Here is a 70,783-nt window from a genome sequence, read left to right on the forward strand (position 1 = left end):
ACAAGGTAAAATAATTTAAAAATAAAAGGATAATTAGTAAGCAAAAAAACAAAGGCAAAAGTAGTAAAAAGAAGTAATAAAAGATAAAGTAGAATAATTATCAAGGCAAATTCAGAATTTGTAACGCGGCACAGTTAGCAGAAAGCATCTGAGAACAGTTTGGTCTTAAGTCTAGATTTAAAACTGGCTACAGTTGGGGCCTTTTTGATGTCATCCGAAAGTTGATTCCACAGCTGAGCCACATAGCAGCTAAAAGCTGCTTCACCATGTTTAGTTCTAACAGTAGGTTTTACTAGCAGGTTTTTCACCTGGGACCTGAGAGGACGCGAAGGTATGTACTGCTGAAGCATGTCTGACAGGTATTTAGGTCCTGCTCCATTTACTGATTTATAAACAAGCAATAGAGCTTTAAAGTAAATTCTGTGACTTACTGGAAGCCAGTGCAAGGACTTAAGAATTGGAGTAATGTGGTCAGTTCTTTAAGTTTTTGTTAGAATCCTTGCTGCTGCATTTTGTATCATCTGAAGCTGTTTAATAGTCTTTTTAGGAAGGCCTGTAAACAGTCCATTGCAGTAATCCACCCTGCTGGAGATTGAAGTCATATTTTGACATCAGCCCTCTGAGTCTGGCAATATTTTTGAGGTGGTAAAAAGCTGATTTAGTTGTCGCTTTCATGTGGCTGTTGAAATTTAGATCACTGTATCAAATAATAAGAACTTTAAGAACTTGGTTAGTTTCCAATGGAAGAATGAACTCACACTCCAATAGAAGTATCAATTACAAGGAACATCACATAGGTTAAGCTTTAACAGAAGAGTCTATTCAAAAGTGTAAGATCTTACAGAAACACAAGCAGGCTATCAGATCAAAGGTTAAAGTCCATCTTCGTCATTTTCCCATTCCCATCTTATCACACAATCCATCTTATATTCATAAGCTTTAGGCTTGAGTCGTCATATCATTAAAGGGTGGTAGCTATTCTTCATCTTCCTTGTCATCCATCGCTAAAGCAGTCCCATTTGCAGTCATACAGTGCTTTCAACCAAGTGCATAATCAGGGCTCTAGCACAAGGTATAACTCAACAAACCACAAATGCGAACAGAATAAACACTTATCACAGGGGCTAAAAGTCTCACTACCCAGCCTTTGAGTCCTAGGAACAAACCAGCAAGCTTCCCCACCCCCCTTTTGCCACTCTTGTAGATCATGTGCCAGTCTTTTCATGTCCTCTATGCCTACAGGGGCACTTTTCAGGTGTTGGGAGTGAAAGCAATTGCATTCCAGTAGTTCTGATTGTATCCGGGATGAAAGGCCAATGCTATCAAACAGCTCTTACCGTCACTCACATCTTGCATTCAGAAGGGGTTGCCTTGGGTTGAGTGTGGCATGTGGGAACACACATAGCAGTTGGTCATGTTCACAGCTTTCGCCTTGTATCTAGCAATTCTCCACCATAAATTCAGTTCATAGTGATGTTTAGGGTCCTCTCGCAGATAATCGGCCTCCTGTTGTGCAACTTTCACAGAGGCACACAGCTCTTGGCCTCTCAAACAGGTGCAATTCACTCCTCCACACCGAAGAGCTACTGTTGCTACCAAACAGATGAGTGTCAATAATCCTAGCCCCCCAGTTTCACACTTTTCTCCCCTCGCGCAACCCTTATCCCTGAATCAAACAGCTGTAGCCTCTCCATGGCTGACTGTTGCGAGCTTGGTGTGCGGCACACCCAATCACTCCTCCCCCGACTCAGAGACCTCCCCCTCTAACTTAAAATGTCCGGTTTTGGTGCACGTTTGCAATGTGTGGCATGCACCCACGTGGCTCTTTCAGCTACCTTGACGGCTGTTTGAATGGTAAGGAGCACCAGGTATGGCCCGTTCCACCTTTTTGACCTCCAGTGTTTCCTTCTAAAGTCTTTGATTAGCACATAGTTCCCATGTTTGTAACTGTGTCATGGTCCTTGTGATGGTGTTGGGAACCTTGACTTGCCTAGATATCTGATTCTGAGATAAAACAGAAGACATGCTTGCAGAATACGGTTATTTCAAACAAGCTTACAGTATCATTCAAATGGTCTACAATTACCAAACATTATTTAGTTTTTCCTTCACTCTGTGTTAACTCAATAAAATCCATAATTTTACTGGTGGTGGGTGGGCTGCCAGTGGTTAAGTGTCCTTTCCCTGCATTATGAATCATGCAAATCAGACATTTTTGACAGTATGCTCTCAAACATCCCTCCTTTTGATGCATGGTTCAACGCATGCGTTAATTTAGCAAAATGTGGAAAGAAGTGACCTGGTAGGCAGGGCTTTCCATCAGCACTCTGCCAGAAAGGATACCGCCATTATGGTGCCAGGTCTCTCGTTCTCCTTGAGAGGCAAACATTTTCAAAGCAAGTAAGTCTTGTAGGAGAGAAGTGGTTAAAACGTGACAAGTTTCAGCCACATTGAGGGTCAGAGTAGCTGCAGCCTTGGCAGCAGCGTCAGCCCTCGCATTACCCAAAGACAGAGGATCAGTGCCATTAGTGTGGGCCTGACATTTACACACAGCAATTGCTTTGGGGAGTAATATTGCTTCCAGTAACGCAGCCACTTTGTCATGATGCAGTATAGGCTTACAGTACCATCAGATTTCACATAGCCCCAAAATCATGCTCAACCCCAAATGCATATCAGATAGATAGATAGAGATAGATAGATATATACTTTATAGATCCCCATTGGGAAATTCAAGGTCTCAGTAGCTCAAGACATACACTACAACATAAACAGGATGATAAAAAGAAAACAAATCCACATAAGGGAAGTAAAAGATACTAAGTAAAGGATACTAATTCAAGAATCCACATGAATGTACTGAGGATGTATAAGCATGAGGCACTTGACAGGGCAGGGACTGACCCTGTGTTTCAGTATGCAGTGATAAGGTGCTTTATTAGGTGTGTGTCATGGTGGTAGTCCAAATAAGTCCAACAGTGCAACAGTGCAGGGATTAAGTCAAGAATCAGTGTAGATAGTAACAGTTTTATCCTCAGCTAATTTACAGGCTTCAGTGATTGCAACCAATTCCGCAGCCTGGGCAGAGCAGAGCTGTGGCAAAGGGCCAGATTGGAGTGTGGCATGAGCCGACACTACTGCATAACCTACTGCATTTTTGCTTGTGGCTGGGTCCCTGGAAGCAGAGCCATTAACAAACAGTTCCAGTTCAGCATTTGGCAGTGGCATATCAGCAAGGTCAACTCTGGGGAACACACACATGATTAAGTTCAGCCACACAGTCATTTGGCTCACCATCATCAGCTGTGGGGAGAAGAGTAGCAGGGTTAAGAACTGTGCATCTCTGTACAGTGATTTTAGGCATATCTAGCAACACTGTGTGATACCGGAGATATCGTGCTGCAGAGAGGTGAGAGGTGCGTTGTTCATGGGTATGAGAGATACAGCATCGGAACCAACAGTGTGAGAGGGAATAAGCAACAAAGAGGCTAGCACAGCCTTTTTCAGCTGATGCCAGCACCTGAAAGGATCAAGTTTAGCAGAAAAAGAAGCAACAGGGCGCTGTCTCCCTCCATGGTCATGCAAAAGAACAGAAGTCATGCCCCTCCCCCTTTTCATCAACAGTTTGAGTAAAAGGCTTTTCAGGATTGGGAAGGCCTAAAGTTGGGGTGGTCTGAAGTGCGATCTTAAGTGCTACAAAAGACTCCTTAGGGGACCACCACACAGGTCCATGGGTTTACAAATCTTTCTGTGTGGTCAATTCACGCAGTAAAGCCTCAGAATATTATGAAAGGTTGACTATGAATTATTTGAAAGGAAAAGAATGAATCAACTCAGTGCAAATCCATGACAGATCATTAGTATTATAAGAGACTATGAATAAAGGGTATGAGATAAAGGGAAACCTTGCTGCTATCCTTTATCCCTCCCGTTTGTCTGTCACTCTCAACAAAGAGTGCACTTTTCATTTGATCCACACTGGGAGTCACGTATAGACCCTTTCAACAATAAAAACAAAAACAATGCTTGAACGTTCTATTTGGGCCCCAATGTACTTCCTCTGCATTAAGATAACATAATGGAATGTTAAAAAGGAAGTCTTGTGGGGCCAACTATGATGCTGATAATGGAACTCTCTTGAAAGGGTCCATATTACGCTGATAATAGCCTGAGATGACATGTCTTGCTCAGAGATTTACAGTGCATCTGTGCAAGATAAGTGCATCAAATGATAAGTGCATCAAATTTTATGTCCACAATGGCAAACAGAAAGTGTTGCAGTTTGCATGATATTTGCAATGTGTTTAGCATAGGCCAAAGGCTATAGGCCAAAGTGAGAGATTTAAATTCAATTCTGGCCACTATAGGGAGCGATTGAAGAGTAACTAGGAGAGGAGTTGCATGTGTCCTCTGGCTGATTGAAGACCAGGCATGCTGCAGCATTCTGAATCTGTTCTGCAGCATTCTGAATAACGATTTTACTACACAAGTAGGCAGGCCAGCTAACAGTGAATTACAGTAGTCCAGTTTGGAGGTAAACTGAACAAGAAGTTGTGTGGAATCTTTTTCAAGTCAATTAAGGTCTGCTCTTTTGAACGTTGTAGAGGATAAACCAACATGATTTTGCAATATAATGACATTATACCGTTCAAAAGCAGAATTTATATTTATTTAAACTGCTGACATGTTGCATCTGGGGAGACCAAATGTCCCTTCTGTCAGCTATCATAACAGGGCCAAACAGAGGTACCGCTCTCAGAAACGAAACACATGTAAAGGCTTACATTGTGACAACCTCTTCAATAAACACACAAACAACAAATGGTAACACTTCACTTGACAGTATCAACATAAGAGTGACATGACACTGTCATGAACACATGACACTGTCATGACACATGAACCCTAATCCCAACCCTAACTCTAACCCGAACCCTAATCCTAACCCTAACTTGTTATGACAAAAACGAATGTCACTTAATAACAGAAGCGTTATGTCATAAATGTTTATGACTTGTTTATGACACGTTCATTACAGTGTCATGTCACTCTTATGTTGATACTGTCAAGTAAAGTGTAACCCAACAAATATACCCACACATTAACAAACAATAACATCAAGAACAACAACAACAAAACAGTACAAATATTTTTTTTCAGACATGACCATCATTACAGATCATTAACTAATAAAATACAAATCTATTACGATTCTTCACCCTTACACCACAATTTTCTGTCTGGCATAAAGAGAGTAGTACAGTATGTGTGAGAGAGATATAACCTCTTGCTCTCTTATTGTTGCGTTTAGTATTAATGCATCTTCCTGAGTCAAATGTTATCTAAACCTTTCTGTCCACTATTTCTCTTATATTCACATACAAGAGAGAGGCATTAGCAAAAATGCAAAACGAACACTCTGACAATACATTTCAGTGTGACAAATAACTGAAATAAAAAAGGACAAATAACTGAAAAGCAACACTGACAAGGAAATTCACTCAGGAAATCATTTTGTATTTTTTTGTTTTAATAAAAATAGCTGCCAGGGAGATATTCAAAGCTGACTATTGTGGGACTGAGGAGCCCTAGAGGGGTGAGCAAAATGTTTTGCATGTTGAGATAATGTGCATGATAAGTTTTTACTACATTGTGCTCTCGTTTTTTACTAAATTGTGCTTTTGTTTAAGTAATTTGTGCTCGTTTGTTTAACTATATTGTGCGGTTTTAAATCTCGCTTTTACTAAATATTAACTCTCGTTTTACTAAATTGTGCACTCATTTTACTAAATTACTTTCACGCTTTACTAAATTGTGTATCGGTTTACTAAATCAGTAATAATTTAATTATAGCTTCGTTAATTATATGTGAGTCATTTTACTAAATTGAGCTCTCATTTTCTTAAGCATAGTAAAACGAGGGCAACAATTCTATTAAAACTATAACGATTTATACATTAGTGTAGGCACCATTTATTAAAAACGTCACACTTTGAACATGGTTATACATTGTGTGCCATCTATTTAAACGTTGGCCCAATTTGTAAAACGTGCACTCAATATTGTCTTGACACATGTAAACATGAGCACGTTATAGTAGGCTATATTCGAGATCTTCTACTAAAACGCACCTACGAATAATTAAAAACGCGGCTCGAAGAAATTAAATTGTGTGCACAAAAACATAGTGTGGTGTCAAGGGGTATCCCCGAATGACGTGGGGAGGTGTGTCGCTTGTAGTGGCGTAGAGGGAATCTCATTGATTGCAGTGCACCTGGATATAGCCCGTTAGGGTAGGCTGTAGGTGGGAGAGCAGATGATTGTGTGTGTTTGTACAGGCCCCTTGCCATCATCGTCCAGCTGAATGTTTGCCGAAGTTTTGAGTGTTTGTTGAGGTCCAAGTGTATGCAGAGCTGTGGTGTTTATCGTGAACGGTGTGAGCTGAGCATCGTGTGAACGCCACTGTTTATGTCTCCGTTTCATAGTCCGTATCAAAGCTTACCTCGTTGTGTGCACAATTGGTGTGCGTGGGTTATCTGGTGAAGCCCATCGGCTGCCAGAGGGAACCTATTGTATTGGGTGGGTATTAGGCTATTACTAATTCGATTTGTACCAACAGCTTGTCCCTGTGATGTGCTTCGATTGACTTCTAGACCTCACAGTTAAGTCCAACAATCAGGAGATAGTGGAAACCGGTCATTACAACAGAGCCCAGTAGCCTTTTGTAGCCTAGTAGAATTTCCCCATTATGGGTCTCCATAGCTGGCGGTTGACACCACAGTGCCCCTGCTACAAAGAGTAGAAGTTCGCTATAAACCATGACCACCTTAAAGTCTTTAATTAGCTGCCCACGGTTATCATCACATTACCAATATGAACTGTTACAGACAGCTGTAGGCCTAGTCCATGTCAAGGTACCGCTAAGTTGCCACCACAGCACAGCGAAGCGGTGAAAATGTCGGAATTACTAAATGTGAGCTAAAATACATATTTAGAGCTCAATTTAGGGCTTACAACGGGTCACGCGTTGTAATTAATTGAAAGGCTCAATTAAAGGAAAACGTGCTCGCGTTTTATTAATTCGAGGGCTTAAAGGGAAAACGTGCTCAAAATGATCACGCGACCAGAAAAAATATCACTTAAAGTGAGCTCTCCCGGGCTCCGTATGGGACATATAGACTGTTCAGTATATTTAACATAATTTGTATCAGTTCAAACTCAATAACAAAAGTACATGAACAGCAAAAATAACCTAGATGATGGGTGAAAACTAAACATGTAAAGACGAAAATGCATCTGTAACTGAAATTACATAATTGGGGCGTCAGGAAAGACTCTGCTAAATGCTATTGTTACTGATAGGACTGGGACAGTTAATGGGTGGGGTCAATTCATTTAAATCACCTATAAAGTGGAATCAGCCTCTCAAGTCAGTAGAAGTAAAAGTAGGCCTACAGTACCTGCTCAAATCATGCCATAGCAAGCCTTTGAAACACACCAACAGTATGTAAGGGATAATGTATTGTCCGCCGGTCATTATCAGAAAACAAGTCCCGACAGGGTAAACAGGACCTTGACGCGAAGTGGAGGTTTGCTTCGTCCTGAAGGGACTTATTTTCCGGTAATGACCGGTGGACCATATATTATCCCGCTTATTATATGGCTACTTGCCAAAACGAGAAAAGAAACTTCACACAATGGATCTTTTTAAAATTATTTTGCTACAATTTTGTGGATTCCGCTGAGAAAACAAATAGTTCACCACACAAATAGAACTTGAAAGTTTCAGGTGTTGTGTGGCAACGTCTTACTTGCTGACTTTCACATTCAATGAAATTCCATTGCAATAAGCAAAGGGACTACTCGCAGAATGATATGAAAGATGTGAATCAAAAGCACAAATCAAAAGCACAAAACCTGTTGCCATTGACAGCGGTCATTATATACTTTGAAATTCCATTGCAATAAGCAAAGGGACTCTAAGCAGAATGATATGAAAGATGGGCACAAATCAAAAGCACAAAATGTATTGTCATTATATACTTTACAGCGGTCATTATGTAAGGGATAATGTATTGTCCGTCGGTAATTATCAAAAAATATGTCCTGACAGGGTGGACAGAACCCCGACTCGCAGCGGAGGGGTTTTGCTTCGACCTGAAGGGACTTATTTTCTAATGGGTCTTTAGAAATAATTTTGCTACCATTTCGTGGCTTCCGCTGACAAAATAAATAGTTCCCCACACAGATAGAACAGTTCCAGGTGTTGCATGGCAACGTCTTACTTGCTGACTTTCACATTCAATGAAATTCCATTGCAATAAGCAAACGGACTTCTTGCAGCGTGATAAAGATAAAGAAAGATGTTAATCAGAAGCACAAAACCCGTTGCCATTGACAGCGGTGATTATATACTTTGCCAGTGTTTTTACATAGATTTAACAGACCTCCGAACGTTAGGAAGGCCCATTCATGTGAATGGAACTTTCTGCAGCATTCTGAGGAGCCGTGTAATAATATGAATGATAGAATGTGTCTCCTGCGGTTGGAACACATGGGATGCTGATAATGTGGTGAACTGCAGTGTCTTTGTTCCTTGCTCCTGCTTGTCTTGCATGTGAAACTGAGTTGGTGAATGTTAGTGAGCTCATGGCTCAGCAGTCATGTGTTGTCTGTGGTCACGGATGTGCTTGTGGGCCTTGCTAGGCAGAGGATTCTGGGAAGGTGGAGGACCCCCGTGCACAGAGTGGGCGACAGGCCCCCTCCCCTGCATCTCGCTCACTTCCTGATCCCTGCTTGCGTCACCTGGGTGAACCTCCACAACAGCAGGAGCACACCTGCACCATACAGGGGAGTTAGGAGTGGCAGTGATGTTTAAAAGTAATGATACACACACACACACACACACACACACACACGCACACATGCACATTTAATTAACAAGGACACACACACACACACCCACGCCCACACACAGATATACACACATACACATAGGCCTACACACATACACTCAAACACACACATGGACACACACATACACTCAAAACACACACACACACACACACACACACACACACAAATGGACAAGGACACACACACACACAAACTCACAAACGCACACACCCAAATGAACAATGACACACAAACACACACAGAAACAGACAAGTGCACAAATGCATGCACAAAGAGAAGAGCAAAGAGAGGAATATTTGATAGCAAAAATGTGTCCTGTTTAATAACCTGAGCAAAGTAGGTGGGTGGAGTGGGGTGGAGTTTAACAGCCTGCCTCATCAATGATATTACTAAGTAAAGTCATGGTCTCACAGAGATATTATCAAGTTATATTACCAAGGAAAGAGTTGGTCTCACAGGGATATTATGTAAGGGATAATGGACGACACAGTGGTCTGTTAACAGAAATTAATGCACGGTTAAGGTTGTAAAACAGCCCTACGGGCAGTGGAGGGCCATTTAAACCTCGTAAGTGCATTCATTTGTAATAACAGACCACCGCAGAGTCCATTATCCTGCTTATTCCACTGTTACCACTTGTGTTGTGTTCATTTCCTGTTATAATTTAACCGCTTTAATCGCTAAAACGGTCTTGTTTGTAGAACTACTTTTTTTCGACACATCAACTCATTTCTCAACTTGCAGGACAAACTGCCGTTATTAGTTCCAAATGGATGGTTGCTATGGCCAAAAGCCAGTCGTTAGATCTAAATGGATGGTTGCTACGGCCAAATGCCAGTCGTTAGTATCTCTCCCGTTGTCAAGTGGGCACATCCCTGGATTCTGATGAACCTTAATCTTTGAAACATTGCTATTTTACTTAGTCTACTGCCATCCAACTAGCTAAACTTCACTATGAGTTTGGCGAATTAATATACAAGTGTGGTACGAAAAAAATGGATCTACTTCATACAGTAGGTGTTCAAATATGCACATTCTAAATTGCCAGGATAATAGGAAACAGTGGAATAGCAAGTTATAGGCCTACTATCAAGTAAAGTCATGGTCTCAGAAGGATATTATCTTGTTATGCTACTTTAGATTGGGAGACAGAATTATGGATACGTTGGAGCACTATTTGGAATTTGAACACATAAAGAAAAATACTAGCAGGTATGATCTTCAATATAACATGACATATAGAAGGAATATATTTGCTTTCTATGGAGTAGCAATAGAAATCTTTTGGGCATGGGTGAATATATTTACCTGGATTTTATGTGTACATTTTATCTTGCATCCCCCCAGGAGAGATAGCCTGGAGAGGACCCTGACGGCTGGGTTCAAGAGCAGTAAGTGGAAGCAGAGAGAGGAGAGGAAGATGGCAGTTAGGCAGGCAGGCAGATAGATAGATCATCATACAGCCAGTGATAGAGGCAGAGAGGTAGAAGAAGTCATATGGAAGCAGGTGTGTACTGTGTGTGTGTGTGAATGGATTGACAGACAGACAGACAGACGGAGATATAGATGGATAAATAGACAGACAGATAGACAGATAGTTCAACAGCAGACACAGAAGCAGACATAGACACAGAGACACAGGCAGGTACACACAAATAGATAGATGACCAGTCTGCAGGTCTGCTGTCTGACGGCCTAATCTTACCCGTAGGTGGCGCCATTGAGCTCAGGCTGCATCTGTTGCTCCATCATCCCCCAAGGGGCTGTGGCCATAAAGAACTCTTTGTTCACGCAGTTCCTCAGGCTGTCTGGGATCCGCCCTGTTGAAACACAGACAAGACACATTATTTACTCATGGCTAACACCCAACTGAGCAGGAGTGGACAGGTCAAGCTGCAGTACTGACCTGAGCAACATAACATGTCTTAGTTCAAAACTAAAATGTTTATTACTGTCTTAAAGAATAAGCCTACATGTTAATAGACATTTGATACAAAGCATGCGTTATGAAGTTACGAAGTATACGTTATGAAGTTACAAAGTTATGCCACAAACTATATCTTCATGCACGAGAGGGAAAATTATGGAATTATGAAATAACTGAAATTATGTAAGTAACACAATGCAATGTGTTTCGATTGTCAAACGGAACACAAATGCAAGTCCCTGCTGCTTTGGCATCATGCATCTGACTTTAGACTCATCACGCATCTGACTTCAGACTCATCGTGCATCTGACTTCAAACTCATCACGCACCTGAAACCCAGGGAAGTCCAAGCCTGTGACAGAGACTCTAAGGGGTTGACACTCACCGAGGAGGGCTCTACGGATCTCCGTGGCGGCAGCCTCCCTCATCTCCAGTGAGGCCTGTTCACTATACCAGGCCGTGTGTGGGGTGCAGATCAGATTGGGTGCGTCTTTCAGCGGCCCCTGCGTAAAACTGCTGAAATCACAAGAAGAACACCACAAAGGAGAGGGGAGGAGAAGTCAGCCGAGAAAGTGATAATAACGGAAGAGGATGGTGACTCACACCTCGTCCCCCAGTTTCCTTTAGTCCAGGGGTTTTCAAATTATGTGAATGTGAGCCTCTCTTTAAAATACTCTCACAGACAGACAGACAGACAGGTGCGCAACCTGTCTCACCTAAAGGGTTCGCTCTCATGGACGTCCAGGGCAGCTCCTCGTATTCTGCCCTCCTTCAGGGCCTGGGCCAAGGCCTTCTCGTCCACAAGTCCACCCCGCGCAGAGTTGACCAGGAACGCTCCCTGACGCATCTACGCCACAAACCACACAAATCCACAGACATATACAATTAAGACTCAAGCTTCAAGATATTTATTTGACACATACATAGTTCAATATGCAGTGTAATGCTTATGTTATTAGTCCTTTGACTTAAATCACTGTGCAATATTAAGATTAATGTAGACATAAATAAATAAACAAAGGAGAGAAAAAAGGCAGAAGAAAAGTGTTATTAAATACAGTCCTCATTCAAGATGTGGATAGACTACTGTAGATAGAAGCTTTTTATCAGTCTCTCAGTAATGGCTTTCAGGCAGCGGTAACTTTATTATTATCATTATTAGCAATTAGAGTGAATTCGCCTTATTCACCCGGTGGCCAGAACGAGGCCACAGGGTACACTTGCCATCACACTTCAGTCCAGTGGATGGTGGTAATGCACTCTGTTTGCAAGTGCCAAAAAAGTCACTGAAGAAGAAGAAGGTTACTCTGGCCAAAGTCCTTTTAGGCAAGTCCCTCCACTTGGCAGCCATATTGCAACACTTTTTGGGCACTCATTCGGGCATCCATTTCGGCAGAAATGCACGTGTGCAGGTGCAGGTTTTTTGAGTGCTGTTTTGAGTGCCTCATTAGAAAGTCTCTCCTCTGGCAGGCCAGCGAACCCTTGTTCTTTTTCTGTGAGTTTTTTTGGCAGTTTGCAAATGGAGAGCATTACCACCATCTGCTGGACTGAAGTGTGATGTAAGTGTACCCTGTAGCCTCATCCTGGCCACTGGGTGAATAAGGTGAATAGGCCACAGTAAATCTAGCCCCAAGAATAAATGTCATTTGAGTGGAGGAAGTAGACAGGCCTCTGCAATACTACCCTTCACCACAAGGGAGCAGCAACAGATGGGCTATGGTCTCATTCAACCAACCTACACAGCAAAATCACAGTGTGTTTTTACATTAAATTACATTTGGCTGAATGCATTTTTAGCCAAAGCGACTAACAACATGGTAAACAGTTTAAGCTTTTTTTTAAAAGCAATTCTCACAACAATTCTAGGAAAATGTAAAAAAAGGTAGAGTAGTGCAATAAGAATAAGCAATTCTCACAACAGTTCTAGGATTTTTTATATATATATATATATATATATATATATATATATATATATATATATATATATATATATATATATAAAGGTAGAGTGCAATAAGAATAAAAATAAGTGCATCAGTAAGTGCTGTTTTTAAACAGTCAAGTGTCAGTTCTAGTCAGGTGGTAAGTCTAGGATCAGCAAGACTAGTTGTAAGTAGTGCTACAAGAGGAGATGTTCTCTGAAGAGCTGAGTCTTCAGGAGTTTTTTGTGCACTGAGTGTGTGTGTGTGTGTGTCTGTGTGTGTGTGTGTTTGTGAGAAGGTACACCTGTTTGATGGTGAAGTCATTGATGAGATGGTGGTTGTGTTCGTTTAGGTTGCAGTGCAAGGACACGCAGTCACTCTGGTAGAGCAGGTCCTGGAGTGTGTACACGCGCGTCACCCCCAGAGATCGCTCCAGCCCGTCCTGGAGGTAGGGGTCATAGAAGATCACGCTGAAGCCGAAGCCTTTGGCGCGGACGGCCACTGCCTGTCCTGATCGGCCTGAGAAACACACACACACACACAGAGAGAGAGAGAGAAAGAGAGAAAATATTTTATAGTGTAAAAAGCCAACTCCTACTCTTTTTGTTCTCTTTGGTAAAATCACTCCCTCCTTCTCCCTCCCTCCCTCTGGCCTGTCCATCACCAACCCCCCATGAGGCCTCCTTCTCCCTCCCTCCCTCCCCGGATGCCTTGCGGCCGGACGGGACGCCAGCTCTCTGATCTGCTCCACGCTCTGGACCCTGGTGCCCTCGCGCAGCGCCTGGTACAGCCAGGTGTTCCGACGGTACAGGTTCAGGATGTGGCACAGCGTCGAGTCGGCCGTCTCCTCCACCGCCGCTGAAGGAATGTTGCACACCGCAATACCTGAGTGAGCGAACACAAGCAGAGCTCTGGGTCAGGACAGGTGGGTTGTGGTTATATTTAGGCAGGCTATGGTCAGGAGCTGTATGGTATGTTCAGTCGTGCTTCTGTCCCCGGGATCCGTTGTGTATCTGTCTTTAATGCTGTTTATATGATGGTTTTTAACACCTGGCTGCAACTCAATTTCCTTTAGTGGGATAACACATTTGATTTCATTCAGGAACTGGGTTGTGAAATGTAGTAGTCATATGTCATATATCAATTTAGAGATTAATATGAGTAAAGCTACAGAGAGCATAATTTGACACAACACACAGTAAATATGGTGGTGGTGGACGAATACTAATACAAGTATACAAATACATAGTAGCCTATAAATGAAATCTGGAATTTCTTGATATGAGAGCAGAAACAATTCAAATCAGGTCAATAAATGTAATTACTAGTAAAATACTGCAGTCAATAAAAGAATTTCTCATACCGAGCTCTCCAGCCGCTTTGATATCGATGTTGTCATAGCCACTGCCAATGCGAATGATGATTCGCAAGGCCTTGAACTTCTCAAGGTCCTCGCGCGTCAAAGTGATGGTGTGGTACAGCATGGCTCCTATCGCTTCATTCAACACCTAACACACACATACATGCACGGACGTGCGCGGGCACACACACACACACACACACACACACACACACACACACACACACACACACACACAAAACACACAGAAACATGTCAATGTCACCACCACGATAACTAACTTGACAGTAACTTTAGCCTATGCTTTTTAAACACTGCTCTTAAATAATGCCAATAATCCAACTCTGAAGAGAAAGCTATTGGCAGAGCAAGTGTTACTGTTCAGAAAACATGGAGCATTGTGTACACTGAGTATAGCAGCAATTACACTGCATGGTTGTAAGACCCCAGCCTTGTGAGACCATCCTGATCTGCGAGCTCCATTTTTCCACTCGCAGATCAGTCTGGTTTATTGCGATGGAGAAAATTTGGAGCCGTTCACCAAACGAACGGTCAATCAGCGTTTGTTTTGAGGCAGGCTTGTGTTTGTATTTTCGTCTGTTAGCACATCATATGCTTCGTTGATCTGATTGGTTGATTTGGCCCGTCTATCACCGGGTTTATCCAATCAGCTAACCAGTATTTTTGCCCCTTCCCAAAAGTTCTCCTAAGGAAAGTTCCGAGATGGATATGCCAAGCAAATGCGAAGCAATCCATCTGGCGGAGTCAGGTTAGTAAGACCCATCTTGAATGACACATTTCACAAGTTTAACATAAATGCTCAGAGGGAGAAGTAGCACAAGTGAGCATCCGTACCACTATCAGGTTTGATTATTTTTTAATTAAAAATAAACGTTTTGATCCGCCTGGGTCTATTTCAGGCAAAAAGAAATCCCTGAAGAAGCTAGAGAGAGTTAGACTCCAGTGTGTGGACATCTCTCTTTTGTTTTATGTTCGTATACTTTGTCCTGCACCTGTCCTAAAGAAAGGTGGAATGTGCACACAACCACTCTACCAAGCTCCATCTCTCTTTACCACACCCTTCCTGTCACACTCAACTGTTAACTGTGCGCGTGTGTGCGCATCGTCTGTGTGTGCGTGTGTGTGTGTGTGCGTGTGTATGTGTGCACACATGTGTGTGTGTGTGTGTGTGTGTGTGTGTGCGCACGTGTGTTTGCGTGTGTTCAGGTATTGCTCACTCAGGTATTGCGTGTGTGTGTGTGTGTGTGTGTGCGCGCGCACGTGTGTGTGGTGTGTGTGTGTGTGTGTGTGTCCTAGCTACATAAAGGCAAAAGCCCCCAAAAGATAATTAAAAAATACATACTCAGAGTGCATATGATTAAATGTATATTCTCATTAGCTCAGCTGAATTACTTTGAAGATACTTGTTTTCAGGTGGTCAGACTTTGCATGGGTAGACTCAGACACTACCAGAATACAGTAGCTGAACTCTCTAATGGTATTGTCTTCCACACACTTCACATTAAAATATCTCTGAATGCTCTTATCAGCAGGTCCATGGCCAATTGTGTGACAGAGTCTATCAGACAGGGTCTATCAGACTATCAGTCATCCAGAAAACTAGCTGCTACGACTAGCTGTCGTCCAGGAAAAAAGGTCATGAGCTGGTCATACGCATGCAAGGGCCTCAGGCAGAAATATGCACACACACGCCCCTCTTCTGCCTAAAGAGTGCATCTGATCTGCTGTGTGTGTGTGTGTGTGTGTGTGTGTGTGTGTGTGTGTGTGTGTGTGTGTGTGTGTGTGCTCACATATATGCACATGTGTGTACTGTTCTTTTTGGAAAAAGAAAATTCTGTCCTATTACATTCTACTTTTCAGTCAATAAGTCAACAATATAAAAGGACATTGCAGTCATGAAAAAGAGACAGTGGGTTTGGGAGAGGAACATCACTCCTTTGCTGGTTAGTGTAAAAGACAGCACATGACATGAGAGGAAAGGACAGGACAACAGTGTTCACACACACCTGGCAAACACACCCACACAAAAACACCAGGCAAGCACACACACACACACACACACACACACACACACACACTTACACCAAGCCAGCTGGGAAGAGGGTAGTATATGTATTCTGCTTGGCCTGATCTCAGCTCTGCTTCTTTTGTCTCTCTCTCTCTCTCTCCCAATCTCTGTTACTCTCTCTCTCTACTCTCTTTCTCTCTCCCTCTCTCTCTATCTCTCTAATGCTGTACATCTCTAACAAACATATCTTGCACTTCTTTCTGCATCCACTACTGCTGTTTCTCTCAAATACATCCCTGATCTCTCCAGTCTTCTATTTCATCATAGCTTGAATGTTAGTCTTCTTTGTAGGTCACTTTGAATATAACCATCACCTAAATAAATAAATGTAAACGTAATCCCAAGCCCCCAGTCCACTAAAGTCCTTCCTATTCTGTTCTTATCATATTAGTCGTCAAGTCTACTCAAGTCCTTCCTATTCTGCCCTTATCATATTAGTTTTCTGTGTGCTAAGATGCTCTACCTTTTCATGGATCTCCTGTGTGGACTGGGCGTCGCAGAACGCCACGGTTGCCAGGTCTTTCAGGATGGGCATCTCCACGGTGCAGTCCCGCCCGTCCAGCAGAGCCACTAGTGGCCGAGGGTGCGTCGGCCCGTTCATAATCTGAGGCCTGATACCTAGAGCGCAGGATAAAGGGAGAGAGAGAGAGAGGAAAGAGAAGAAGAGAGAGAGATAGAGGGAAGAAAGAAAGAGGTTACAGGACTTAAATCGTATGGAGGTAAAAACCCTTCCCCTTTCTTCCAATCTCTTACACTCTCTCGCTCTCTGTTTTCCGGATTATGAAACACTGCTTTGCAGCAACTGTAAACACTAAAAGTAGGGATGCAGTCAACCCTCCCCCCTACCTCAAACACACACTCACATGTGCACACACACACACATGCACACAGTTAAAAATGCAGTTAATGAGGGGGCAGTAGAGCCTTGAGCTGAAACTAAGGTTTCCCCTTAATAAAGAGTCACTACAGAAGGGAGGTCTGCTTAGAGTTCAGTACCATCTGCACAGATATCAGTGGCACTGTAAAACTAAAAGTACATTCCAATTTTCCACTGCTTGGTTGAATTTCCCATTGTCCTGCGTAATTTAGAACGTGTATATGTTATTTGCACGCCTATGAAGTAGATCCAATTTGTTGGCCGTATCACACTTATATTAATTCGTCGAACTTGTTAAGTTTAAATGAACTGTCACGTTGCATCCAAGCTGTAAAATACCAATGTTCAGAACATAGTAACATTGTAGCATATGAGGATTTTAGCTAGTTGGATGACATGTAGGCTAAGTAAAATAGCGATGTTTCAAAGCTAAGGTTTATCAGAATCCTGAGATATGCCTGCTTGACAACAGGAGAGATGGAACTAACGACTGGCCTTTGGTCATAGCAACCATCCATTTAGAACTAGTAACGACAGTTTGTGCTGCAAGTTGAGAAATTTGTTGATATGTGGCGGAAAGAAGTAGTTTTACATGTCAAGTAGTTCTACATGTCAAGTAGTTCTTGACATGGAACTATACTCTCATTCCGGCGTAATAATCTGCTGCAGCTCAAACTTGTTTCTGGAAGTTACAGCCTACGGGGTCTATTTTTAGGTGCTGCATGATATCATTGTGCTGCTGCGCCCATGGTACGTTAGCAACGTTCCTTGATTATTACGCCGGAACGAGAGTATTGTACTATAGTTCCATGTCAAATCAGCCTAGAAAATCACCACGTTTCATTTTCCGTTTTATTACACTTTCTAACTTGAGTAGAGACTTTTTTAAAGTTTTAAATAGGACGAACTTAGTCACTTTTAAGCGTGATGCTAGCAGGCAAGATGCTAATGGTCTAATCCAATTCAATGATCTATGCTAGACTGGAGCTAAAAGTGGTATCGCCAGACTCACAGAACGGCTGGATGAACTGGAGAAAGGTAAAAATCAATTGTTTGACTTGAGGGGTGGTGGAAAATGAGCGCAATTTCCCAAATGGTGGAATATCCCTAAGGGTTAAAGCACATAGGAGGACTGAGAATAAGATGCTGTCCCCTATACGACCTCATATGTCAAAATATCAGTTTTACATAAACATCAAAATCGTATATGTATGAAGGTTATACTTCTTAGCTTCAGCATATTTTACCTCGGTGCTGTACAGAGCAACAATGTTCTACACAAACACTAGCCTTGTGAATATTACTCACAGAATCAGAATCCTGGGCTGGAGTTTTTAATGTAATCCTGGCAGCCTAAAGTGATTTCACAAGTGGCAACTCATTCACATCCACCTGCTCCAAACTAGCCACTGACTGGACACAAGCAAACCAAGCCAATAAACAATAAACAAATCAAGCCAATAAGCAATAAACAAATCAAGCAAATAAACACCATCCTTGATTAATGGGAGAACACAAACATGAACTGTCCTGCTATTGCAAATGTCTTGCAATGGAGCAGACTAAGACAAGAGGAAAGGTCAACAACATACTGTACCCACAATTTTGACCCTTTTAGTCGATTCACCAGAGTCTCTCTATGGGACGTGCCAGCAGTCCAGAGACATACTCTGTACATTTACCATCTTGCCAAATACACATAGAATGCAGGCAATGAAACAGTCAAAGAATGATCCCGGTGTGTATGTGTGCTCCTAGTGTGTGTGCACTTCTGGTGAGCTCACTGCTTCTAGTGTGTGTGTGTGTGTGTGTGTGTGTGTGTGTGTTTAACCCAGAATGGAGGACAAATAAAGGAACTTAACTTAACATGTCTTCACAAACATTCTCTGCTTTCCCAAAAGAGAGATAATCTTCCTCTCTGAGGTAATTTCCTATTCCTTCACATGACAGTATGATAGCACATGATAGAGACCAAATGTAAACAAACTCCCGGTGTGGAACATGTTACATCCCCATTCCTCCCATAACTGATAACAGTCAAAAAATAAGGATGGGGAATTTTGGGATGGGGACTTCCTGTCAGTCTCTTCACTATCTTATCTGAGTAAAAGCAAAAAAGAAACAAGATGAGCATTAAGAAACTACCCTCCCCCTGCCCTGCCCCCTCTGCCCCCCCCCCTGCCCCTTGCCCCTGTCAGTCTCTTCACTATCTTATCTGAGTAAAGTCACTTTGGATAAAGCAAAAAGAAACAAGATGATCCACCATCACAGCATCCCATAAACACTCCTCCCCTGCTCTTTTACAGAGATCCCTGCCCTGCTCCCAGCTCTTTCCCTGAACCCCTGCTCCCCAATAACAACACCAGTGTTTGGAAGGTGCTGTATTAGCAAACACACAGACACGCATGGATGCACACATGCACGGATGCACGCGCACACACACACACACACACACACATATACACACACGTACAGATGCACGCACGCACCAACCCACACACACCCAACCACACGCGCATGGATGCATGCACGCACGAACGCACACACAAACTAACACACATGCACTGATGCACGCACACACACACGGATGCACACACACACACACACACACACACACACACACACACACAAACATTCACGGATGCACGCACACATTCACACACACACACACACATACACATGCACGAAGGCATGCATGCACACACGCACGCGCGCACACCATGCACACACACACACACACACACACACACACACACACACACACACACACACAAACCCACAAACATTCCAGGTGTGTTCAAATGTATTGAAGGTGTTTGTGTAGTATTTCTCTGGCTCTAAGCTTTACATTCAAACTGCAAACAGTCCACTACTGTACAGATTCGTCAGAGGGACCTGATGTTTCCATAAAAAAAAATGAGGACAAACATAAGAAGCTTAACAGCTATGCCACAGATATTCTAGAAATATAGACAGTCTGCACTGTAAACTCAAATGACACAAATGTTGGATGCACTCTGTATATTGCAGATAGGCCTATCCTATCAAAATGTTAAAGTCCTTGAAAATGTCAGTTTACTTATAATTTTACAATTATATACTTGTATTTAGTATAGGATTGTTTTCTGGCATTAGTAAATGACCGCTTAGGATGTTTTAAATTTCCTCATACCCCTCTTCTTCTACTCCAGATGTGTCTGGTCATGAACCTTGAAGTGCTAAGGTCATGTATTAAAAAAGAGAGAGAGAGAGCCTGTGACTGAGACTGCATGTTGCATTGGCTTAGAGAGCATTTGCTAAATTATTACATAAAATATACGTACTTAAGTATCATCCATTTCCATAGCCTTGATGTGAAACACTAAGAGTTAGCGTCAGGGGTCAAGGATAGAATCAGGGACGGAGTTACACAACAGGGGCATTTGCCAGAACAAGTCAGGATCCGACAGGACATCTATGGCCCATATGCATACATTAAAAACACTTGTTAAACAAGCCTGCATTGTTTCATTTCAAAATATCTTAAATAAAGAGTTAGCACTGTGTGATGCAGTGTACACTGTAGGACATCTCTGTGCTTCTCTCTGCAGCAGATACCCAATCATTTTCAAATGGAGATTATAATCTGTCCATTCATTTCAGTGGGATTACATCTCTCTCAGCCCCCTCACACATACACACCCACATGCGCACACACACAAACACACACACACACACACACACACACACACACACACACACACACACACACACACACACGCATACTGTACATGCACACCAACACTTCCATACACATGCAACACAAAAACACATACAAACTCACATACCCCTACACACACACACACACACACACACACACACACACACACACTCACACACACACAGTGCTGTACAGATGGCAATATGGGATTTGAACTCAGTAATCCCTCACTGTCTTCATCACTCCATCACCATCACTCTCTCTCTCCATCTCTCTCTCTCTCTCTCAACCCTCCCCCACAGTCACAAACATGCACAGATCTGCAGAGCTGCAGAGATGTCTCTTCCTTCTTTCCTGTTCCTCCCTGTCAATCCCTTTATATGGGTTTTTTTTTGTTTTGTTTTCTATTCCCCAATTCATTCCCTCGTCACACCACCATCTCTCCATCTTCCTAACTCCATTTGAACCCATACCTTGTCAACTGGAGCTCAGTGACTGAAGATGTACAACTACAATCACTTTTTTTCTGTTGTAGAGAGTAGTTGAAAAAAAAAATATTGCTCCCCTCTCAAATCTCCATTATACCAAAATCATCCAGAGATATCAAAACACAAACACACACAAACACACACACAGCAATCTCTGGTCCCAAAACACGCCCCCTCAATGATGCCTAATCTCCTGCTTCAAAGGCTGATTACATCAGGGACTCCTCCCCTTCTCCGGTATCAAGGCAGCGGCAGTAATTATGGGATGAAGAATTGGAGCAAAGGTTCAACTCTCCCTCAACCACCCACCCACCCACTACAGAACTGCCTCTCCAGTATTCCCCTGTCTTCCTCTCCTCCACTCCAACACACAATAGCTTCCTCCATTCCTCCAAGTGACACCCTTTAAAATTCCTGTTCATGACGACAGTGGCCCCGACACAGAATTAATCCTTTATGCATTGCTGCACACGCCCACGTCGCATTGCATCTGGGGGAGCTACACAAATCCATTTAATCTATAATCTACAATCTAGGCACGGCCACACACACACACACACACACACACACACACACACCACAGAGATAGACAGCACGAGGCTAGTCATGACACGAAAGAGGCTAGTGTGTCGTGCGCTCACTGACCTGTGCTACAGTTAGGTCCGGTTACGGATGAGTTCATTTCCATGGATACATGGACTTTCCTCACAGAGAAGTTGGAACTGTAGCCTGGGACCACCCACACAACCATATATGGTTGTTATTAGTCAGAGGGGGAGGTTCTACCAGAGATCATCAGGGTTGCTATCCCCTGGTGTCTGACTTCAGGGAATGGCGTCTCTTCCTTTTTAGAACAGGCACTCAAAAGTCTGGCTGACAAACTATCCAGTGAGCAAGTGGAACTGACATTTGTCCTATCAGGGTAAAGAGATGTTCTATTTCTAGCCATGACAAGCCAAATAACAAATGACAGTGTGAAATGAATCTTGATGACATGATGCACTACTGAGAGGGTGCTTTGTGTAAAGTGAAGCCTTTACATAGTGATCATATGTCAGACTCAGGTGACTGTATATGTTTGTGAATATGGAAGAATGCAAGACCTCGATGGAATCCCTTAGCTCTGGGAAATTCTGGGTTTCCTCCCTTTTTAGGGGACATTGCAAACCTTGTGTTGTTTGGTGGCCACACACAAAAGAGTTGACTAACCTGAAAAGAGTTTCCGGCACAAAACAATGCACAACAATAAACGGATATTATTGAACTTCCTAAAAAGATTGTGTTCAGAAGCAATGACGTTGAGATAGATGACTGATAGAGCTCACAGGGCACAAAAGAGAATAAGCAACATTTGGTTAACACAAACTCAAGCTCAATCAAGACACACAGTGGCCTTTGAGTCGGGTAAATCAATGGATTATTGGAGAGTACAGTAAAAGCAACTGAATGCTAGCCAAATAAATGCCCATTAACTACCCACAACAGGTCAATATACCATTACCATCCTTTTTTGAAAGGGAATCTGCAATGTAAAGCAAAATACAACAACAAAATACAACAAAATGCAGGGGGTTTGGGACACAGTTAAACACCCAAACTTACTGCAGGTAATGCAGTCGTTTTAACTTTAAATCGCACTTTGTCAATAAAAACATGATTACTCACATTTCACCTCACAATATCAGAAATAAGTCTTAAATGCTATAGCAGCGAAAGTATAGTGTAATAAAATGCTGTGCTTGCCTTCTTGCAACACCCTTTCCATACACACACAAACACACACTTCTACATTAGGTAAGGCATTTTCAGGGCTTAATGCACAAATAAAAAAAATCCACATGCAGATGAACTGGAGTGAAACATTTAACATTAAAAACAACAACAAATAAGCAGACATTGTGGAGGGGGGGTCTGAAGCACACTGACTGGCCTACTTACAGATGGAATTGGCAAAAATATGCAGATCCACACACACTCACTCACAAGCACAGATACTATAGATTGAGAGAGGGACGCGAGATGGTTGGGGTGGGGGTGGGGTACAGGGAGGGGTGAGTGGTGTAAGGGAGGAGGAGGAGGATTTTCATTTACTTGTGTCGGGGGACGCCATGGTGGACACGATGACTGGGGGGCCGGTCCTCCGGCTGAGTTTCTGATTGGCCAGGCTGGCGCTCTGGGCCTGCATGCCGGCAGGGCCCATGGGCACCATGGCCCCATCGGTGGGCGCCCCCTGCCCGCCAGCCTTGCGCATGGACTGCGGGCTCGGGTGTGGGCTGTGCATGGGCGTGAGTGGCGCCAGGCTGCGGTCACGCTTCATCAGCTCCATGGGCACCGTGTAGTTGGTGGAGTAGGCTTTGGGCGCCTGCTGCGGCGGCATGGGCGTCATGGCCAGGTGCTGGGGCACACCAGGCAGCGCGGGCACCTGCTGAGACTGCATGGCGTGGATCTGCTGGATCTGCGTTTGGTGCGCCATGCCCTGCATTTGGTGCGCCATGCCCGGCATCTGGTGTGGCATGCCCGGCATCTGCTGCTGCAGAGCTGCCATGTGCGCGGACATGGGCAAGGCGGGCTGGGAGGAGTACGCCGACATGGGCCGAGGCTGGACGGGCACCATGGCACCGCTGTATGGTCCTGGGGTCCTAGATCCTGGCAGACCATACCCGCCGCCCCCACCGGTCGTCTCCAGGAGGTGTTGGGACGGGGCGCTGCTGGGCCTCCTGCTGATCGCCTCGCCCATCCTGGGAGAGATGGTCTGCATGGGCGTCGGTGGAGCGGTCAGCATTTGGGATTCCATGCCCACGCCGATGCCCAGGCTCATGCCGTGGTGAGGCTGGTACACGTCGCTGCGGTGGCTGAAACTGTTGGAGCGGGTGCGTGACGGCGGTGGCGGCATCGTGCCCATGTGGTGCGGGTTCTGGTGGTGGTGGTGCTGCTGCTGCGGCTGGGAGGTGGGCGCCGGGGCTTCGACCGGGCGTTTGCAGCTCACTGCTACTCGGGACAGCACCCGGGCCTGGCCCAGGTTGGGCGCCACCGAGCGCACATCGTTCTCCTCCATCACCGCCAGCATACCCGTGCTGTCGAAGCCCTGCTGGAGCAGCGACATGATGGTGCTTTCCGACACGCCCTCATTGCGCAAGAGTGCCAGGAACTCCGGGTCGGCCGTCCGCTTGGGGTCGGCGGGAGGCGGAGGCGCCGGCGCCATGGGGGTCGGCGTCACCGGAGGAGGAGGAAGTGGCATGGGCTGAGCGGGCATCACCACCACCGAGCTCTGGGGCATGACTGGGGCTGCTGCAGGAAGAGCCTGGGCAGCACTGGGGTCGTAGAGGGCGTTCACAGGGCCCGGCACAGCCTGGACCTGCTGGGGGACTGGTGGAGGCATTTGCTGCACCGGCGCCATCTGCTGCACTGGTGGAGGCATTGGCTGGAGAGCAGGCTGAACTGGCTGCTGCATCTGTGGTTGTGTCGCTGGCAATGGCTGCATCTGCATCTGCTGCTGCAGTGGCTGCTGCACTTGCTGCATGGGTGGCACCACTGATTGCTGCACAGGGGGCTGGATCTGTTGGGGAAGCTGTTGCATGGGCTGCTGTTGCATGGGCTGCTGTTGAATGGGCTGCTGTTGCATCTGCTGCGGGATCTGCTGTTGGATCTGCTGGGCTGGTTGCATCTGCTGCTGCAGCTGAGCAGCCACCTGCATTTGCTGCTGCAGTTGTTGAGCCTGCTGCATCTGCTGCTGTGGCGAAGGCATTGGTGCAACCTGCATCTGTGTTGCTGGCTGTTGCTGCTGCAACTGCTGTGTTGGCTGCACTTGCTGCTGCAAGGGACTGTAGGGCGTCGGGCTCATCATCCCCCGGGCCCCCCCAGTCACATCCATGCCTTGGGAGGCAGGGTCCACAACGAGGCAGGTGGCAGCAGGTTGGCGGGGGTCCATAACCCGGCTGTTGACATCAGTGTAGGCCCCACGTCCAACAAGCTGAGGTGGTTCCGATCCATATCTTGGGGACGAAGGTTCCGTAACGTAACGCACCGGTGATGGCTCCCGACTGGGCATCATCTTCGGGCCGGGTGTGTTCGGTGGAGGAGGAGCAGAGACAGACGGTTCGCGGTACCTGCGTCCCATCTCGTGGGCGGAGGGCGGGGGCGCAGAGGATGGAGGAGGACCCCCAGCCATGCCTGGGATCATTCCGTAGTGTGACGCAGACCGGTTCAGTGGGTGAGGCTGCGTCTGCTCCCCGCCCCTGTAAAACGCCCGGGGGTCGTCCAGCTGGCGTGGCGTCAGCGCTGGGTCCTGCTGGTAGTAATCCTGCGTGGGCAGAGTCCCGCGATGGGCGACGGGGGGCCGCTCGTAGTGGCTGTTCAACTCCGGCACCGAGCACTTCCGCATGGCTCGCGGGTCTTGCCGCTCCGCAAATCCCGTCTGACTGTACAGCGACTCCTGGTAGGAGAAGGGCTCGCGTTTCAGATCCAGATCTGGGGGACGCGCTCCAGGCGGCAGCTCGTACCAGCCCTGACCGCCCCCTACCACCTCACTCCCGTAGCTGATGGAGTTACGGCGCACAGACATCCGGCCCTGCTGCTGCTGGTGCTGGTGCTGCTGGTCGTATATGCTCTCTTGCCCTATTGGCCCCCACTGGCACTCCGGACCCCCCAGGGTGTCCCAGCTCTGGGAGCGGCCGATGGGGAGCTGCTTACTAGAGACCAGCATCTAAAAAATCGAAACGCTGGGCGCCAAGGCAGAGGGTCAAGAAAAAAAAAACGACGGAGCTGGACTTGGCAGCGGCCACCTGAGGCTCTTGCTTTTCACGTCTTTGGTTACCGGGGTTACGTTAGGGGGGAAGATGAAGAGGAAGTGGAGCGGAGAGAGAAAAAAAGGAAGGAATAAAAATTTTAACAGATGAAAAAAATAAAGGGAGGGATCGTTTTTCACCTGATATCAAGACGTAAATTTTCCTCTATCTTCTCTTCAAGTCTTCCCTCTCTCTTCCACTTCAGTCCCTCTGTGCCCCTCTCTCTTTCTCTCTCTCTCTTTCTCTCTCCCGTCACACTATCAGATGGCTTCCTCCTGGCAGTGGTTCTGTGAATAATTTATCTCGCTGAAAATATTGTTCCTCGAGATGAGGAGAAAGAGGACACCTCTCTCTCTTTTCCCCTGAGGCATACACACACACGCACACACACACACACACTCTGGCCGGTCGCGGTCAAAAAATGTGGACCTGTGACTCCATAGTAGCAGTGCCGGGTAACGGGCTCGATCACACAGGACGGATGGGAGAAGAGGAAAAAGAGAGAGAGAGAGAGAGAGAGAGAGAGAGAGAGAGACAGTTGGGGAGGATTGGTGCAGGGCAGGGGCTTGGGTTAATCCTGCAGATCTGATCCGACTGCCCCCCTCTCTGGGCTTTTTACTCGCTCTGGCAATCGCAGAGGGATTACCAACAAAATAAAACCTGCTTAAAATCCACGTCCTCCTCTGCTCTTGTGACATCACACACAAACACACTCAATAACACACATGCTACACACACACACACACACACACACACATTTAACAAGTGCACCATTCTTTTTGGGGGAGGGTACATCTCACAGATAAAGGGGCTTACCTGGGCCGCAACTGTGTGTGGTCAGTCAGTCCGTCGTCCTCTGGGACGATGGAGTGGGCGAGTTTTTGCCGCAACTGCGGGAGGGGTAGTGAGGCAGCCAGTGAAACTAATACAGCAGCATTACAGCCGCAAGGCTCTGTCAGGAAAAGAAACATCAAATCCACACTGATTGCACATTAATCCATCTGCCAGGGTCGCGAAGAGCCCATTTCACCACGTGAACTAAACACTACAGCATAATTGCACACACATTTTAACACTAACACTTTAACAGTAGCACTTTTCTAGTAATAATAATGGGATGCCAGACATGTGCATTGGGTATGAAGCTTTGTGGAAGCTAATGGATTTATTTGTCATGATTACTAAAGAACAAATTTGAAGATCTTTTTTAACTTAGAAGTAAAACTGAGAAATGAAATAAACACACACACGAAATAAGGGATGATGTCCACGTGCTTTTGCTTATTATGATATTTGTGGAGATCCCAACCTAATCTCCTCCAAAACAAATGCATTATCACTCTGAAACAAATGCAATTTAAATCAAATATGTTAATATCAAAAAGCCCTTTTATTTATCTTGACTGTGATCATTCAGGCATTTAATTGGAAAAAAATGGGGAGCAAATAAAGAGCATAACCCTTTATTTACAGAAGGTAAATAAAGTTTTTTTGTGATTTCTGCTTGCCAGACCTGTGTGTATGAATGCATTATCATGGTAATGTTATTTTCACAGTCTAGCAGTCCTGCAGTGTTGGTAATTTATTTATGAACCATAGCTGTTGCCTCTTTTGTGTCTGCCCACCATACTAACTTAACTGCCAGGACACAAGAGTTCTCGAATGACTCACACCCCTTGACACTACTGTCATGATCTCACAACCACACACACACACACACACACTCTGCCGGTCAGCAGTCAAAAAATGTGGACCTGTGACTCCATAGTAGCAGTGCGACGGGTCTTCCTCGATCACACAGACGGATGGGAGAAGAGGAAAAAAAGAGAGAGAGAACCAGAGAGAAGAGACAGTTAGGGAGGATTGGTGGGGCAGGGGGCTTGGGTTAATCCTGCAGATCTGATCCGACTGCCCCTCTCTGGGCTTTTACTCCGCTCTGGCAATCGCAGAGGGATTACCAAAAATAAAACCTGCTTAAAATCCACGCCCCTCCTCTGCTCTTGTGACATCACACACAAACACACTCAATAACACACACACACACACACACACACACACACATTTAACAAGTGCACCATTCTTTTTGGGGGAGGGTACATCTCACAGATAAAGGGGCTTACCTGGGCCGCAACTGTGTGTGGTCAGTCAGTCCGTCGTCCTCTGGGACGATGGAGTGGGCGAGTTTTTGCCGCAACTGCGGGAGGGGTAGTGAGGCAGCCAGTGAAACTAATACAGCAGCATTACAGCCGTGCGGCTCTGTCAGGAAACATCAAATCCACACTGATTGCACATTAATCCATCGTCAGGGCCGCAAGAGCCCATTTCACCACGTGAACTAAACACTACAGCATAATTGCACGCACATTTTAACACTAACACTTTAACACTAACACTTTAACACTAACAGTAGCACTTTTCTAGTAATAATAATGGGATGCCAGACATGTGCATTGGGTATGAAGCTTTGTGGAAGCTAATGGATTTATTTGTCATGATTACTAAAGAACAAATTTGAAGATCTTTTAACTTAGAAGTAAAACTGAGAAATGAAATAAACACACACACGGAAATAAGGGATGATGTCCACGTTTTGCTTATTATGATATTTGTGGAGATCCCAACCTAATCTCCTCCAAAACAAATGCATTATCACTCTGAAACAAATGCAATTTAAATCAAATATGTTAATATCAAAAAAGCCCTTTTATTTATCTTGACTGTGATCATTCAGGCATTTGATTGGAATAAAAATGGGGGAGCAAATAAAAGAGCATAACCCTTTATTTACAGAAGGTAAATAAAGGTTTTTTTTGTGATTTCTGCTTGCCAGACCTGTGTGTATGAATGCATTATCATGGTAATGTTATTTTCACAGTCTAGCAGTCCTGCAGTGTTGGTAATTTATTTATGAACGACAGCTGTTGCCTCTTTGTGTCTGCCCACCATACTAACGAACTGCCAGGACACAAGAGTTCTCGAATGACTCACACCCCTTGAAACTACTGTCATGATCTCACAACCACACACACACACACACACACACACACACAAGCAGAATGAATGGGAAACACAAATGTGTATATCCAGACCCATCCTCACATCCATGCACTTATCTCTACAGCCCTTTTCCATATTTCTGACTTACAAAATAATATTTAAACCTGGTTTGTAATAAGGTTATTTTTTCTTGAAAATAATTGCTTCAGATGCACTTACATGCCACACTGACCATAAGGAAAATGGAGTCTCTGACATTGGCGATGTGCACCCGGAACAACTGGTATTGCTCTATATAATCTTGTTGCAGGTAGGAGCAGGAACCTTTTTGTCACTTTTAGACCAATCGGGAAGCCCCGTTGTGCTAAATGATTAGGCTACCTAGTAGGCCTACATTCAAATTGATGAATAGGGGAATTCTTACATTGTGTTACTTTAAAGCAACGGAGACATGCCTATGTAGCAGGTAAGGGATAATGTATTGTCTGCCGGTAATTATCAGTAAATAAGTCCCGACAGGGAGAACAGAACCCCGACGCGCAGCGGAGGGGTCTTGTTCCGCCCTGAAGGGACTTTTTTTCACAGTAATGACCAGCGTTCTATACATTATCCCTTACTTAACATAGGCCCGAACGTTGGGAAGGCCCATTCATGTGAAGGGAACTTTCTGCAGCACTCTGAAGAGCCGTGTAATAACATATGTTAACATTCTAAACATTCCATACAACATAACATTTCAGCTAAAACAGCTATTCCCCAACAGATTAATATCCAGCTTGACTCATCTTCACTGACCCCAACTAGATCGGCACGTGACTTGGGCGTGGTAATTGATAGCCGACTTAACTTCTCTGTGCATGTAGCCTCATTGCAAAATCATGTCGGTTTATACTTTACAACATGAGGAAGATCAGACCTTAATTGACACAAGATTCCACACAACTTCTTGCTCAGGCCATGGTCATCTCCAAGCTGGACTATTGTAATTCACTATTAGCTGGCCTACCTGTCTGTGTACTAAGATCATTGCAACTGAATTCAGAATGCTACAGCATGCCTGGTTACTCTCCACTGGCTCCCTATAGTGGCTAGAATTCAATTGAAATCTCTCACTTTGGCCTATAGGACACTGGCTGGATCTGCTCCTTGTTATTTTAATTCAATGATCAAGATATACAGTATATCCCCAACCGCCCACTGTGGTCTTCTGATGAGCGTCTGTTGTTGTCGACCAGCCATAAATGCTAGGTCAAATTCAAGACTCTTTTCCTCAGTGGTTCAAGATTCAAGATTTCTTTTATTACATCTCATTATAGGTTTATAATAGAGTAAAATTTGTTGTGCTTTTTTTTCTCCTCAAAAAATAAATAAATGAAAGTGTGTGTGTGTGTGTGTGTGTTTGTGTAGGGAAAAAAAAGAGAGGGGGGGGGGAAGAAAAAAAGTGCCTTGTTGTCTTCAGCATGAGTTCAGCAATCTAATTGCTTGGTGAAAGAAACTACTTTGGAGTCTGGTGGTACGAGCTTTCAAGCTTCTATATCGTTTGCCAGATGGTAATAGCTCAAATAGTTCATGGTTGGGATGACTAGGATCATTCAAGATTTTTTTTGCCTTCCTAATGCATCTTCCCTCAAATAACTCCAGTATGAAGGGTAGGTCACAGCCCCATATGGTCTGTGCTGTACGCACAACTCTCTGAAGTGCTTTTCTATTGTATTGAGAGCAGTTCCCACACCATGCGATTATGGTCCCAGTCAAGATGCTCTCAATGGTGCCTCTGTAAAAAGACCTCAGGATCTTGGGTCGCATACCAAACTTTCTCAATCGTCTGAGGTGGTACAGACGTTGTTGGCCTTTTTTTACAGTGTTCCATGTTGGTGGAATGAGTTGCCCAGTGCTCTCCGTTCTCCGTTTTGGGTCTTTCAAGAGGGGTCTAAAGGCATATCTGTTCATTATGCCCTTAGTTTAATAAGCGCTTCTTATGCGTTATGGTTTGTATATTATGGTATTGTTTATTTTCATAAGGCTGTTGATTAATGTTGTTTATAATTGATATTCTCCTTAATGTAGTCTTACCAAGATATTGTTATTGTTATTATATTTAATTGAATGGACATTATTGCTTATTGTTGCTATTTTGATTTGTTTTCATTGTTTATTTTCATTAGGCTATTGATTGAATTGACATTATTATTGCCATTGTCCTTAATATAGTCTGACCAACATTTTTTACATTCCCTGTTTAATTTAAGTATTATATTGTTTTGTATTTGTATGTCGCTTTGGACAAAAGTGTCTGCCAAATCCCATAATCATAACATTGATATCAAAGAGCTTTGTTTTCATAGAATAGAATAGACTTTAATTGTCATTGTGCGGTAGACCGATACAATGACATTTGCTTGTGCAAGATCTAAAATAATACTCAGATTCTCATGCACACTCAAACAATAAATAGAATAAAAAAAAAAAAACATGACAATAGCCATGCATTTCTATGACCATAGAATTCAAAGGCATTTACTAGGCTGACTTGTCAATGCTTCCATCACCAATTTCAGGTATTGCTTGGTCTGGCTTGAATGAGAATATGATCCCAAACTGTAAATCCCAAACTGTGTCGCCACCCAAGGATAAACTATAGCATTACAGCATGACACAAAGCTTTATATGATTAGGCTTGCTGTATTAGATATCACATGATTAATGTAACACGCCAATGAAAGGATTTTTTTTTTTAAAGAAAAAAAAAGAATGAAAGCTAAAACGGGCCATCATTCCAGTATATTGCAAAACATTTTTGGCATGTTTGGCCTCTGGAACATTTCTTCACTCTCATTGCTCAGATGGGGCCCTTGGCCTTTGCAGCATGTTCCCTGCCTCTCCACTCCCCCATAAAGCAACACAACTCTTGGCCTCGACGATAGACTATCAGCTTCAGCATTCCTCCTCTCTGTGAAGTTTTCCATCTGGTCCTCTCTGTGCTCCATGACCTCCAGCAGAAACATCTTCCTCCAGTTCCGATACCCAAGATGCTCATATCCCTACTGTGTCCACTGTCCACTGCAACAAGATTTCCACCATTTTGCAACTTGCTTTCCTTAATCATTATGTTTTTCTGAATGATCCACACTGGATGGTCCAACAAATGAGCAGAATAAAGATAGTTCCCTGACGTGCTTTTTGCCCTTTTTTTGGCAGGTAAAAGTGAATTATTGTATAGGATATTCAATCTTACGGTAGCATACCTTCATAATATTTCTGTCAATGATCATGGAAAAGGTGGATCTACATTTATTTCACATCTTAGGTAAGAACAGGGGTGTCAAACATAGGTCCAGGGGCCAGATCAGGCAATGTCTTTATGATATGATAAATGTATGAAACCTAGCACTACAAACCATCCTCAGGAAGGAAGAGGCCGAAAAAACTGACATGGAAGTAGGTTATTTTAAGAGGGAAAGAGCAGTATATGACAGCAGTACATGATTTGATACTTGCTCATATAAGTGGGCATAGTAAAGGAGAATATCATCAAACATCACTCCGATACCCATGCAGAAAAATGATAATGACCATTATAATGACCCCTGTGAGGTCTCATTCCAACAAGTCCGGCCCAGTGCTTGTATGAGTTTAACACCCCTGGATGAGGTACTGTACTGTAGGTAAAGATCATGATAAATGGCACATCAATGCAAATATTAGGCATTATGAATTGAACCTTGTGTAATCAACATCGCCTTAAAGGTGCAACTGCATCACTTCTATATAGAACAGGCTTTCCTTAGATTTTATCTAAGGTGCCTCTAAGTGCCCTTGAGCAAGGCACCTAACCCCTCACTGCTCCCCGAGCGCCGCCATTGTAGCAGGCAGCTCACTGCGCCGGGATTAGTGTGTGCTTCACCTCACTGTGTGTTCACTGTGTGCTGTTTGTGTTTCACTAATTCACCGATTGGGTTAAATGCAGAGACCAAATTTCCCTCACGGGATCAAAAAAGTATATATACTTACACTATACTTATACTTTATACAGAGTATGAGTATGAAGGCAATCCAGGCACTCCAGGAAAGGTGACTGAGGAAGGTATATTTAAAAAGCCTTTATTTGTTACTGGCTAATCCATAGCATAAAACGCCAACATGTTTCGACCACACTTGGTCTTCATCAGGGCATGTACAAGTGAATTAGGACTTACTATAGGCCTCACCTATATAGGGTCAAGAGGTCATATGACCAGAAAAGACGTAGACACTCTACAACAGGTGACCCTTTACACATCAACACAACAGAAAGGAAAAAATAAAAATAAATGTATAATGAAAAATACAGTGACATTCACATCAGTAGGCCTACATCACTATAAAAAACAAGTGGAATTGATGTCTTCGTTTAGACCTGGATATTCCATAGCATTCAGGCGATGTATCCAGAAAGACTCTCGTTGATTCAACCTCTGTAACCTATTGCCACCCCTCGCCATAGGTCTGACATGCTCAATGCCCTGTATAATTAACAAGGAGTCGTTCTTGTTATGGTACTCGTTAAGTGTCTAGCCATGGGGTAATCTTTATTCACATTCATGATGTATGTTGACAAAGTCCATACACCAGCAAAGACATTTGGACACTTGGGCTCTTGAAACACTAGACATTTCCCAGCTGACATCATCAGACACTATATAAGCAAACTTTGGATCTCCAAAACCAGTTGAAATAGCATTGTACTGCTTCAGCATGGGGGGTTGTGAAGTCATGAAAGTCCTTGCACTTCTATTAACTCACTTATTAGCATCTTTGGCAGAAAAGCAAGGTAAGAAATCAATGTATATTTATATATTTATATTTAATGATGTTAAAATGGATGTAAACTGTAATCTATATTTTGTCATAGTGTAGTCATTTATGCTTAGCTTAGAGACTTCACAGAAGAGGATTACTTGTAATAATGTATTTTTATGCAGATCTCTCTGGAAAAATGTTCACCTTTCCTGAGGAGTCTGATACAGCTCATGTGATCTTGGTTCCCAACCAGAGCAAGAGTTTGACTGCAGTGACCGTGTGTCTACGTTTCTTCTCAGACCTGACAAGAGCTCAGAGTCTCTTCTCTTTTGCCACCCCTGCCAGTTCAAATGGCTTCCTGCTCTACAAACAGGCAAATGGTGTATACGAGATTGACAAGAATGACAAATTTGTACTATTCAGGTCATTAGGGGACTATCCAAATCAATGGAATTCTGTCTGTGCTACTTGGAACTCTCAAACGGGTATTGCCCAAGTTTGGGTCAATAGGAAACAAAGCACAAGAAAGGGCATCAGTCAAGTCGGTGATATCTCTGGAACACCCAGTATTATCTTGGGTCAGGAGCAGGACAGTTATGGGGGGAAATTTGACAAAGCTCAATCTTTTGTGGGAATGCAGACCGATATATACATGTGGGATTCAGTTCTTTCTGACCCTGAGATTGCTTTATACATGAACCGTACTATTCCACAGAAAACTGATGGCAATGTGATCAACTGGAAGTCCCTCGACTTCACTATTAAGGGGTATGTGATTGTAGAGAACCAGATTAACGCCTGAAGGTTTCAAACCCCAGCAAGCTGTGGGCAATAGTTTTAAGATAGTCAATTAAGTTACCCTGGGCTTGCTGATACCATTTGTGTATAAAATGTATTTGCTCATATTTACTCATAGGGTTATGTGGTTCAGCATCGAATGTAGTAAAATTGTATCAAAAGTACCACAATAAAAATTTAAATCAACAAAGATGGTTCCTAATGATTGATGAATACTACATAGAATGGGACCCAAACCCATGTTAGCTATAAGGGCTATCAATGGTATGTTCAGAGACAGGAAAATACACATTGATATGGGAAAGAAAAAGCAACTCAACATAAGCACCTTAAAAATGCCGTGGGAAATGCAGTGGTTTGAGAGGAAGAAAATACAGAACTGAACAGAACACTACTGATAGAAGGGATCTAAGCCCTTACAATGTGATATGACTTGATTGTCTGGATTGTCTGATTGTCCAAAAATAATTCAGTGGAAATGCATGGATTCCAGTTTCTTCCGGTAGCTGCAACTGGAATCCATGCATTTCCACGGAATTATTTTTGGAATCTGATCCCTTATCATACCTGTTCATTCTTACTCGTCGCCGAATTTATCGTGGACTAAATTCAAGATGGCTGCAAACGCTTAAACTTTGTGGAAGATACTGTCTGTATAAATCGTCTTGTAAGTAAACTACCAGTGCTTTTTTAAAGTTCTCAATGTCTCGTTTTAAATGTCAGGGCCCTCGGAAGTCTACCAATGAAGTGTGGAGATACATTGAGCCTCGTAAATGGTGTAAAACAGTGATTTATTGGCATGGCTAGCCCGATGCCGAAGCACCACCATTGAATGTTTCAACACACTTTAGGTCAATATCACACCGGAATTCTCCTTTAACAACATTGCTCAACTCTCTTCAAGCTCTGATACTGTGATATTGAAAGTGAACAGTTTTTAATCATGTCATAGTAAATTCACAACTCGTGTTTTGTGTTAATCTATATAGTCGATAGCAGTGTTATAAAAAAAGTAACATTACTCTCTCCTCTTTGGCATTTTAACATCTCAACCCTCAGGTTCGTGGTAGAAAATGCCAAACTAGAATTTTATAAGACTATGAGGTGTGATGTTGATGTATTCAGATACCCGATCCAGAGGGACTGCAATAAAAGCCATATTGCACTTCCTCTGGTTGTCACTTGTCACAAACGTGCCTGGTGATGTTTTTTGTCCACTGAGGCTGCTTTGTTAGTGATTTTGTTTTTAACAGTAGGCTTGGTTGTTAATAGGCCACGTGTGAAATCCCCTACCTAAACTCGTCATTTAAACGTCTGTCCCTTCGCAATACAGCTGGAGGCTTCCTTACTTCACTACTGTACTCCTGTAATCCTCTGTGACAAATTGCAAACACATTATGGTACGTTATGGTAAAACATAGCTGTGTGTGCAACCATGTAGTATCAGAGTAATCCACACAGATATAGTTGTAGGACCGAGGGAGAGGTACAGTATAACCCATGAAATACACAAAGGGAGAGATCATGTCTCATTTTATCATAAATACTGTATGTCAACGGTTCCAAATAAGTGCAGATGGATACTGTATTTAGTCCAGAATAAAACAGCCTTACCCACACAGACCTTTTTTATAGGTCTAATCCACTTTGTGCAATTACAATTTTGTGTTAGACTGAAACCAGATGCTCTAGTTTTATTATATTCTGGGCCCAATGACTTAAAATAATTTGTGGAATATTAAATTGATTGCGCAATAAGTAAGGCAATCTTTATCTTCTATCAGGAAATGATGGACTTTACAGCTTTGATATTTTTCCTATCATTCATTTTTAAGTGAACCTTGAAAATGCAAAAAGTAGGTTTTTGTGTGTGTGTGTGTGTGTGTGTGTGTGCCAATTATACATTGTTTATATGAAAGTTATATAAATCCTTTTTAACATCTTCTGTTTCCACATCTCCCTCCTGAACATTAGTTTCTTGAATTGACCTGTAAATTGATGATATCAGTTGAAATGATTAGGGCTACATGACACATTTATGATGATTTATGATGCCTTTTAGTCATAAAACTTTAATCGCTGATTTATACCCTCAGTGTTGGATCAAACCCAGCCCCAGCCCTAAAGAGTATTTAAGCAAGAACAATAGTTAAATCACCAGAAGAAAAAATAAAATTGTGTTATAACACTTCACCATGGCAGTTTCTGGAATTGTGGGAGTCTTTATATTTCTACTGACACACTTTATAACATCTTTAGCAGACAAGCAAGGTAAGCTTCTAAACATGAGTCACAATTTTAAAGACCACTTTAATTGGCGTATTTATTATAGAGACTATGTATCAGTGTTTCATTGCTGAACTTTTATGTCTTTTGTAGATCTCTCTGGCAAAATGTTTACCTTTCCAGTGGAGTCTGATACAGCTCATGTGATCTTGGTTCCCAACCAGAGCAAGAGTCTGACTGCAGTGACTGTGTGTCTGCGTTTCTTCTCAGACCTGACAAGAGAGAAGAGTCTCTTCTCTTTTGCCTCCCCCACTAATGACAATGCTTTCCTCCTTTTCAATGGTAATGGCTATCATGTATTTCAAGAAACATTTGCAAGGTTTGAGGGATTCGAGGACAAACAAAATGAGTGGAACTCTGTCTGTGCAACTTGGGATTCCCAAACGGGCATAGCCCAAATCTGGGTCAATGGGAAACAAAGCGTGAGAAAGGGCATCAGCAAAGGAGGCATCATCTCTGGAACACCCAGTATTATCTTGGGTCAAGAGCAGGACAGTTACGGGGGGAAATTTGACAAAGCTCAATCTTTTGTGGGAATGCTGACTGATATATATATGTGGGATTCAGTTCTTCCTTATCCTGAGATTGCTTTATACATGAGCTACATTCAACAGAAAACTGTTGGCAATGTGATCAACTGGAGATCACTGGACTTCACTGCAAATGGGTATGTGATTGTGGAGAATCAGGTGAACTAGATTCATTTAGAATATCTACTGAGGTTTAAATCAACTGGGGAAAAAATCACTATAATGCATTATACCTTACGAATATAAAGTGCTATTCTTAAACTGAAAATTCAGTAAATACTGAAGGTTTAGTTTTTTTTATTCATCCTTAATCATCTATAAAAATGACATGCACAACTGGCCTGGTCTCATAAGAACTACTGTGCTAATTGGCAACATAAGCTTTAATACTTCCCAAGGTAAACTGACTTTGGCCATTGGACGTAACACACAAGGCCTCACCCATGTTTCGATAGTTTTTGGATCTGAGCCCTGCCTTTGCCGAAGTTCATTTCTAAGTGATGTAGTTGCTTCTTGTAGGTCATGAAGGATGGAGTTGCCTCCTGTAGGTCATGCTTGTAAAACCAGTTTCTTTCTTTCTGTCTGGAATATTTATTTTGTGTAAAAATATTACCAGACTGTTTGTCTTCTCAGGATTATCTGACTAACAATACTGTACTCTATCATTGTCCTTCATTCTATTGCTATCTTCCTCTATGTTTATTTCTAAAGAACAAAATAAAACTTTTCAATCAACAGTTTGTGTTTGGTTCCTACTCTTGGGATCACCCGGTTCTAGGTGCGGCAGGATGGGGGTGCTTGCCCATGATAATAAAAAAAGGCTTTATTTGACAGGATAGTGAAGAGGCCATGGGAAATGTGTGAGGGAGGGTGATGAGGAGTGGAATCCGGAAATGACCCCAGGCTGTATTCGAAACTGGGTCCCTGGGGGCAGTGAGCCCGTACGGAATGTCAACACTACCGCTGTGCTACTGTTTACTAACAGTAATTTTAAAAAATCTGTTTATGTATTTAAATGTATTATGTTATTTAAAAAAAATCTGTTTAAGTAATGTTGGCTAGTCCATGAGAGAAGCAGAAAACTATCTGGGAATGGCTTAACGATAGATTGAGCAATAACATCAATCACAGAAAGGTATGTATACATCATTAAACTAACATAAAAAAGACAGATAAAAAACATATACAAATAGGTCTATCTATGAAGCATGAAACGTGTGACTATGTTTGTCTGATTGTCCATCTCTTTGTCTGACCTTCACATATCTCTTGAACCTTTCGTTTGACCAACTTCCCACTTGGAAGATGTATTGCTAAAGACAGAAATGAGTACAGTGTTGAGTATGTATGTACATGTATATGCATGATCTGGGATTGATGTGCAACACTTTGTTGTATTGAAGGGCTTTTAAACTTATTTTGCATGTTTGCAATCACAGTTTTACATGGAGGGGCAGAAGTAACAGAAGTGGCAGGAAAGTGTTACACTGGGAAAAAATAGAGAAAGAAAGAGAGCAAAACAAGCAGTAAATTGTGAAACATTTGGAGTGTAGAGGCCCTGAAGCAGTTACCGACTTAATATCAGAAGCTTTCATAATACTTTTTCAGTATCCCCCAAATAGACACATTCTCTCTCTCTCTCTCTCTCTCACACACACACACACACAGACACACACATCCCCAGAAAAAACAGAAATAATCACAATCTGCTCTAACCCATATGCTTTCTGCTGATCATTAAAGCTGGGAAGTTTCACCCCCCACCCTCACCTTAAACTGAAACCACATGGATTTAGTTTTATTACTTTCTGGGCCCCATGACTCAATATCATTTGGGGGAAAATTAAGGTCAATATGTAAGAAATAATAGATTCAACTAGGCAATGTTTATGTTTCATCCACACTATTTTGGATGGCTGATGGACAATACAGTTTTCAGACATTTCTGATCATTCATGCAAGTGTGTGTGTACTGAAAATGCAAACAAAGTAAGTTTTCATTCATTTTTTTTTCCATACAAAATTTTTGATAGCCGGGAAAAAATGATAGATTGTCCAATTCCATGGAAATGTATCTTTAACATTTTGTATGATTCTTCATTAGACATAAAAGTACGTTTTTTTCAGTATAAGCTAATTTATAAATATCTAAATATTAAAAAGATGTTACTGGGGTATAGAGACAAATCCATATTGTCGTTTTTGTTTAGAAGAAGAGGAAACAACTGATTATTTATTTTGCTATTGTTCTCCAACTGCTATATTTTAGCTTGAAGTTCAAAGCTGGCTACAGCAATGTGATATAAACTTACACCTAGATCTGTCCACAGTACTTCTGGGTGACTTGACAAGTGCCAGTCAATCACTTCAAAATATCATTTTTCTCCTAGGTAAAATGTTTATCAAGAAAATGACAGATGCAAAAACAACTGAACATAAGAAGATTTAAAAATGATATTAAATATTACTGTGAAACAGAATGTATAATGGCACATGAAATGGGTAAAACATTATATGCAGATATATGGGTTAAAGTAAAAGAAAGAGAAGGGTGGACTTAGGAATATTATACATAAGCGAAAAAAAAAGAGATTATTGAATATAAGTATACTTATAAAATATACTTTCTTCCTTGGGAGGGGGGCGATTTGGTAGGGGTTAATATATAATTTAAAATGTGCGTGTGGGGGCAAACTAAATGAAATATGTAAGGTAATTCTTTTTTACCTTATTTCTTTTTTGTAAATGTCTTTTGTTTTGATTTTTTGAATTGAAACAATACAAAACAAAAAGTTAAGTCCCCCAATGAGGGGGGGATTAAAAAAATGTATCTACTGTTGTCAAAACAAAGCTCAGGACTACAAGTGATTTATATATTTTTGTTCTGCAATTTTACTCACAGAGTTTTTTGCATTAGCAAAAAGTCTTATTTTGCATGTTTGCAATCACAGTTTTACATGGTAGGGCAGAAGTAACAGAACTGGCAGGAAAGTGTTTCACTGGGAAAAAACAGAGAAAGAAAGAGCAAAACAAGCAGTAAATTGCGAAACATTTGGAGCAGTCTGGACTTCATTCCAGAAGCTTTCATAATACTTTTCCAGTCACCCCCAAACAGACACACACACACACACACCTTTCAGGATTTTATTCAACACATGATCTATTATCCACCAAATAACTTTGAATGCTTGGCTGTTCACAACATTTCACTTGGTTTTAGACTGAAACCAGGTGGCTTTAATTTTTGTATTTGTTGGGCCCCATGGCTTAATATCACTATGTAAGAAACAATAGATAGGCAATATTTATATTATATCCCCAATATTATGGACAACATTTTTTATCATTTACGCAAGTGTGTCCTGAAAATGCAAACACAGACGGTTTTCATTTGTAGATGCCAGTGTAACTAAATGTACCATGTGAGATGTACCATGTGTAGGCCTACTTTGAACATCTGCAAATTCCATATTTCTTTCCCCTAGACACAGTGGTCCTAGAATTGACCTCTTGTTGTCAGAACAAAGCTCAGGGCTTTGCTCCCCAATTGAAATCCCAGACTTCTTTGCATTAGCAAAGTCCATATGGTTTTTGTGGATTCAAACCAATAGGCTCTGACAACTCACTAGACACACCCAAATGTGCTCCTCCAGATAGTATAAAAGTCAGATCAATTGCTGATATCTCTGGCAAAAATCAAAGTACTATCATTTTCTACAGAACTTCAGCATAGAACCCTCTACAACTATGAGAGTCTTTATATTTATGTTGACTTACTTGATAACATCTTTTGCAGAGAAGCAAGGTAAGCTATTAAGCATGACTTGCAATATCAAAGACCATTCTATGGATGACCTCACTAGAGAGACTATGTATCAATGTTTAATTCTTTAACTTGTATGTCTTCTGCAGATCTCTCTGGGAAAATGTTGACTTTTCCTGAGGAGTCTGACACAGCTCATGTGATCTTGGTTCCCAACCAGAGCAAGAGTCTGCCTGCAGTGACCTTGTGTCTGCGTTTTTTCTCAGACCTGTCAAGAGCTCAGAGTCTCTTCTCTTTCGCCACCCCCACCAATGAAAATGCTTTCCTCCTTTTTAAAAGGGAGAACAGTGTGTATGAAGTAGACCAAGGTGGTCAGGATATTGTTCTCTTCTGGGGTTTAGACGACAAGCGCAACGAGTGGAATTCTGTCTGCACTACTTGGAATTCCCAAACAGGTATTGCCCAACTTTGGGTAAATGGAAAACCAAGCACAAGAAAAGGTGTACGTCGAGGAAGAGACATATCTGGAGCACCCAGCATTATCCTGGGTCAAGACCAAGACAGCTACGGGGGCAAATTTGACAGAGGACAGTCTTTCACAGGAATGCTTACAGATGTGCATATGTGGGATACAGTTCTTCCTTACCCTGAGATTGTTTTATACATGAACCGTATTCCACAGAAAACTGATGGCAATGTGATTAACTGGAGGTCACTAGAGTTCACTAGAAAGGGGTATGTGATTGTTGAAAACCAGGTGAACTAGATTAATTTAGAAGATATATTAGAGGTTAAATCAAATGTGACTGCAAAAAAACACATTACAAATATACCTTCAGATTATCAAATGAATAAAAGTACACTGATAAAGTTGCCTCTTGAAGGCTTCCACAAACCTCTTACTGTAAATGTTTTGATATCAAGAGTATCGAGTGTGTTTTATTTCAGTGAAAATGTTACCAGACTGTTGTCCTCTTCTCACAATTATCTGACTGTAAATAATCCCATCATTCTTTGTTCATCTGCCTGTATAACTATCAACGAGGAACAAAGTAAAATCTTTCAAAAGTGTTTAATCGCCTTTGTGTTTGGTTCCCACTGTTGGGCTTAGATTGTTATAGGGAAAAGGGGATGGGGTGGGTGTGTGTGTGTGTGTGTGGGGGGGTCCTTGTAATTTTTTTCTCCTGGGGGAGGGAGGCTCTTATAAATCATTAGGAGCTTTTTAGACTTTTCTTAATTTGACCAATCCCCCTGATCTCAACAACTCCCCGGGTAAGTCCCTAAAAGTGGATGGAATCCAAAAAATCCCCTCTCTGTAAAGGTTGGTCCAGCAGGGGCATCCAAACCAGGCAATATACTGTAACCCCCAATAATCATAAATATGAATTGCCATAGAACATAAAGAAGTGGTCCCAACCCCCACATGTTTAACCCAAAGTTACACCCCTGGTCCAGGCTCTGCACAATGATTTCTGTCTACAGGAAAGATTTAGTAAGCATAAGAGTATAAGTATAAGTATATATACTCTTTTGATCCCGGGAAATTTGGTCTCTGCATTTATCCCAATCCGTGCATTAGTGAAACACACAGTGAAGTGAAGCACACACTAATCCCAGCGCAGTGAGCTGCCTGCAACAACAGCGGCGTGAGGGGTTAGGTGCCTTGCTCAAGGGCACTTCAGCCGTGCCTACTGGTCGGGGTTCGAACCGGCAACCCTCCGGTTACAAGTCCGGAGCGCTAACCAGTAGGCCACGGCTGCCCCTATAAGAGACTCCTTCACTGGGTTGTATAGGTTTTCAGGGGGTAGTTTAGCAACACTATCCATTGAGGAGTAGTCTTAATGGTTGAATTGTTATACAACTGGGCACAGGAAAAGTCTATAATATAGGAAAATGCAGCATGTTCAGGCGGTCACTTCCCACCATGTCATACCTGTCAACACTCCCGTTTTTCCCGGGTTTCTCCCGGGTTTCAAGGTCATCTCTCAGCACCCTCCCGTTTTGTTATTGTCAGAAACACGCTCCATGTTTAAGATCCCAGGAGACACGAATCAATCAGAAGATCTTTAAAAATACAATATTTTATTTATATTCTCCTAAAATAGCCAAATGTCGCAAATAAAATGCTGCTTAATGTTATCAAATGTAAATCAGTGTAAAAACAGTTCACAAGTCTAGTATAGTTCTCCAGTACAGTCTTTTCTCCAGGAGTCTAGTATAGTTCTCCAGTACAGTCTTTTCTCTGTCTTTCCTCCAGGAAGACGGCGTGTCACTCTTGGGGGTATCCCTGAAGGCACGGGGGCTGCCCGCGGACGTGGCGTCGACTGGCTACAGCAACGAGAGGGGAATCCCGGAAGTGAGTCTTCCGTGGCGCGTGCCTTCAAAACAACCAGCGGGAGACACAGAGATTAGCGGCAGTACGGTCAGTAGCAATAGAGCGGGCACTTTAGGTCCAATGCATAGAGAGAGGGAAGAAAACTACTTTCCTGCCTGACGTGGTTTGGCAGGCCGTTATGGTGTCCAATTCTCCCTCGAGTGGCTGGGAATCCCGTGATCGTCCGGCGTATCACGTCATGGCTCGTGGCTAAGAGGAAAATAACAGACCCTCAGCGAGGTGGCTCCACAACAACAGAAGACCAATGGATACAAGGCTATTAGCAGAAGAACGTCCCTTAACGAGGATACTTGCGTGCGTGGTATCAATCCGATCGGGCCGAGGAAACCAGCAGAGGATGTCTATCCAGTGAGGAGGGATCCGAAGCACCGGTGACAGCGGAACACCAGCAGGGGAGACGAGCACCTGCGTCTGGGCAGCGACGCTCATGGTAAGTCTCGGGTGTCTTTTATCAGGCCTGGGTCCCGTGCTTTGGATGAGTAAGGGGTGGGGTGATAGTTCAGTTCATGGGCGCCATCTGTAGTAGTCAATTGTCAGCCCGCCCACCCTTAATAAGCTTCCCAACCCCAGTGTAAACAAACACACGTGAATCATGTCAAAATCACTGCATTCGCAATATCAGTGTAAACAAATCGTGCGTGCTTAACCATCACAGCAATCACAATAGCTTAGGAATTACACAAAGCCCATATCACGGTGATTCATAGCAAACAAGGTGCCAACACACAAGATAAAATACTGACAAAAACGTTTACAGTACTGGCCCGTTTGACATTTACCCCCCCACTTTAACAGTAGTCGTCACCTACTGGTACCTCAGTGGCCTGGTGCCCTGTGTGCTTCGCTGAGAGCGACGTATTTCCTGGGCTTCTGTCTGGTCAGGGAGGTATGAGTCTTCTTGGTGCCCCTGTTGTAGTGGCGTGACAGTCCCTAGGTGGTCTCCCAGACCATCGGCTTGGTTGGAGCTGGTCGTCATGTCAGCTGGCCGGGGGGCCTCTGCTTGGGTCGAGGGGTCTGGTATTGTCCTTTCTGTCCCGTGGGAAGCTGGGTCCTCCAGAACACCAAGGGTCTGTACCTCGGAGCTTCCAGCCTGTAGTGGTGCTGGGCCGAACTTAATTCAGAGGGAATCTGGCCTTCTTTTGGTTCCTGTGGGAAGGACAGGGGACACACACGGAGGTTATTCCTATGTGCTGTACGAACAGGACCTTCCTCACCTTCCGGACGTATGAGGTACACAGGCTGGCCTGGTAGCAGCTGGGACACCACCACGAAGGGAGTCGGTCGCCATCTTGGGGTCAGCTTCCCGTAGGCTCGGCGGTGGAAGTGCCGGAGGAGGACCCGTTCTCCCACTTGTAGTTCTATTGCCTTGGCCCTTCGATCTCGGCGGTCCTTGTCTGCCTGTTGCCTTTGCTTGGTGTGCTGTTTTCACGGCCCTCCATGCTTGAGTAAGCACTTGGTGTTAGAAATGTACCCACCCATTGAGGGTTTGCCGCTGTGTCGAAGGGCCAGCTTCATGGATCCAGTCTATGGGGATCTGTGCATGTCTTCCAAAGACTGTGAAGTAGGGTGTAAAGCCAGTGGTGCTGTGGGGGGTATTATTGTAGGCCTGTACCAAGGCAGGCAGTCTACATGGCCACTGGGCCTGCATCTCTTCGGTCAAGGTACCAAGTAGCTTCAAAAGGGTCTGATTAAATCTTTCACAGGCGCCATTACCTTGTGGATGGTATGCCGTGGTGCGCTTTGTTTGGCAGCCATAGAGGAGGCACAGCTGTCTGAAAAGGTCGGAAGTGAAGGCTGCCCCACGATCAGACAAGATATGTTCGGGACTTCCATACACCTGAAACAGGTGCTCCCACACTGCTTTGGCGGTAGTTGCTGCGGTCTGGTCCTTTGTGGGTACTGCAATGGCATATTTGGAAAACAGATCTGTCATTACTAAGATGTATGGATAAGTATCGCCAGGGCGGCCGAGTGACAGGAAATCGATCCCCACAACATGGAAAGGTTAAGAGGTCTCAATTGGCACCAATGGGGCCCTTATCTCTGGTCCAGCCTTGTACAGCACACACCTAGGGCAGTCGGCAGCCCATGCCATCATGTCTCGCCTCATCCCATGCCAGAAAAAGCGGTTCTGTAGGATGTTCAGCGTTCGTTCTGCACTGGGGTGTCCTCCCTTCGCATGGTACTCCTGCCAGAGGGTTTTGGCACAGTTCTTCGGGACAATAATCTGGCTGCAGGTCTCGTCGATACTGCCCCGTGCTTGGGCATCTCTCCGAAGGATATTTTGGGTTACCTTGATCTGGTCCCATTCACGCAGCAGCTGCTGAAGGTCCTGGCTCACGGTAGCACAGTGTTCTGGGGAAGGGGCTTGGCCTTGTTGTTTCCAAGCCAGTAGTTGCCTCAAGTCAGGGTCTTCTCTTTGTCTGTTGGACCATCCCGCTGTTTCCTCATGGATGCCTGGTTCTGTCGGCTCCGCCTCCGTCAATCGGCTTGTGACCTCTGGTTGTTCGCCTGGGATCCGGGATAACACATCGGCATTACGGTTAGTGACCCCTGGGCGATAGCGGATGGTATAATTAAAGTTGGCTAGGTGGGCTTGCCACCGTTGTTCAACTGCTCCCAGCTTAGCTGTTTCAAGGTGTACCAAAGGGTTGTTATCGGTAAACACATCCACCTCCATTCCCCACAGGTAGTCCTTAAATTTTTCGGTCATTGCCCACTTAAGGGCCAACAGTTCAAGTTTAAATGAGCTGTAGTTGTGATCGTTCTTCTCTGTGGGGTGAAGGCTTCGACTGGCGTTAGCGATTACTCTCTCTGTGTCGTCCTGGATTTGAGCCAGTACCGCCCCTAGACCCTCCAGACTTGCATCGGTGTACAGCCGGAATGGCTTAGTAAAGTCGGCATAGGCTAAGATGGGTGGGCTCACCAGGGCTTCCTTCAACCTTCGGAATGCCCGGTCACATTCTGCTGTCCACTGGATTGGAGCCGTCTTAGAGGTGGTCGTGGTGCCATGCAACAGGCCATGGAGGGGAGCAGCGATCTTGGCAAACCCAGGAATATAACGGCGGTAATACCCCACCAGACCCAGAAATGAACGAACCTGGCGAACATTCTGCGGTGCTAACATGCCTGGACAACAGCCGTCTTCTCTGGGTCAGTGGCCACTCCCTCCACACTTACAATATGACCCAGGTACGAGACACGTTTCTGAAATAGTCTGCACTTCCGGGGCTGCAGCTTGAGTCCGTGGTCTTGTAGTCGCTGGAAGACTCTGTACAGGTCTTGAAGATGCTGGTCAAAACCGGACGAATAAATAATCACGTCGTCCAGATAAATTAAAAGAGATTCATTTAAAAACTCCCCCAGGCAGCGCTGCATAAGCCGTTGGAACGTAGCAGGGGAAAAACTAAATGAAATATGTAAGGTAATTCTTTTTTACCTTATTTCTTTTTTGTAAATGTCTTTTGTTTTGATTTTTGAATTGAAACAATACAAAACAAAAAGTTAAGTCCCCCAATGAGGGGGGGATTAAAAAAATGTATCTACTGTTGTCAAAACAAAGCTCAGGACTACAAGTGATTTATATATTTTTGTTCTGCAATTTTACTCACAGAGTTTTTTGCATTAGCAAAAAGTCTTATTTTGCATGTTTGCAATCACAGTTTTACATGGTAGGGCAGAAGTAACAGAACTGGCAGGAAAGTGTTTCACTGGGAAAAAACAGAGAAAGAAAGAGCAAAACAAGCAGTAAATTGCGAAACATTTGGAGCAGTCTGGACTTCATTCCAGAAGCTTTCATAATACTTTTCCAGTCACCCCCCCAAACAGACACACACACACACACACCTTTCAGGATTTTTATTCAACACATGATCTATTATCCACCAAATAACTTTGAATGCTTGGCTGTTCACAACATTTCACTTGGTTTTAGACTGAAACCAGGTGGCTTTAATTTTTGTATTTGTTGGGCCCCATGGCTTAATATCACTATGTAAGAAACAATAGATAGGCAATATTTATATTATATCCCCAATATTATGGACAACATTTTTTATAATTTACGCAAGTGTGTCCTGAAAATGCAAACACAGACGGTTTTCATTTGTAGATGCCAGTGTAACTAAATGTACCATGTGAGATGTACCATGTGTAGGCCTACTTTGAACATCTGCAAATTCCATATTTCTTTCCCCTAGACACAGTGGTCCTAGAATTGACCTCTTGTTGTCAGAACAAAGCTCAGGGCTTTGCTCCCCAATTGAAATCCCAGACTTCTTTGCATTAGCAAAGTCCATATATTTTTTGTGGATTCAAACCAATAGGCTCTGACAACTCACTAGACACACCCAAATGTGCTCCTCCAGATAGTATAAAAGTCAGATCAATTGCTGATATAAAAAGAAAAAATCAAAGTACTATCATTTTCTACAGAACTTCAGCATAGAACCCTCTACAACTATGAGAGTCTTTATATTTATGTTGACTTACTTGATAACATCTTTTGCAGAGAAGCAAGGTAAGCTATTAAGCATGACTTGCAATATCAAGGACCATTCTATGGATGACCTCACTAGAGAGACTATGTATCAATGTTTAATTCTTTAACTTGTATGTCTTCTGCAGATCTCTCTGGGAAAATGTTGACTTTTCCTGAGGAGTCTGACACAGCTCATGTGATCTTGGTTCCCAACCAGAGCAAGAGTCTGCCTGCAGTGACCTTGTGTCTGCGTTTTTTTCTCAGACCTGTCAAGAGCTCAGAGTCTCTTCTCTTTCGCCACCCCCACCAATGAAAATGCTTTCCTCCTTTTTAAAAGGGAGAACAGTGTGTATGAAGTAGACCAAGGTGGTCAGGATATTGTTCTCTTCTGGGGTTTAGACGACAAGCGCAACGAGTGGAATTCTGTCTGCACTACTTGGAATTCCCAAACAGGTATTGCCCAACTTTGGGTAAATGGAAAACCAAGCACAAGAAAAGGTGTACGTCGAGGAAGAGACATATCTGGAGCACCCAGCATTATCCTGGGTCAAGACCAAGACAGCTACGGGGGCAAATTTGACAGAGGACAGTCTTTCACAGGAATGCTTACAGATGTGCATATGTGGGATACAGTTCTTCCTTACCCTGAGATTGTTTTATACATGAACCGTATTCCACAGAAAACTGATGGCAATGTGATTAACTGGAGGTCACTAGAGTTCACTAGAAAGGGGTATGTGATTGTTGAAAACCAGGTGAACTAGATTAATTTAGAAGATATATTAGAGGTTAAATCAAATGTGACTGCAAAAAAACACATTACAAATATACCTTCAGATTATCAAATGAATAAAAGTACACTGATAAAGTTGCCTCTTGAAGGCTTCCACAAACCTCTTACTGTAAATGTTTTGATATCAAAGAGTATCGAGTGTGTGTTTTATTTCAGTGAAAATGTTACCAGACTGTTGTCCTCTTCTCACAATTATCTGACTGTAAATAATCCCATCATTCTTTGTTCATCTGCCTGTATAACTATCAACGAGGAACAAAGTAAAATCTTTCAAAAGTGTTTAATCGCCTTTGTGTTTGGTTCCCACTGTTGGGCTTAGATTGTTATAGGGAAAAGGGGATGGGGTGGGTGTGTGTGTGTGTGTGTGGGGGTCCTTGTATTTTTTTTTCTCCTGGGGGGGGAGGCTCTTATAAATCATTAGGAGCTTTTTAGACTTTTCTTAATTTGACCAATCCCCCTGATCTCAACAACTCCCCGGGTAAGTCCCTAAAAGTGGATGGAATCCAAAAAATCCCCTCTCTGTAAAGGTTGGTCCAGCAGGGGCATCCAAACCAGGCAATATACTGTAACCCCCAATAATCATAAATATGAATTGCCATAGAACATAAAGAAGTGGTCCCAACCCCCACATGTTTAACCCAAAGTTACACCCCTGGTCCAGGCTCTGCACAATGATTTCTGTCTACAGGAAAGATTTAGTAAGCATAAGAGTATAAGTATAAGTATATATACTCTTTTGATCCCGGGAAATTTGGTCTCTGCATTTATCCCAATCCGTGCATTAGTGAAACACACAGTGAAGTGAAGCACACACTAATCCCAGCGCAGTGAGCTGCCTGCAACAACAGCGGCGTGAGTCCGTCAGTGGTTCTATCAGCACAGCACAATTAGTCCCTAGGGATGGTGTCACTTACTTGACACCACAGAATCATCTCTGTTTCGTGAGGGAATAACAGGAGACTGCCTAGTTGGTTTGGCGACCCCCCCCCCCCCAAGGCAGTTGGTCCCTTCTGTTGGACTTGTCTACATACTGCAAAGCCTTCTTCCAGAGTGTGCCTGCTGCTGGGCGACTGCAGCCTGGAAGGCCACCACCCGGGGTGAATCCCCTGCATCACTTCTCGCCAGCACTCAGTGATGACATTCATCCCTAGGACTGCCCTGTCGCTACCCAAACACTGGTCATTTACGATGATAACCCCTTTATTTGGAATACGTATTCCACCTACCTTAAAATCTAGAATGGCATAGCCGATATATGGGATCTGGAGCCCGTTGGCAGCCTTCAGTGTCAGCCAGCCAGGTTTGTCGACAGTGTTGAGGACAGAGTCTTGGAGCTGATTCTTGAAGAGGCTCTCACTGAAGAGGGTGACCTGAGAACCTGTATCCAAGAGACATTGAATTAATTTTCCATTAACCTCTACCTCCACCCCCGGGCACGTACCTATTAAAGTAGGTTTGGACGATGGGCCATCGTTTGTCTCATTCACCCCCGTCACTCTTTCCCCCGTGACGGGGGTAGCTAAAAACCCTGATGTTGACGTCGTTTGGGGCAAAACCGTTGAACATGGCCTACTGCGCCACAATCTCAGGGAAATAGGGCGGCCCTGCGGTACGTGGTGCACCCTGGGGGCAGCTGATGGAGTTACTGTGGTCGGTCTGTACGGTGTCTGGCTTCTCAGTTCCTCCACTATTTGGCTACTGAGGGTCTTCAGTTGGGCTGTCAGCTCACTTCGGAGTTCGGTTCTCAAACTTTCTCTAAGTTCTTCCAGGTCTGACTGCCGCTCACTCCTGGCAGGGGAAGGCCCACCCTGGTTCCGCACAGCATGGACTTGCGTTTCAATGGAGGGCCCATCCAGCTCTTTTTCTAATGCCCGAGCCTCCCGTTGGGCAGCTGGAAAGGTTAGCTGCTCGTCTCTTCGCAGCAGCCGCTGCAATTCTTGTCTCACAGACCCAGCCCAGAGGCCGAGAATGAACTGGTCTCGGAGGAGAGCATCTTCATCCATGTGTGCCTCTCCATCAACAGCACGCCACTTAGCGTAGCACTCCCGCAGTCGAAGGCTAAACAAACTGGTGCTCTCATCTGCAGCTTGTCGGCATTTATAGAACTCACCCAGTCGCTGGGCATTGGAGGCTGTATCTCCAAATATTTTTTCCAGGGCTGTGATGACTTCGCTCACCGTTCACGGCGATCTGGCGCCTGACAGCAGGGCTGCTTCCCGTCTGGCCTCCCCGTCTAGTGTGCTGAAGACAAAGTCAACTTGCTGTTGGGCATTCAGGGGTTGGGCACGTAGCATGGCTCTCGTCTGGGTCTGCCATTCCCCAAACTTCTGCCGCTCCCCAGCAAACTTTGGAACCCAGGGCGCACTGAGGAACCATGGCATAATTAATGGTGACACAGGAGGAATCCCACTTGTAGCATTTACCCCTACTCCCTCATTCTGTTGATTCGTGCCGCTGGGATCCTGCCCGACTACGCCATGAAAAGAGGTGTCAGAAACACGCTCCATGTTTAAGATCCCAGGAGACACGAATCAATCAGAAGATCTTTAAAAATACAATATTTTATTTATATTCTCCTAAAATAGCCAAATGTCGCAAATAAAATGCTGCTTAATGTTATCAAATGTAAATCAGTGTAAAAACAGTTCACAAGTCTAGTATAGTTCTCCAGTACAGTCTTTTCTCCAGGAGTCTAGTATAGTTCTCCAGTACAGTCTTTTCTCCATCTTTCCTCCAGGAAGACGGCGTGTCACTCTTGGGGGTATCCCTGAAGGCACGGGGGGCGCGGCCTGCGTGACGCGTCGACTGGCTACAGCAACGAGAGGGGAATCCCGGAAGTGAGTCTTCCGTGGCGCGTGCCTTCAAAACAACCAGCGGGAGACACAGAGATTAGCGGCAGCACGGTCAGTAGCAATAGAGCGGGCACTTTAGGTCCAATGCATAGAGAGAGGGAAGAAAACTACTTTCCTGCCTGACGTGGTTTGGCAGGCCGTTATGGTGTCCAATTCTCCCTCGAGTGGCTGGGAATCCCGTGATCGTCCGGCGTATCACGTCATGGCTCGTGGCTAAGAGGAAAATAACAGACCCTCAGCGAGGTGGCTCCACAACAACAGAAGACCAATGGATACAAGGCTATTAGCAGAAGAACGTCCCTTAACGAGGATACTTGCGTGCATGGTATCAATCCGATCGGGCCAAGGAAACCAGCAGAGGATGTCTATCCAGCGAGGAGGGATCCAAGCACCGGTAACAGCGGAACACCAGCAGGGGAGCGAGCACCTGCGTCTGGGCAGCGGCGGCTCATGGTAAGTCTCGGTGTCTTTATCAGGCCTGGGTCCGTGCTTTGGATGAGTAGGGGGTGGGGTGATAGTTCAGTTCATGGGCGCCATCTGTAGTAGTCAATTGTCAGCCCGCCCACCCTTAATAAGCTTCCCAACCCCAGTGTAAACAAGCACGCGTGAATCATGTCAAAATCATTGCATTCGCAATATCAGTGTAAACAAATCGTGCGTGCTTAACCATCACAGCAATCACAATATCTTAGGAATTACACAAAGCCCATATCACGGTGGTTCACTGCAATCAAGGTGCCAACACACAAGATAAAATACTGACAAAAACGTTTACAGTACTGGCCCGTTTGACATTATTTCTCCCGGAAAACTCCCGTAATTTGCATGGCCATCAAACTTCATTTTAAAATCATTAATCCATTCAGGTTGCCAGATTGTGTATGAAATACACCCTACACATACACGATCACTTAGTTTCAATTTCAACCGTTTTGTCATAGGCTAAAACCTGGCAACCCAAAACCCAAACAAGGAAGCGGGTGCCGACTGCGCAGCCTGAGTCTCGTCATAAGCAAGCGGGCTAGTTGGATGGCCTACTCCAGAACTAGCTGTTGTGAAATTGTTGGGAATTTAATTGATTAACACATCACATAAACTGTTATTGAGTGTTGTTGATACACTGAACTTGTGCCCTCGGAACCAAATCTGAAAGCAAGCAGCTTTGGAGTTTTGGAAGTAGACTGCAGGCAGGCAGCTGGTGGATACATTCTGGCATGCATAAGATAATGGTAAGACCGACAAATGCAGTGTTAAAACACGTGTATGAAACGTATTAAATATGCAAACACAGATCCGGTATAAACACTGACACCAAAAAAAAAAAACCCTCCCGTTTTTGGAAAGCTAAATGTTGACAGGTATGCTCCATGTTGACCAGGGTGCATACATTTTGCCCAGATATCTATGATTGCTTAATTAATATAAGTGCTTAAGCCGTGATTCATTTCGAAATACATAACGTGTTATAAAATATTAACACAATCAATGAATTTTGTTTGTCTGATGTCACGTAATGAAAGCCGCAAAACCTGAAGCCGCAAGCCTGAGAGTTTATTTTACTGTCTATGGAGTTAGCTTAAGATGGAGAGGAACTGTGAGGAGCTTGTAGGTGAAAATCAGTTTTAAAGGGTGCCTGATGTTAAAATCTCCATCATCAGAAAGTACAATATTTCCTTCCACTTCTGGATGATTCACAGCTGTTTCTCCCACTTAAATCCAGGGACTCCCTACAGGCTCTCCAAGAGTGCCTTAAAGTGAACTTTCGCCAAAATGCATCCTAGGGTGTTTTTGTAAATGTACCCAAGTCTCTCTACAAATGAACTCGAGAATTGAGAACATTGTTCGTGTACACAGTTTACTAAAAAGAAAGGTTTTGGACAATCATCTCTGACCTTATACACCCCCATTCAGCCCCCAGGTCTCTTAGATCTGGCAACAAAGGCCTTCTCTACATCCCCCGTTCTTGGCTAAGGCAAAAAGGTGACAGAGCATTCACAGATGGAACTGCCCCCTCCATCACTGCTTTTGAATCCAGGCTCAAAACCCACCTGTACTCTCTGGCCTTCTCTGCCCTCTAACGTGCTATGCTTGCTTTCTATGTTCTGTACATGTATGTGTATATGTATTTTATTTTCATTTCTTTTTCTTTCTGTTTTGAAAACAGCTTTCCTTTTATAAGCTTCTTATCTTAAAAAAGTAAGTAAGTAAAATTATTATTTTATAGCACATTTATACACAGCTTAGGCTGACCAAAGTGCATGAAGGCAACAAAGGCAAGGTTAGAGGAGAATGCAGAGTTATCCGGTTCCTACTGACCAGTTATAAACTGAGAGCCAGGGCACTTTGACATGGGCTGCACTCACTGTGATTTGGAAAATGGACAAGAATATGAAGTTATCAAGAGTCTTTGCCTTTGTGTAATGGAATTGGTGAGCCTTGAAGTCTTAATAATTTGTATGCATGAAGCACATGATATGCCGATTGAAACACATTCCACTCAGCTAGCTACGTGGCTGCAGGCTCATAATTCACTTTTAATAGCAAACAGAAACAGAAAATGTCTAGCTAGCATCATGCTTCTATTTCCAAAGGAATGAAAGCTGTTCACACCAACTTAATATCATGCCTATCATTGTTAATATTGTGCTATATGTGTGGCACAAACAATGTTAGTTTGTAGATTAGCCATAGGCTATATTTGAATGGAGCTGGTAAAAAAAGATCATTCTAACTTTGGATGATTTTGGGTGTCACCCAAAATCAGAGCTAACCTGAGGAAGCCAACAGTGAAATGCGCCATAATAAACAATTCCTTACATCAGACCAGTGTGCGGTGATAATCTGTATTTTTTAAAACATATAAACGCCTTAACACAGAACTGCAGAAATACTGTGTGTGGGCATTATTTCAGAGTGAATGCCACAAATGCAAGTTCTTTTGAATAATTACCCAACACAGTGAAAATAGCATTTAACTTGAATTGCCGTCATTAAATGTAATTTAGCCAATGGAGTTTGAGCACTCAGACACTCCCTCATATGGAGTAAACTAGCTGGAAATCTCTTAATCCACAACACTAAGGACATATTGTGTAAACTACCATGGAAACTACAATTCTAAAGAACGTCCTGATACTTCTGTTTATATGTTTCATGCAGTTGTCTGCTGAAAGGAAAGGTAAGAATCCTGACATTATTATTATCATTTAAGGTAATCATGTAAATTATAACATGTATCTATGAGCTATTCTTGACTTTGGAACTGTTACAGGTCATAGCCAAGGCAAACAGTCAACTTGCATTGCTTTCACAGATCTCTCTGGTTTGACTGTTGAAGTTGTATATCTTTGCAGATCTCTCTGCCAAAATGTTCACCTTTCCAGTGGAGTCTGATACAGCTCATGTGATCTTGGTTCCCAACCAGAGCAAGAGTCTGACTGCAGTGACCTTGTGTCTACGTTTCTTCTCAGACTTGACAAGAGCTCAGTCTCTCCTCTCTTTTGCCACCCTTGAGAGTCCAAATAGCTTCCTCCTTTTCAAACAAGCGAACCATGTGTATGAAATAAATGAGTATGACAATGTTCTGTTATTTAGGGGATTGGAGGACATTCCCAATAAATGGAATTCTGTTTGTGCTACTTGGAATTCTCAAACTGGTATTGCCCAACTATGGGTAAATGGGAAACCAAGCACAAGAAAAGGGGTACGACGAGGAAGTAACATCTCTGGAACACCCAGTATTATCTTGGGTCAAGAGCAGGACAGTTACGGGGGGAAGTTTGACAAAGCACAGTCTTTCGTGGGAATGCTTACAGATGTGCATATGTGGGATACAGTTCTTCCTTACCCTGAGATTGCTTTATACATGAATGGCATTCCACAGAAGATTAGTGGCAACGTGATCAACTGGAGCTCACTCGACTTCACCATTAAGGAGTATGTGCTTGTAGAGGACATTGTGAGTGGTTTAAATGATTGAAACCGTGACAAAACTGCTTCACTTTGTCAAGAAAGACAAATTTCATCCTGTTTCCCTTTCATTTGTCATTACAAATCTAAATCAGTTAATTAGTAGTCATTTAAAAAGATTTACAAAATGGCTTTGGAGTGTTTCTTCTGTAAAGCAATGGAAAATAAAAAGAGCAAAACTAGACTAGTAACTTAATTATCATTCATACAGGAGGTAAACATTTTCATTTTTTGCATGACATCAAAAAAAGTTCAATGAAAAGACTTTCTCAGCAGGGACCCAGACAGAGGTGAGCACCTATAACCTTAAATGGAGAATCAAGGCTGAACCCAGGCCAAGGGCCATGTCTGGGAACTACAAAAAAGAGTAAAGCGGCTTTCACAGAGGAAGAGTCATTGCTTTAAACCTGGTGGTAATATTTTTTCAGTTGTTCATCCGTTCCGGGACCGTAATCATTAATACAAACAGAGGATGGATAAAATCCATTATGTCATCAGTGGATGTGAGTAAACAGACTGACATCACACTAAACACTCCCTAAGTTGCACCCCTAAATGGTACACATATAAGAACGAGCAATAACTAAAGCATTCAGAAAAGCCAAACAGATATTGTCCTTTAGTTCTTCAAAATGGCTGTTTCTGGATCCATGGAAATCCTTATTGCTGACTCTTTTTACAACGTGTTTGGCAGAAAAAAAAGGTAAGGTATTAAATGTCACGACCATTCTATCAACTGAAATACTTACTCTATAAATTAATACATACTAAGATCATCATGCTGATTGCTTACTTATCATTTTTACAGATCTCTCTGGAAAACTTTTCACCTTCCCTGAGGTGTCTGATGCAGCTTACGTGAACTTGATTCCCAATCACAGCAAGAACCTGACTGCACTGACTGTGTGCCTGCGTTACTTCTCAGACAGAAAAGACATTCAGAGTCTCTTCTCCTACATCACTAGCCTGGCCTTGGCCTGTCTACGTACTTCCGGTCGATTTCTTTTCCCTACAGTACTCCGTCTGGAATAGGTTGATTCACGCTCGTTTACTTCGGCAGTTGGGCAGCTGACCAACCAGTGAACAGAGGGTGTCCCTGAGAGTGATTACGTACCCAGGCATGGTGTTTCAATTACTACGTCCCCGCCCCTGAAGCAGATCGCTTGGAATACATCAATGTAGGGAGCGAAAAGGACTTATACTTATGAAATCTTTGAGCAAATGTAAATAATAGTTTAGCCTATTAACAGGAGTGTCATGAACAAAGTCACAGTGGAGTAGGATGTTATATCGTCAGCTAAACTTTAGTCATAGATTTTGTCACTTGAAATAGGGTACGAACGTACCCGAGTCAAACTAGTTTAATAGGCTACATGGTCGGGTCAAAATCGCTATTTTTCAAACACTAAGAAGGCTCGACATAACTTGAAACTTTGATCGAAGCATCATCAGTGTCTCTACATATGAACTCGAGCATTAAGAACATTGTTCGTGTACACATAGTTTACTAAAAAGAAAGATTTTGGACAACTCACTCCTTGCAAGATGGCAGCGAGCAGAAAAAACAAGTGAGTTGTTCAAAACCTCTCTATTAGTAAACTCTGTGTACACCAACAATGTTCTCAATGCTCGAGTTCATGTGTAGAGACACTGATGATACTTCGATCAAAGTTTCATGTTGTGTCGAGCCTTCATAGTATTTGAAAAATAGCGATTTTGACTGATATATCAAAAAGTAGTAGCCCTATAGGAATCCCATTCAAAAGGTCATTTCCCCCGAAAACGACAACGTCTACAAGCTTAAAAGTGGCGCTTTGGACATACTTATGCATTTATATGAAAGTTTGACTTGGGTACATTCACAAAACACTATATGATGCATTTTGGCGAGAGTTATGCAGATGAAACGTGTGATTGTTTGCTGATAAGATGCACCCGTGCTTGTTATGGGCGTGCTGCAGAGAAACTTCTTTGTATGATGAAACGCCGGTTGTTAGTGATTGGTTCAAAGGAACTCCAATGATTTTAAACGTCAAACTGTGCCCTCCCACCCGGAAATACTCTGCAAAGTCAGAGTCTGGTTTCCAGGCTACTACATCACACTGGTAGCCTGGCGGGCCATCCTATATCATTGAAATGTATAGTCTGGAATCGAACCATTCACCTCGCTTAATCCAAGGGGCGGGCAGAGAATTGTCTTTCAAACTGCCTAGGCATGCAATAGGCCAGCGCTTACGACCATATCCATTATCCGGTCGGCAAACGGCAAATACATCCTTCTTCGAAAGGAATGACTTAAGTGCATTGTGTTGCTCAACTTTCAAAGAAAAGCACAAGTCCAACTCCTCCAAAGTTGACGCTTAACGCCGATTCAAACAACCGCTCTTCGTTCGCCATAGCCACCTTCCTTGTTGTTCACCGTGCGCGGGACTGTCGTTATCCTGTTAAGCCCGGCTTTAAGACTCTCTAACAAAATAGAGCGCTGTGATTGGATGAAGTCCACGGCATCAGCCAATAGAAATCCCTATGGTTTGATACTAGACATACAGGCTGAGCAAATTAATTTGCCGCCGCTAGGGTGCATCTAGATTAGCACATTCTGACACTGGCACATTCAAACAAGTTCTTCCTTTACAAACAGGGAAATGGGGTGTATGCCATAAATCACAATGGCCGATTTGTAGAATTTTGGGGATTTGCGGACATTCCAAATAAGTGGACCCCTGTTTGTGCTACTTAGAATTCCCAAACTGGTATTGCCCAGGTTTTTGTCAATGGGAGACCAAGCACAAGAAAAGGGCTAAATCGAGGCAGTAACATCTCTGGAGCATCCAGTATTATCCTTGGGCAAGATCAGGAGCGATCAAGTGGAAAATATTTTTCGGGTATGCTTACAGAGGTACATATGTGGGATTCAGTTCTCCTTCATGAGATTGTATTATACATAAACCGCGATCCACAAATGGCAATGTGATCAACTGGAGGTCAGTAGACCTCACTACTGAGGGATATGTGATTGTAGAAAACCTAGGTAGGTGTATCAGAAAATGGCTTTATTTTCTTCTATCTGGAAAGGCTGGCTGGATTTTCATTGAAATAAGAAATAACTTATGCAATGCTTGCTAAGATGTATCATTCATATGAGTAGAGACTGTACCTATATTTACTCATACTGTAGGTTTGTATAATATATGATAAATGCATATGATTGCATGTGATTTTAGAGAATCTGGAGTGGTTTAAGTGCTTGAAAATACAAGAAATGCGTGAATACATGATGAAATGAAATTCGCATTTGGTTTGGATAATTGATGGTTGAGTTTCCCATGATTTCTGTATGTCATTTAATGCTTTGTCATTAAAAATCTGTTTAGCTGAAATTCTTCATTTGTATGAGTTGAGCATGCATAAATATAATAAAACGAAGGTTTTAAAAACAGTTGTTTACTCAATTCCATAAAAATGCAAGTCTGTGTCATGCCCTCAGCGCAGCCAGCGATTGTATTCAACAGTAGCCATAATTCCCTGTCTAAATGCCCACCCCATGACGAATAAGCAGTTGTGATGGTCACTGGGTTTTCGGTGATTTTGTTGCTAAGAGGCAATAGTAACTAAGTGCCATGGAAGTGTAACACTTTATATCCAATAAAACTTGCAGCGCACTGAACCCCGACCAGTAGGCACGGCTGAAGTGCCCTTGAGCAAGGCACCTAACCCCTCACTGCTCCCCGAGCGTCGCTGTTGATGCAGGCAGCTCACTGCGCCGGGATTAGGGTGTGCTTCACCTCACTGTGTGTACACTGTGTGCTGTTTGTGTTTCACTAATTCATTGGGATTGGGATAAATGCAGAGGCCAAATTTCCCTCACAGGATCAAAAGAGTATATATACTTATCCGTATACTGTTCCAGCCACACCCACTGCTCACTCTCCTGAAGCTCCCCTCACTCGTTCACACTCCCCAGTTTACTAATGACCTGCACCTGTTCCCAATCAGCCTCACTCCCTACTTAAACCCCAGTCTCCCCTCAGTCTTTGTCTGGCATCGTCAGAGATGACACCACAGTGCTAGCCACCAGCCTGACTCATCCAAGGAGTACTCATCCTGGATTCCCCTCATCTGTTCCAGCGTCCTCCTGATCAGACCCCTCGAGTCATCCCCGGAGTTAGTTAAGTCGATCTTCTGTGTTTTGGGACTTTTACTTAAGTTTACTGTTCTTCTGTGTTTTGGACTCTTTGGAGCTTCTGTTCTTTACTGGCCTGGGTTTGACAACCCACTTCTGGTTTACCTGTGAAATAAAGACTATCTTGTTGGAACTCTACCTCCCTGTCCTGAGTCTGTGGGCCGTGACACTCATATCCCTGCTCATTTTTTTGTGTAGGCCTACTGTATTCTAGTTTGATATTGCCTAATTTGCCAACATTAAACATTTTTTTTTTTTTTTTTTTTAATGAAATATAAACTTTTAGTCTTAATATGATTAATGAAAACATTACGACACACTGTAAAAGCTATTCACTCCCCCATCCAAATAGTCATCCACAGACTTAACTCCCTAACTCACACACACCTCACATGTGTACCTCACCCCTCACTCAATTAAAGTTGCTTCATTAGCATGACTGTCGGGACATAGTATTACCAATTAGTAAACTCATTACAATCAAAAATTCAAAACCAGTATTCACGCTTACTTTTCCTCAGTGAGAACAAAGAATACTTTGTTTGTCTTTGGACTTGTGATTATAAGTGTTTTAAAATTTTTCTATATTTAAAGTGTGATATATTGATAAGAATTTCTTTTAATTCACCACATGTGACGTTTCGGGACACACTGCCCTTCCTCAGAGTGTCACATGTGGTCACATGTGGTGAATAAAAAGAAAAAAATAATGGAGCTCTAGTGTGCAGACTTCTTTGTAATTTTTATTGTCACTTTTTGAGTCCAGCACCTACTTTTTTAACATTTAGATGTGCGCACCTTTTTCTACATTACAGTATCAGTATTTGCCCAATTGATCTACTGATATGTTACATCATCACTTAACTTTTATTTTGTTGGCGGTTAATTAATAGTAATGTGAAGCAAACACTATGTGTTCAACACAATAGGCCTACATTTGACAAAGAAACAACAATCCTTTAAAAAATCCTACATACTGTCAAAGTTTGCTAACATGACTATTGTGGTATTAGCACTCTATGTTTTTAGAATACATATAACATAAGCATCTAACAGAAAAAAAGGCTATACAGCTACATGATTAACTTAAATTTTATGTGTTGCAATTATGAGGGGGTCCTTGGAGAATTTTTCACTCCATGAGGGGTCCCCGGCCCACAAAAGTTTGAGAACCCCTGCTTTAGAACACAAACAACTGTTTATTTAAAAAAACGGCATGTCAGTGTCAGAATGTAAGGAACACATGTGAATTACAGAAAATGCATTAAAATTTCCGATCTCAAACAGTATAAATAAGGGCTGGGGCATAGTGCGAGAAAAAAATAATTTCTTCCATAGGGCCACAGTGTAAAGAATCTCTCGCTAGTCTCCTAAAAGGCGTGGTGCTGGTGAACCCTACGTCATAGGGAAACAGGAAGAACCCTTTTGTGAATCATCTTGCCTTATCAACCATCTCTGATATAACTAACTTGAATTGCAGTCATTAAATGTCTCTCAGCCAATGGAGTTTAAGCACTCAGACACTCCCTCAAATGGTGTAAACTAGCTGGAAATCTCTTAATCCACTTAAAACACTAAGGACCTATTGTGTGAACTACCATGGAAACTACAATTCTAAAGAACATCACAACACTTCTGCTTGTTTATTTCACACAGTCGTATGCTGAAAGGAAAGGTAAGAATCCAGACATCATTATTAACATTTTAGGTAGGCTAATCATGTAAATTATAAGATGTATCTAAGAGGTTTTCCTGACTTTAGAACAGGTCATATCCAAAGCAAGCAGCTGGCGTTCACTGATCTCTCTGGTTTGACTGCTGATATATCTTTGCAGATCTCTCTGGGAAAATGTTCACCTTTCCTGTGGAGTCTGATACAGCTCATGTAATCTTGGATCCCAATGAGAGCAACAGTCTGACTGCAGTGACGACGTGTCTACGTTTTTTCTCAGATCTGACTAGAGCTCAGAGTCTTTTCTCTTTTGCCACCCCTGCCAGTCCGAATAGCTTCCTTTTTTACAAACAAGTGAACCATGTGTATGAAATAAATGAGTATGACAATGTTGTATTATTTAGGGGATTAGAGGACATTGCCAATAGATGGAATTCTGTTTGTGCTACTTGGAATTCTCAAACTGGTATTGCCCAACTGTGGGTAAATGGGAAACCAAGCACACGAAAAGGGGTACGACGAGGAAAAGAAATCTCTGGAACACCCAGCATTATCTTGGGTCAAGACCAGGACAGTTATGGGGGGAAGTTTGACAAAGCACAGTCTTTTGTGGGAATGCTTACAGATGTGCACATGTGGGATAAAGTTCTTCCTTATCCTGAGATTGCTTTATACATGAACGGCATTCCACAGAAGACTGGTGGCAACGTGATCAACTGGAGCTCACTCGACTTTACCATTAAGGAGTATGTGCTCGTAGAGGACTTTGTAAATGGTTTAAATGGTTAAAATGACAAAAAAATGGTTAAAATGACATGACAAAAATGCTTCACTACATCATGAAATACAACTTTCCCTCTGTTTTCCTATAATTTGGGTCGAAATCGCTAAAAGTAGCTTTATGCTTTTGTCTTCTCTCTAGTGTTTTCTTAATGCTTTATTCCAGAGTGTTTACTGTTTTACATTTTGGAGGCAATCCATGGTGTATATTGTTACTTCATTGCAGTAGGCTATTGCAGGGCATCTGCTACACTGTGACTGAATATTTGATTTATGAGCTCCACCTTCATCACCTGCATTTGCCACTCTGTGTCCCATTTCCCCATCGTCTGGTTGACTCAGTCCTCTTTTATGAAGTTTGCCCAGTTTCACTACTGCCATCTTATTTGCCCACCTGCTGTCTGAAGCACTTTTGTTCTCAGCCAAAGTGTACCCAAGCAATTTTAGCAAGGTGGGAACATACAAAATGACATGCACCAAGTCACCTTTTTGTCTTGAATTGATGAACTGTTACACTTACTATGCCAAACCAATGTCTGTTTTTTTAAGGATCAGAAACAAACCTACAAACTTGCACTTTACAATATTTATGGAACTTGTCTAACAAATGCTGTTGATCTTGAACCCAGTTACTCCATTTCCTTTACTTATGCCACACCAATGTCTGTTCGTCAAACTTTATTTTTTAAGGCACTGAACTGAAAATGTTAATGGATTGATTTTTTATGTCAATTTAACTAATTAAAACTTGTATCAAACCAGTTTTTGTCTATGCTGTCAAACATGGATTAGTTATGTTCCCAGTTTTTATATTGGATGTCATCAGAATATTCTATTACTGTACCACTATGAATATTAAAATACACACAACCATGTTTCCTGTATCATACAGCTTTTCTACTGGGAGGTTTACAACTTATTCTGAGTCAATTTACCCAAGTTTGTCACTAAACCAAATAGGCCTACTTGGAATACCCCTCAGATGTCTGAATGCCACTGATCTCACAATGTTTATGGAACCTTTCTGTGAATAATGCTGTTGATGGAACTTTTCTGTCAACTGTGAACTATATTTAACTCATTAAACTTGTATCAAACTAGTTTTGTCTATGCTGTCAAACATGGATTATGTTCCCAGTTTTGATATCGGACGTCAGGACACTTTATTCCTCCTTTGAAAAGGGAGTGGAAGGGTGTTATTGAAATAAATGAGTATGACAATGTTGTATTATTTAGGGAATTGGAGGACATTGCCAATAGATGGAATTCTGTTTGTGCTACTTGGAATTCTCAAACTGGTATTGCCCAACTGTGGGTAAATGGGAAACCAAGCACAAGAAAATGGGGTACGACGAGGAAGAGACATCTCTGGAACTGGCAATGTTAGTTTAGCAGCTCATTTTCAGCTAAAGGGAAATTGTTAATGTATTCTAAGACTGGGAAATTGGTTAACTGTTTCCAGGCTTTCTAAGACGCATGACAACTTGCGGGCCAATGCTGTTCTCTAGGCCCCATAACTAGCAACTACAGGAAAGAACAAGCTGGAATTCAAACAGCAAGTCTCAGAAGAACTTCAAACTTTTTTCTGTTATGTTTAAAGCCTGCTAGAGCACTTGACTGGAGATGCCATATATCCTAAAATCCAGCGATAAAACAAAGCATCTGGACTCTATCAAAGATTAGTTCTCTGTAGCTGTCAATGCACCTCCGGTGTTGTTTGCACACCACCTGGCTCCCCAGCAATCTATTGCCTCTGTTTTAGACCTCCAGATTTTTATTATCACCAATGACAGAGAAAAGTGTCATTGCACATTCAAACTTCTGATGCACAAACCTTATTTTACCATCGCTTGACTCTTTCATCAGGGCATATTTGGGACATTAGCCATCATTCTGAGTCAAGATTGGGATTTTTTTTTTACAGAAATGCTTACTGATGTGGGATTCAGTTTTTCCTTATCCTGAATTTTGTTTACATCTGAAGCCCGGTCCATAGGAGACTAATGGCAATGTAATCAACTGGAATTCACTAAACTTCACTTAAGGACCCAGAGTTATATAATTGTGGTTAACACCAGGTGAAGTGTTCAGATTCCCGGCAAACTGAGTACCGGTATGTTAGAAATTAACTTCATTTTCTTGTATTTGGAGGGCGACTAGGAATTCTTTACTAAGAAATAAGTCATGTTACTTGATAAGGGCTTGCAAAGGTTAATCATTAAGCAGAGGAACAGAAGAGAAAAGCCAGAGCAGAGAGAAATTAACCAGAGCACCCATAACCATTAAATGGAGTGTGAAAGGTCAAACCCTGGCTAATGCTGCCCCCTAGGGCCCATGTCTAGAAATAGTTTGGGACTGGGGTTGGAATTAAAAGGTGCTATATGTAACAACGAACACTAGTGTTTAAAATGGGCATTTCAGTTAAAAATCAAAACATTTGAGAGCAATAACTAGGCTGACCTGGGGGGTATTCCATCAATGTCGCTAATGAAGGCGCTTAATAGAAATAGCCTGGCTTGAACTAGCGTAGACTTTCACATGAGGCTGAAGCCGTTCCATTAACTCAAGTTCGCTGCATCTTACCCTTTTTTATTCAAGCGAGATTTAGGTCAGCTTCATCTCTGCTCATGCACGATGTAGTAAAGTAGACCAAAACACTAGGCTAGATTGACAAAAAGAGGATACATAAAAATAAGGAATTACTAGAGGATTTCTAGTTAAATTTACAAGCAGCATCTACAGGATTTTAATTGAAAGTCAACTAAAGACAGAAAAAAAGAAATTAGATATTAGCCTGTCTTGGTTATATAAATGGGAGGATAATGAAAGCCTGCATTTAAACAATGATAATGGTTCGAAATTAATTGCAAGTTTGAATGTCTTCCCTTTGTTTAACAAAACGAGTGAAAGAATAAATAGCATGACCTCAAAACAACTTGGCATAGGCTATTACAAATCATTGACTATAGCCTACATTCTTAATTTAAAAAGGTTCACTCCATAGCCTATTGTCTGAAAAACACAAACTCAAAACATAAACAGTATTTGCAGACTTCAAATGAAAGTTTGAATTGTAAATATCCTGGCTGTACCATTGCAGTGAAGCCAGTATTTGAAAATATGTTTTTCTTTAATCTCTGATGGCATATTATGGTCATTTTATGATTTATTACAATAAATGTCTTACATATAGCACCTTTTAATTAAGTTCATGGTCTCCCACAAACATAAGTGGTTTAAAGGTGCTCTAAGCGATGTTATGTGGTTTCTAAACTAAAACACTTTGTCACATACAGCAAACATCCCCTTGCCATCTGCTAGCTGCCTGTGCCCTGAATACTTCTGTAAAAAAAACCCTGCATTCTCTGTGGACAGCTCAGGCTCCAAAAACAGCAACAACAACTTGGTCCAGCCTGGACCATAAAAACATAAACTGTTCATCCATATCAAGGAAACAGTTAGGAGGGGAAAATACTTTACTTGAGTACATTGCAATTGTACCATACCACATCACTTCTTTCTATGGTGTGCTATGAAAAACAGAAAATGGGTTGCTGTTATATGCAAATAACCACTATATTGTAAAAGTACAATACAGAATTCAAAAAATCTTTTGACAACAGTGAAAATGAAGAACTTGATATTTGTGTGGTTAAAACAAAATTGACCAATTGTCATTGCTTTCGAAGTCCAATTCTTAAAAAAAAAGTCTAATGGCTTGATTAATGTTGTAACACATAAGCACACCAGTTGACTAGTAGTAGATAGTGTCTTCATAATATGTTTAATTCCAGCCTTTTACTGAAAGTCTATATCTCTTAACTACAACTTAAGCCATCCTTACACCAGAAGACTTTGAAAGATTGTAGTCTTTTGAGTAAAGCTTGAATGGGGGGCATTAGTTAAAGGACTCCAATCTTTCAAGAATCTTTCCCAAATCTTGTCAAAGTCTTCTAATGTATGGGTAGCATTAACTGTGTTAAACTACAAATACTATGAGAGGGAAGTGATCCTTCTACTATTTATCAATAGTAATATCAAATTAATGAACCAACGTACATACATACAGTAAAAAAATAACAATAATGGTGCAAGCAGGGTTCACTTAAGTATGTGAATGACTTAACTAACATCAACTTCAATTTTTTTTCAGGTAGCTTCCTTATTCTAAAAAATATTTTAACTTACTAATTAATTGCCATTAGATGAAATGAAACATCATCCTGAAGCTTTTAATACTTTGTTTACCAACATTTGCATTTAGGTGGACCCTTCTTTTACTCTCAATGTCTTGATGACATCTTCAGGTTTGCAAACATCTTGGAGCACATTTCTTTCTCTTTCTCCAAGCATTCACTGTAGGACCTGCACAGGTTAAAGATTTTTAAAAAAGAGAGCTGAGGGGACAGTTGAAGACAAATAAATCCACAAAACAAACTAATAAGAGAACTACGGCAGAATGATTAAAATCTATAGATTACGTCACGAGGTGCGAAAATTACTTCAGCTCAATCTTAATTTTCCTTGACTGTTGACTGTGACTGTGGCTTTTATAAAGGCCTATTCACACTAATTATTTGCGACAAGACAAAACAGTTGCAGAGGCAAGTTGCAGTGGTGTGAATGTTGCAAGACGTTGCCAGCTCTTGCGAGCCATTTCAAAGGATTTGTCATGTCAAATCACAGTTGCAAGGCTTTAGAACACTTTCACCTCACAGCATTTGTGAGGTGTTGTCACCTACCAGTACAGCAGAATTCACACTGCCCATAAAATTTGAGTTTGGGAAATTTGGTCTGGAGTCTTTCCACTGAGAAGTCTCTATCCCCAACCCAGAGTTGTTTGGGCCAATCAAATCGTTTGGGAGGGCTTTATATGAGGATGGACAGATGAGCAACAATGGCAAGACAGTCACATCACCTGAGCGTGCTTGAGTTGATTTTGTTTACAAGAAAACAATCAGAAAACAGCGATTAAGGCATTAGTCAAGAATGATGTACTTGGCCGTTTTCATATTTCGTTTCACATTTCGTTGCTCTGACTGGTTGGGTTTATCCAATTGCATGCAGAGGCATTTTTTCCCCTGTATTGGTTGAAACAGACTTATCAAATCCAAATGGACTGACACCAGACTCAAATTCTGAATAAAATCTGAGTCTAGCTACACCAGGCTAGAGTGAACCTCCAGTGTTTTAGAATGCGTGTTGCAGCAAGATGCTGGTTTAAAGAGCCTTGCAACTCATCTGGTCGCAAATCTTTGATGGAGGTTGATCTAAAGTCAGCTATGTACAGTATATTTCTTTTTTTTAAAGCTGTTTGCTAAGTGAAGCAGTATACTGCAGCCAACTCGCACTGAAATAATAATAATTCAAAATCAGGAAGAGCAATCCCCTTGAAAACATTTTTACACCAATACATAACATTTCATTGGAAATTGTTGGCAAACTAAAAGTAGGCAATTTGATTTAAAACTAACTCAGCCTTGGGTGTGATACTAGGTACATAGGCTATCTACCATACTGATGTAAAAAAGATGACCACTCACTCTTGTAGTTTCAGCAGTAGGTTGTTGATGTCCTTGTTGAATGGCATTTTTATCTGTGCCTTTGTAAGGAAATCCGCAGCCTTTTCATGATCCCCAAGTTCAAGGTATGCCTAAGGAATTAAAGGGACACTTCACCAATTAGCATTAAGCTTTGTATCAGTAGAAAGCCGGTAGTATTTTCTAAAAAATCCTCCGATGATGCAAAATCTTCTTTTGGGCAGAGGCTGGAGACTACTGTACATCTCTAGTTCCGTATGTTTATGTTTTCAACCCGCCAATAAGTGGTGGGCTTTCTTTTACTGTCTATGAGGGTGTGACCTCACTCCCAGAATTTAGAAATAGTGTCCGCCATCTTTCTTTTAAGCTAAGCTAACAGGCTAGGCTCTTGCTCTGCGGAGAAAGCTGATAAGTAACAACGATGGCGGATGGTAATTTTGAAACTGATGTGGCAAATGGGGAAATGGGGATGTGCGAACCCCATGCTCGTGACTACCTGTACGAGGCGCAATACAACGAGGAACAGTTGAGGATGATTGAGGAACAGGACTGCATCAAGACCTGCCTGTCTGTTAGTAGGAATAGCCCAGGCCAGCTCGAGCTGGGGCAGACTGGTGGTGTCAATCCTCTCGCCAAATCGGCTGAGGAAACGGTAGTATGTAGAGCACCATAGCTTTGCGCCACACATAGGCCTCTTCTCAAACCTCTATTTGCATACGGCCTCTCTCCTCGGTCCTCCAGCTCGTGCCCCGGAAGTCGTTTAAAGCCTGACGTCATCGAGGACATCTCATTCATCTAATTGAAACCAGGAGGCAAGACCGAGGCGAGAGGAGGGAGGTGGAAGGCCCGATACGCGAGGAAACACAAGAATATCCTACGCAGAAGCATTTTCAGTTGGAATTATGCCATCATTGGTCCAAGCAGCCAAGGTAAAAAGTTCCCTCCCACGTCTGTCAACTTTCTTTTTCAAACAAGTTTGCAGGGATTTATTTGCGTCAATAAACTTAGGTAGACCACAAAAAACACCTTTATATGCTGGAATTATCATGAACTACCTTGCAAACTTAAAAAAATAAGTTCATACCTGTTTTGTTCACGCATTGTATAATAAGTAGGGTTGGGCAATGTCCCCTAAATTGGCATTTGATGATGTGTACAGTAAAACATATGACCAGGCTCGGGTTGTGTGGAAGATCTACGTTATGAAAGACTACCATCATGGTCACTCATCTTAAAATGATTTTAATCATCTTAAAATCTTCAGTAGTCCGCTATGCAGCATCCCACGTTATCAGGCTACCATCTATGCTGACTATGAGGGCGGCGGGAAGTGAAAGTAAAGGGCTGTGATCGCGCAGTCCAGGCTATAAATAACAAATCCTGATTACCATACCGCTGCTGTCTGGGACTTCTGCTAAATGCATGAAATACAAGCCTTACAGTGAAAGACGGATAGGTTACCTTCTGATCCTATAATTAACAAAAGAAATTGTTTATTTTAACACAGAGGAGAAAGATGTTATCGTCCATCGGCACAACCCTAATAATAAGTATTCATGTCTTGAGAACTATCAAACATTATCTCATTATTATGACCGCCGCGCAGCGAAGCGGCGGTCATATAGGTTTAGTCAGATTTTTTTTTTTTTCTTTTCTTTTTCGCATGCCCAAATTTCGTCCAATGAGTCGGGACACTGAAAGACCGGGGTACCGCTAAACTTGGTGGGCATGTAACCCCACATGGATAGCATGGAACCATCGTTTTTCGTTTTGATCTGTAGCCCCCCCGCTGGACTGGACCCCCCAAAAGGAGGGTAGGGCAGACACAGTTTTCTGTGAATATCTCGAAAACCGTAGGGTTTAAGAGGACCATTTTTTTTTGTATGTTGATCTCAAGGGGCCATGTCAACCCATTCCATAACCACTCATTTCATGTATAGCGCCACCTAGTTAAACACAAAAAAGTAAAAATGAAGTGTTGTAATTGAAGGTATCTGTGACCTAACATAGTCAAAACTTTGGAAGTGTAGGATCATTATGACACCCTCTGTATGCACGCCAAGTTTGGTGGAATTCCGTTCATGGGGGGCCACACAATAAATTAATTTATGTTACTATACACCAACTGGCCTGTAGGTGGCCGGAGACAGTTTTCTGTGAATATCTCGAGAACCGTGGGGCCTAGGAGGTCCACCTTTTTATGTATGTTGGTCTTAAGGGGGCATGTCAACCCATCCCATTACCACATATTTCATGTATAGCATGAAGTTAAAAATTAAAAAGCAAAAAATTAGGTGTTTTCATCACAATATCTCTGGCTGACAAGGTCAAAACTGCACGAAATTAAAAGTGTAGGATCATTATGACACCCTCCGAATGCATGCCAAGTTTTGTGTACTTTTCGTTCATGGGGGCCTTACAATAAAATAATTTATGTGTACATTTAGTGACGTACACCAACAAGGATTCGGGACACTGAAAGACCGGGTACACAAAACTTGGTGGGCATGTACCCCCACATGGATAGCATGGAACCGTCATTCTTCGTTTTGATCTGTAGCCCTCCCCCGCTGGACTGGACCCCCCGAAAGGAGGGTAGGGCAGACACAGTTCTCTGTGAATATCTTAAGAACTGTAGGGCCTAGGATGACCAATTTTTCCGTATGTTTGCCTCCAGGGGTCATGTTAACCCATTCCATGTGCACACATGTGCATAAACAGATACACACGCACACACATACATTTACAGTAATCATCATTATGACACATACTCACACAGTAGACATATGTACGCATGCATGCACATGCACAAACACACATACGCAGGCAAACACACAAGCACGCACATACACACACACACACACACACACACACACACATAAACACAAATTTGTACACGCAC

At 42.7% G+C, this 70,783-nt stretch overlaps 7 protein-coding genes and 1 pseudogene across 9 annotated transcripts in view; 6 read left to right on the plus strand and 2 right to left on the minus strand.

The window, feature by feature from the left end:
- Positions 1-8,715: 8,715 nt before the first annotated feature.
- On the minus strand, positions 8,716-25,999 carry LOC125311951 (trithorax group protein osa-like). The gene is made up of 10 exons (XM_048270362.1): positions 23,372-25,999; positions 16,679-16,833; positions 14,130-14,274; positions 13,454-13,651; positions 13,071-13,297; positions 11,561-11,691; positions 11,230-11,357; positions 10,622-10,736; positions 10,225-10,292; positions 8,716-8,837 (listed from the first exon to the last, which is right to left on the minus strand). The coding sequence occupies exons 1-9, from the start codon at positions 25,980-25,982 to the stop codon at positions 10,232-10,234; spliced, it is 3,771 nt and encodes a 1,256-aa protein (XP_048126319.1). The 5' UTR covers positions 25,983-25,999; the 3' UTR covers positions 8,716-8,837; positions 10,225-10,231.
- Positions 26,000-33,788: 7,789 nt separating this feature from the next.
- Positions 33,789-34,828, plus strand: LOC125311857 (serum amyloid P-component-like). The gene is made up of 2 exons (XM_048270220.1): positions 33,789-33,871; positions 34,023-34,828. The coding sequence occupies exons 1-2, from the start codon at positions 33,796-33,798 to the stop codon at positions 34,640-34,642; spliced, it is 696 nt and encodes a 231-aa protein (XP_048126177.1). The 5' UTR covers positions 33,789-33,795; the 3' UTR covers positions 34,643-34,828.
- A 2,005-nt stretch (positions 34,829-36,833) lies between these two features.
- On the plus strand, positions 36,834-38,191 carry LOC125311834 (mucosal pentraxin-like). The gene is made up of 2 exons (XM_048270196.1): positions 36,834-36,909; positions 37,018-38,191. Exons 1-2 carry the CDS (start codon positions 36,834-36,836, stop codon positions 37,620-37,622), a joined length of 681 nt encoding a protein of 226 aa, XP_048126153.1. The 3' UTR covers positions 37,623-38,191.
- Positions 38,192-38,549: 358 nt separating this feature from the next.
- On the plus strand, positions 38,550-42,288 carry LOC125311741 (serum amyloid P-component-like). Of its 2 annotated transcripts, none has more exons than XM_048270050.1 (2): positions 38,550-38,589; positions 41,367-42,288. In XM_048270050.1, the coding sequence occupies exon 2, from the start codon at positions 41,381-41,383 to the stop codon at positions 41,981-41,983; it is 603 nt and encodes a 200-aa protein (XP_048126007.1). In that variant the 5' UTR covers positions 38,550-38,589; positions 41,367-41,380; the 3' UTR covers positions 41,984-42,288. The 2 variants fall into 2 exon arrangements, with proteins under 2 accessions (XP_048126007.1, XP_048126006.1); XM_048270049.1 differs by lacking the exon at positions 38,550-38,589 and adding an exon at positions 41,156-41,259.
- Positions 42,289-48,027: 5,739 nt separating this feature from the next.
- On the plus strand, positions 48,028-49,003 carry LOC125311788 (annotated as a pseudogene).
- Positions 49,004-54,833: 5,830 nt separating this feature from the next.
- On the plus strand, positions 54,834-55,960 carry LOC125311828 (serum amyloid P-component-like). Its single transcript, XM_048270183.1, has 2 exons — positions 54,834-54,915; positions 55,091-55,960. Exons 1-2 carry the CDS (start codon positions 54,840-54,842, stop codon positions 55,714-55,716), a joined length of 702 nt encoding a protein of 233 aa, XP_048126140.1. The 5' UTR covers positions 54,834-54,839; the 3' UTR covers positions 55,717-55,960.
- A 5,414-nt stretch (positions 55,961-61,374) lies between these two features.
- On the plus strand, positions 61,375-62,817 carry LOC125311761 (serum amyloid P-component-like). The gene is made up of 2 exons (XM_048270074.1): positions 61,375-61,564; positions 61,725-62,817. Exons 1-2 carry the CDS (start codon positions 61,489-61,491, stop codon positions 62,348-62,350), a joined length of 702 nt encoding a protein of 233 aa, XP_048126031.1. The 5' UTR covers positions 61,375-61,488; the 3' UTR covers positions 62,351-62,817.
- Positions 62,818-65,799: 2,982 nt separating this feature from the next.
- Positions 65,800-70,783, minus strand: part of fkbp6 (FKBP prolyl isomerase 6) — a 17,605-nt gene continuing 12,621 nt past the window's right edge. Inside the window, exons 7-8 of one of the 2 annotated variants that reach the window (XM_048270516.1) lie at positions 67,885-67,994; positions 65,800-66,706 (exon numbers count right to left, since the gene is read on the minus strand). In XM_048270516.1, the coding sequence (XP_048126473.1) occupies positions 66,625-66,706; positions 67,885-67,994 (192 nt within the window). In that variant the 3' untranslated portion in view covers positions 65,800-66,624. Of the gene's footprint in view, positions 66,707-67,884; positions 67,995-70,783 lie in introns of those variants that run through there. The other variant, XM_048270517.1, reaches the window with a different exon arrangement.

The sequence above is a fragment of the Alosa alosa genome, chromosome 18 (assembly GCF_017589495.1).
Source record: "Alosa alosa isolate M-15738 ecotype Scorff River chromosome 18, AALO_Geno_1.1, whole genome shotgun sequence".
NCBI classification, from domain to species: Eukaryota; Metazoa; Chordata; class Actinopteri; order Clupeiformes; family Clupeidae; genus Alosa; species Alosa alosa.

Coding starts and splice junctions, on each gene's coding strand:
- LOC125311951 (XM_048270362.1), bottom strand. CDS start 25,982: ATGCTGGTCTCTAGTAAGCAGCTCCCCATCGGCCGCTCCCAGAGCTGG. Junction 11,692..13,070: donor ATGACTTCACCATCAAACAG/GTGTACCTTCTC, acceptor TTTGTGGCGTAG/ATGCGTCAGGGAGCGTTCCT. Junction 11,358..11,560: donor CATGAGAGCGAACCCTTTAG/GTGAGACAGGTT, acceptor TGATTTCAGCAG/TTTTACGCAGGGGCCGCTGA.
- LOC125311741 (XM_048270049.1), top strand. CDS start 41,202: ATGAGAGTCTTTATATTTATGTTGACTTACTTGATAACATCTTTTGCA. Junction 41,260..41,366: donor ATCTTTTGCAGAGAAGCAAG/GTAAGCTATTAA, acceptor TGTCTTCTGCAG/ATCTCTCTGGGAAAATGTTG.
- LOC125311834 (XM_048270196.1), top strand. CDS start 36,834: ATGGCAGTTTCTGGAATTGTGGGAGTCTTTATATTTCTACTGACACAC. Junction 36,910..37,017: donor ATCTTTAGCAGACAAGCAAG/GTAAGCTTCTAA, acceptor TGTCTTTTGTAG/ATCTCTCTGGCAAAATGTTT.
- LOC125311761 (XM_048270074.1), top strand. CDS start 61,489: ATGGAAACTACAATTCTAAAGAACATCACAACACTTCTGCTTGTTTAT. Junction 61,565..61,724: donor GTCGTATGCTGAAAGGAAAG/GTAAGAATCCAG, acceptor ATATCTTTGCAG/ATCTCTCTGGGAAAATGTTC.
- LOC125311828 (XM_048270183.1), top strand. CDS start 54,840: ATGGAAACTACAATTCTAAAGAACGTCCTGATACTTCTGTTTATATGT. Junction 54,916..55,090: donor GTTGTCTGCTGAAAGGAAAG/GTAAGAATCCTG, acceptor ATATCTTTGCAG/ATCTCTCTGCCAAAATGTTC.
- LOC125311857 (XM_048270220.1), top strand. CDS start 33,796: ATGGGGGGTTGTGAAGTCATGAAAGTCCTTGCACTTCTATTAACTCAC. Junction 33,872..34,022: donor ATCTTTGGCAGAAAAGCAAG/GTAAGAAATCAA, acceptor ATTTTTATGCAG/ATCTCTCTGGAAAAATGTTC.